The following is a 72,089-nucleotide window of genomic DNA, read 5'->3' as shown; positions in this document are numbered from 1 at the left end:
AATGATGGAGGTCTCTGAGAAGAAGGACCGTTTTGGGGTTGGATATCAACCAAGCCGAGGCTCAGGACGAGGTAGAGGACGTCGTACGACGGTTACCTTCACGAGCGCCGGAATGCTGGATCCAGATCGAATCTGTATGATGGGTGAAGATACTTATAGTGACTGCGACATGGACCAGTGGATAAAGCCGTGCGTACCAGGGATGGAAATCCAGAACTGGAAGGCCGAAGAGATCATTCGGGTCACTCTCCTCGAAGAGTAATATTTTTCTTGTTTTCTTTCTTATCTGCATGAAAGCCATATGTGTTGCCCGACACGTAATGGTCCATTGTAAGGGCCACCTCATGTTTAAATTTGCAAATTTGCATCATCAATAAAGGATGTTTTTCAGTCAAAAGCGGTGTTCCCTGTTTTTCACTTATTTTTGCAGTTTAAAAATAAAAACAAACAAAAATGGCAATGTTTTCATTTTTCTTTCTTGTTTTCTCACACCGGTTCTAAAGCAATGCATGAATCAACATTCATGCAGATGCGATTCCTCTCCGGATCTCATTGATAACAATCCTGTTACACCCTCATATGACTTCGACAATCCAATCTATCTTGCTGAAGAAGAAGACGAAGAAGATTGTGAATTGCCAGGGGAATTAGCCAGGTTGTTAAAACAAGAGGAGAAGGTGATTCAGCCGCATGAGGAACAGATTGAGGTCGTGAATCTGGGCACCGACGAGGCTAAGAAAGAAGTGAAGATCGGGGCTGCTTTGAAGGAAAGTGTCAAGAGCCGAATGGTGGCGTTGTTGAAAGAGTATGTCGACATCTTTGCCTGGTCTTATCAAGATATGCCAGGGTTGGATACCGATATTGTTGTGCACAAGCTACCGTTGAGAACAGATTGTCCTCCAGTGAAGCAGAAGTTGCGCAGAACTCGACCTGATATGGCAATGAAGATTAACGAAGAAGTGCAGAAGCAGTGGGATGCTGGTTTCCTTACTGTCACTAATTATCCGCCATGGGTTGCGAACATCGTGCCAGTCCCGAAGAAAGATGGGAAGGTGAGAATGTGTGTGGACTACCGAGATCTGAATAGAGCTAGTCCGAAAGATGATTTTCCGTTACCTCACATTGATGTGTTGGTAGATAATACAGCTCAATTCTCGGTGTTTTCCTTCATGGATGGCTTTTCTGGCTATAATCAAATCAAGATGTCGCCAGATGATATGGAGAAAACAACGTTCATCACACCATGGGGTACCTTTTGTTACAAGGTGATGCCATTCGGTCTCAAGAATGCCGGTGCTACTTATCAGAGGGCCATGGTGACTTTGTTTCATGATATGATTCATCATGAAATTGAATGCTATGTTGATGACATGATAGCAAAGTCCCAGACAGAAGAGGGGCATTTGGTAGATCTGGCCAAGTTGTTCGACCGGTTGAGACAATTCAGACTGAGGTTGAATCCGAACAAGTGCACATTCGGAGTGCGGTCCGGTAAATTGCTGGGGTTTATTGTGAGTGAGAAAGGAATTGAGGTTGATCCTGCAAAAGTAAAAGCAATAAAAGAAATGCCTGAACCGAGAACATAGAAGGAAGTTCGTGGTTTCTTAGGTAGATTGAACTACATTTCACGGTTCATATCTCACTTAACAGCCACGTGTGAACCGATTTTCAAATTGTTAAGGAAAGATCAAACGGTCAGGTGGAATGAGGATTGCCAAGCGGCGTTTGAAAAAAATAAAAGAATACTTGCAGGAGCCTCCGATTCTGATGCCTCCTGTAGAGGGAAGACCATTAATTCTGTACCTGACAGTCCTCGAGGGGTCTATGGGGTGTGTACTGGGGCAGCATGACGAGTCTGGTCGAAAAGAGCATGCCATATACTACCTTAGCAAAAAGTTTACCGACTGTGAAACAAGATATTCACTGCTCGAGAAAACTTGCTGTGCTTTGGTCTGGGCTGCTCGCCGACTGAGGCAGTACATGTTGGTTCATACCACTTTGTTGATTTCCAAGATGGATCCGATCAAGTACATTTTTGAGAAGCCAGCATTGACCGGGCGGGTTGCGAGGTGGCAAATGATTTTGACAGAATATGATATACAGTACACCTCTCAGAAAGCGATTAAGGGGAGTGTATTGTCTGATTACCTTACCCAGCAACCCATTGATGATTATCAACCGATGAAGTTTGAATTCCCTGATGAGGACATCATGTTTCTCAAATCGAAAGATTGCGAGGAACCGATCCCGGAGGAGGGGCCTGACCCTGAATCCGAATGGATTCTTATGTTTGATGGGGCCGTTAACGTGAATGGAAGCGGTGTTGGTGCTGTTTTGGTTACGCCGAAAGGATCTCACATTCCTTTTGCTGCCCGGCTAACATTTGAGTGCACCAACAACGTGGCTGAATATGAAGCTTGTATATTGGGTATTGAGGAGGCGATTGATTTGAGGATCAAGAACCTTGTCATTTATGGAGATTCAGCTCTGGTGATAAATCAGGTTAACGGAAAATGGTATACGCATCAATCTCATTTGGTTCCGTATCGAGATTATACGAGGAGGTTGTTGACGTTTTTCACCAAGGTGAAGATGCATCATGTGCCCAGGGAGGAGAATCCTTTGGCAGATGCTTTGGCTACTCTGGCTGCCTTGATTAAGGTGCAGTGGTGGAATCAGTTCCCTAGTGTGGAAGTTGGACGTCTGGATAGACCGGCTTATGTGTTTGCTGTTGATACAGCACCTGATGATGAGAAGCCGTGGAATTATGATATCAAGCGCTATCTTGAGACGCAAGAGTATCCTGAGGGAGCATCAAAGAAAGATAGAAAGACTCTGCGGAGGTTAGCCATGGTGTTCTACCTGAATAAGGATGGGGTTTTGTATAAGAGGAATTTTGATTGGGTCTTGCTCAGATGCGTAGATGATGCAGAAGCAAGCCAATTGATGAAAGAGGTTCATGAGGGATCGTTTGGTACCCATGCCAGTGGGAATGCAATGGTAAAGAAGCTGTTGAGAGCAGGTTATTACTGGATGACAATGGAGGCCCAATGTTTCAACTTCGTGCGGAAGTGCCATAAATGCCAGATTTATGCTGACAAGGTGCACGTGCCTCCAAATCTGTTGAGCTTAATGTCGTCTCCATGGCCGTTCGCTATGTGGGGCATTGATATGATTGGAAAGATAGAGCCTACAGCTTCGAATGGTCATCGGTTCATATTAGTGGCTATTGATTACTTCACTAAGTGGGTAGAAGCAGCCTCTTATACGAATGTGACGAAGCAGGTTGTGGCTAGATTTCTCAAGAGAGATATCATTTGCCGATATGGGGTTCCCGAGAGAATCATTACTGATAATGGTTCTAATTTGAACAATAAGATGATGGCAGAATTGTGCCGGGAATTCAAGATCGAGCATCACAATTCTTCTCCCTATCGTCCGAAGATGAATGGGGCGGTTGAGGCAGCCAACAAGAATATAAAGAAGATTGTGCAGAAAATGGTGGTAACCTACAAAGACTGGCATGAGATGTTGCCGTTTGCATTGCATGGGTATCGAACGTCGGTGCGCACATCTACTGGGGCAACTCCTTTCTCATTGGTATATGGAATGGAGGCTGTATTACCTGTTGAGGTTCAGATTCCCTCTTTGAGAGTCCTGATGGACGTGAAATTGCAAGAGGCTGAATGGGTGAGGACCCGGTATGAAGAATTATGCCTGATAGAGGAAAAGAGGCTAGCAGCCATCTGTCATGGGCAGTTGTATCAGCAACGGATGAAGCGTGCTTTTGACAAGAAGGTGCGACCTCGGGTGTATCACGTGGGTGATATGGTGCTGAAAAGGATCCTTCCTCCTCAAAACGATCGAAGGGGCAAATGGACACCGAATTATGAAGGTCCATTCGTGGTCAAGAAGGTTTTCTCTGGCGGAGCCTTGTTGTTAACGACCATGGATGGTGAGGATTTTCCATCCCCTGTGAATGCAGACGCAGTTAAAAAATACTTCGTGTAAAGAGACCCGCTGGATGAAAAGAATAAAATAGTCCAGGCAAAAATGGGCATCCCGGCGAACCAAAAACAGAAGAAAGGTTCGGGCAAAAATTAGGGATAAAAATGAAAAATGTACACCCGGCAAGTCGAAAACCTGGAAAGGCGACTTGGGCAAAAAAGGGTATCCCGGTGGACTGAAAACCCGAAAGGGCAGTCCAGGCAAAAGAGGGATTGAAACGAACAACTGCGTCTAGCATGATCGTTTGCGCTTTGGTTAAAGCATTATGGATAATACCCGGTAGGGATCAATCAGAAACGTCTTGTTCAGAAGGCAGAAAGCACGGAGAGTCTGAGGACATATGGGGTGTAACCGAGTTGGAACTCGATGAGATTACGGGTTTCACATTGCCACTAGGATAGATTTTTCCTTTTGAGCGCAATTACCTCTTTTCAGGAATTGCTTCCTTTTGTATTGCTCATTTGAGCCACACTTTTTCCAATCAATAAAATGCATATTCAGTCAAATAATTTTGTTTTTGTTTTTCATTACCGCTTTGATTACAAAAACATCCAGATATTTTTGATAAAGAATCTTGCATTTTAAAACATACAGGTTCCTTCCAATGCATGTTTATAAGATTGAAAGCTTGAAATCTTATTTGGAAGGTTGAGTGACCCAAGTGTTGAAATCTTGACACGCCTGGGGCACGGTTTTATCTAACGATCTGTTTTGCAGGAACTGTTGGATATTTTCACTCACTTGCAGGTTGTGATGTGGAAGCTTTGACAAAACAGGTCCCCAGAGAGTCCGGTCAGGGACGAGTGTATGAAGAAGGACGAAGACGTTGAGGCGTACGACGATCCTTGATGGTAATCAAGAAGACTCTTCAAAGTCGGAAGACTTGAAAGTATGCAATTCCCCGCAGAGTTCGATCAGGGACGAAGGAGGAACGGTGGAGAGACGACGAGAGACGTCCGACGACCTTTGGAATTAATCAAGAAGACTCTTCAAAGTCGGAAAATTGAAATTTCTTTATAACTCACATGAGTACGTTCTCGTCGAGCGCGGAGCGATTTGGGGATACAAGATGATGGAGCAGAAAAGGTCCAGACGAGTCTGGAGTTCTCAAAAGTGGAAAGTTGATACGAGACTGGAAGGTAGATACTGTGGTTCGACGAGTCGACGGGTGTTCTGTGCCAACTTTTCTCATTTCCCAGCTAAGTCCCCAAGCAGAATTATAGGACTAGCTCCTCAGCAGATCCAAGGTCTGTGACTTCCTCAGCCGAGTCAAGATGGCTATCCCATGCAGGTTCAAAACGATGTTTCCTCAAGCAGTCAGGTCTGAAGATTGCTACTCCCCGAGTGGAGCGGGTTTCAATGAAATATATCTCCAGCGGTTCCCCGAGTGGAGCGGGTTTCAAAGAAAAATATCTCCAGCAGTGTTCATCCTACCAGTGGATTGAACAAGTTCCCGTAGTGGACGAATTTTTGCATCCCCATCTGAGATGATTCTACCTATGGATTGCATGGGTTGTCCCAGCGGAGTGGTATGTATTTCCCTAGCAGGGTCAAGACGGTTATCCTCAGCAGGTGATATATGGATGTTTCCCCAGTTGAGCCTGGAGATTGCTATTCCCTTAGCAGAGTCTCTCCGAGTATTTCCCCAGCGAATTCCAAGGGTATTTGTGAGGGTTTTCCCGAAGCGGAGTCAGGATTGATATCCCCAGCAAGTCGAAGATTGTTGTATCCCCACAGAGTGGTGGTGGTGCTTATCCCCAGCAGTTTCTCGAGTGAATTGGGTGCAAAGGAGGTTCTTCCCAGCAAGGGTTGCCTTATTCCCAGCCGCAGTGTTATTCCCCAGCAGGGTGGAGTTGGAGCAATGGCGAGTTCCTCAGCAGAGTGTCTCGTATTCCCCAGAAGAGTCCCTTGAGGGGGATATTTCTTTCTTATGCATTCATCATGAAAAAATAACATGGCATATTGCATAGAAAAATGAATAATCGCGTAGCATTTCCATGTTTGTGGAGCATTACGCAGAAAAAATCAATCATGCATCATTGCAAGCATAAGCTAGTCCTAAACCGTGGTTACCGTTTGAGGGGTGGTTTTGCCGAAAGATGAAGGTGTTACTCCGAGGAGTTTAGCCTCATGATTTGATCAAAGGTACTGTCCCAGTGGTACGACACTGGAAAAGACTTCTTCCGTCGGACAAAGATGGAAAGGTGATGCGTTCAGCACGACTCAAGCCGTGATTACCGCTTGAAGACAAAAGTTGAAGATGTTACTCTGAGGAGTCTAGCATCAGGACGTCAGAGCAGCAGTGTTCCCCAGTAGTGCGATACTGGAGGAAATGTTTCCGTCGAACAGAGATGGAAGTAAAATCAGAGGACGTTACGCGATCAGCGCGGTTCAGGGGTTCAAATGCAATGATTGGGGATCATTGGCGCAAGCAATTTTCCGGAGTTCAGACCGAGGCGGTATCCAGACCGAAGTGGCGCTCAGGCCCAGTTTCCGATTCTCAGATCGAAGAAGTTTCCGACAATCAGGTTGAAGCACTTGTGGTATTCAGGCCAGTTTTTCCGGAGTTCAGACCGAAGTGGTGTTCAGACCAATTTTCCGGAGTTCAGACCGAAGCGGAGTTCAGACCGAAGTGGTGTTCAGACCAATTTTCCGGAGTTCAGACCGAAGTGGTGTTCAGACCGAGGTGGTGTTCAGACCAATTTTCCGGAGTTCAGACCGAAGCGGAGTTCAGACCGAAGTGGTGTTCAGACCAGTTTTGCCGGAGTTCAGACCGAAGCGGAGTTCAGACCGAAGTGGTGTTCAGGCCAGTTTTTCCGGAGTTCAGACCAAAGTGGTTTTCAGACCAAGAAGAAGAAAAGAAGTTTCGGGGTTCAAGAAAAGCAAAAAATATAACAATAAGAAAAAAGAAGAGAGAATAATGATCCCGAGTGGATGTGTGGTGTTCAGGCCATAGTTATCCCTGCGTTACCATTTATTTTGGTATCCAGGTCGACGTCTTTTCGTTTTTGAGATTGTTTCTTCGCCGATGCTGACAGGCGTTGTTAATTATAATCCCATCAGAGTGCAAATTGTTCGTCTGTTCTTGGTATTCAATCACTCTTCATCCTGATCATCTGAAAGCCGAGGCTATTCGTATCGACAGGTTCACAGTGGATTGAATAGGGGCAGCTGTAACACCTCAAAATTTGCCCTCCTCTCTTGGGACTAGCATTAACATATTGCATTACATTTTTAGGTCATTAGGCATTGCATATTGCATATCATGTGGTTACATTGTGCAAGCTATCCTCTCAAGTCTTGATCAGGAGATGAGGAAGTCTAAGTGCAAGCCTAGGGTTTATTGATTGATCATTGGCCATCTGAGGATGGGGCAGTTCAAATTAGGGTTTCATGATTCTCAATGGATGTTGGTCTTCATCTTGATTGCAATGATACATCATCATCATCATGGTTGGATGTCATTAGGAGATTGAAGAAGATTCCTTGAGATTAGGGTTTTGACCACTGGTCAACCCTAATCAGTTGCATTGGGCCAATCAGGGCTGGATCAGGAGATGGGGTCTATGGTGGATATGGGGTTCATTTTGTGATTATGTTGTGCTTATTGAGGCTAGGGTTTCACCCTTGAGCCATTTCAGTTGGAGATTGGGGCTCAGGTTGATCTATGCATTGCCAAATTCATCTGTCAGTTGAAAAAGTCAACTGTGGTCAACTGTACATGATCTGATGGATTGGGAGGTGGAAATGAGTTGGATACACTTCATTCATGTTGGAACAAGTGTTATTTGACATTGCAAAGCTTAAGAATGAAGAAAATCAGGTCAGAACAAAAACTGCCAAAAATAGAAAGTGACTTGTAATTGAAGTTTCCAAAAATGGAAAGTTTAGGACCTCAAAGCCACGTGTCCAAGGAAGCTTCAAATGAAAATTTGTTCAACATGAAAGTTGTAGATATTGTTCTCACCTTTCCAAAAAGTCCAAGAACTTGAAAATCCCATGTATGGTTGGAAAGTTATGGCTCAGTGAATTTCAAAAATGACCCATAATCAGGAGGCCATAATTTCCACATGCTTTATCCAAATTGCAAGTTCTTTATATGCACAAACTCCATTTGACATGTACTTCAAGGGTGCATCATTGGATTTGTCCAAAAATGGCCAAGGCAAAAAGTCACTTTTCAACTGGACAGTTGAATTGGACCAGGGGCAAAATTGTCCAACTCTCAAAATAATTGGAATTTTGAGATGGGACTTTTTTCTACACCTCATAAATGGAATTTGGAGTGTGTTGGAATCACCATTTCATGCATAGGCCTTGTAAATTGGAATTTGGCTTGGAGAATGCAAGGGTTAAAAATGGACAAATGCATCCACATGGTGATTTTGAGATTTACACATCCAATGGGCATGAGGAAAGTTTCTACAGCTCACATATGACAATTGGAAGGTGTTTGTGCTGTCAAAACAGGTGGCATGAGCTGGCATAGTGGAATTACATTTTTGCCCTTTCTTACAAATTACCATTTACACTAACAATGCATTTGGCTAATTAAGTGGATTAAGGGATAATTAAGCTCATGTATATAAACCTAAACACTTGTTAATCATAACAGAACACACATTTCCCAAAGTTGGATCTAGAAACTCCTCATTCTCTCAAGATTTCATCAAGAACACAAATCTTCAATTCCAAAATTCTTCATCTAATCTCAACCATTTTTCGTAATTCTTTTTGATCTGAATTCTCCTCATCATTAGCATCATCTGTTTTGGGAGTTTGGAAGAGGAAAAGCTTGGAATCTCGACTGCATTTTCAAGCATCATCCATGGTGAATTGGAGCTTTGAGCATTAGGAGCAACATTGATCGAACCTGAGCTTCACATCTTGCTTCCTCATCATTATTCAACAACTGTTTGGAGGAATTAAGCTTCAAGAACCGCGGATTCCACACTGCCATATCCAAGTACTTTAGTTGCTCAGTTCCTTGTGAACTATTGCTTTGCTTTGCTTAAGCAACTTGCATTGAGGTATAGCTTCCTAAACTTCATGTAGTCTGGAGACCCGACTGTTACCGGGCCGGGCAAAATGTCTGAAGTCCTCCTTAAGAGGCAATGATTGTGGTTGTTTATTTTTAAGCCCAAGCAGGTGAAAGTGTAACACCCGAGGTCGGAGAGGCCGAAGAGTGGTTACATGTGACACCCGAGGGCGAGGGAGTGGTTGTTTATGCATGAGGCATGACAATGAGACACTCCTAGCAGCTTCTAGGGGAAAAACCGAATTCACATCGGAATGAGAGGGATCCTGAGGCTATGCAGGTATGGGACTGCATGGTTGAGTGAAGGCTTATAAGGATTAATTGGTACTACCTATACCAACAAGATGCATCTTCTTTTCGGTAGCCTGACCAATAAGAACTCCATAGTTAAGCGTGCTTGACTTGGAGTAGTATTGGGATGGGTGACCTTCTGGAAGTTTCCCGGGAAGCATGTGAGTGAGGATAAAACATGCTGAAAAGACCCGTGTTGGTTTGTGGGGTCAGTCGGTAATCCTGAAAAAGCAGTTTGGGCTGTTACAAAATGGTATCAGAGCCAAACCTCTCCCAGTACGATGTGGTTCGGGGACGAACCAAGCGGAAGTTGGTGGGCATGTAACACCCGAGGTCGGAGAGGCCGAAGAGTGGTTACATGTGACACCCGAGGGCGAGGGAGTGGTTGTTTATGCATGAGGCATGACAATGAGACACTCCTAGCAGCTTCTAGGGGAAAAACCAAATTCACATCGGAATGAGAGGGATCCTGAGGCTATGCAGGTATGGGACTGCATGGTTGAGTGAAGGCTTATAAGGATTAATTGGTACTACCTATACCAACAAGATGCATCTTCTTTTCGGTAGCCTGACCAATAAGAACTCCATAGTTAAGCGTGCTTGACTTGGAGTAGTATTGGGATGGGTGACCTTCTGGGAAGTTTCCCGGGAAGCATATGAGTGAGGATAAAACATGCTGAAAAGACCCGTGTTGGTTTGTGGGGTCAGTCGGTAATCCTGAAAAAGCAGTTTGGGCTGTTACAGAAAGTCCTTTAAATAAGGCAATTGGTGGAAGTTAGGGATAAGCAGTCTGTCCCCCACTATTCTGTGAGTCTTCTCCTTGCTCCCATTACATGGTTGTAGCATTGAGATCAAAAGCCCAAGATCTGTTGTGTCAGAGTCATCGAGTATAAAAGGGTTCCCCTATTCTGGACCCATGCTCATTTGTCAGAAGCTCTCCCTGGTTAGGGATAAGAGCTGTGAGGTCTGATCCTCACTTCACCCTTCATCTGCTTCACCTTAGCCTCGTAATGGCAAGGTTAAGAGCAAACCCAGCCCGTACAGACGACTCGCTTCGGCAGTCAAACCTATTGTGTGAGCCCCCTTGTTTGGCTATAGTGCGTGCTATGTGGATATCTGATTGACATGATTGTTTGAGATGCTTGTTCTCATTTGATATATGATTGTATGCTTGTGTGCTAGCTTCTTTCCTGGTTAGGATAGTTTGCTTATGCAAGTAGGATAGAAAACCGAACTTAGGGTAAACGATGCATGACAACATTAGGCTCGAGTCTCAGCTCCCTAGTTGTGTGTCTTTCCCCGGTTTCTGGTTAGCAATTTAGTCCCTTTCAGGGGAACTACATCGCCCTGATCCTCGTGCCAGACGAGGTATGTAGGCAGGTGGTCGTGCGAGACCACTCCGGGCAACCTTTTTCTTTTTTGCGTGCGTTTACTTGTTATCTGATTGTTTGTTTTGGCTCGGATGCCGACGTAAGCCCAGTGATTGGCTGTCGGGCTCCACGTTTGCCGTTTTGAGTGTGTTTTGGGTTCGGATGCTGACGTAAGCCCAGGATTGGCTGTCGGGCTCCATGTTTGCCCTTTTGAGTGTGTTTTGGTTCGGATGCCGACGTAATTCCATCAAGTGGTTGTCGGGCTCCATGTTTGCCACCCTTGTGTGTTTAACTGTTTTGTGTTGTTTGGCGTGCGTAAGCCGAACTACAGTGGCTCTGATTCTTGTTCCAGACAAGATATGTAGGCATAAGGTGCGATACCTTATCGAGCTCGTTCCTCTTAACCCAACCTGCGTTCCCCGTGTGTGTGTGTGATGTTTAGCAACCTATTCTTTATTCTAGGACGTGGATCCCGTCGAGTACGACGGACGTGAGGGGTGCTAATACCTTCCCCTCGCGTAACCGACTCCCTTACCCTTTCTCTTTGGTCGCAAGACCATTTCCTTTCCAGGTTTCTCTGAGCGTTTCCTTTCCCTATCTTGGGATAAATAACGTTTAGTGGCGGCTCTGTGTGTGCTTTCTTTTTAGGCTCGCCGGTTGATTTTTCGCAGGATGCGACAGAGGGCAAATTTTGAGGTGTTACAGCTGCCCCTATTCAATCCACTATGAACCTGTCGATATGAATAGCCTCGGCTTTCAGATGATCAGGACGAAGAGTGATTGAATACCAAGAACAGACGAACAATTTGCACTCTGATGGGAAAATAATTAACAATGCCTGTCGGAATCGGCAAAGAAACGCAATCTTCTGAAAAAAAATCCGTCTGGTACGGAGAAAGCCGGCCGGAATACCGAAACAGCAACGTCTGGATAACTGGTGACACCAAGATAGCCACGGCCTGAGCGCCGCCCTTCAGTCTGAATACTGAACACCGGAACATGAGAATATTGATGCCGGTCTGAATACCGGAAAATTAGCCTGAATGCCACTTCGGTCTGGATACCGCCTCGGTCTGAAAACACCACTTTGGTCTTAACACCACTTTGGTCTGAATGCCGGGAGATTGGCCTGAACGCCACTTTGGTCTGAACACCACTTTGGTCTGAACACCACTTTGGTCTGAATACCGGGAGATTGGCCTGAATGCCACAAGCTGCATCGATCTAATTGTCGGAAGCTTCTTCGATCTGAAAATCGGAAACTGACCTGAACGCCACTTCGGTCTGGATACCGCCTCGGTCTGAACACCGGAAAACTGGCCTGAATGCCATAAGTACTTCGACCTGATCGTCGGAAACTTCTTCGATCTGAAAATCGGAAACTGGCCTGAACGCCACTTCGGTCTGGATACCGCCTCGGTCTGAACACCGGAAAACTGGTCTGAATACCACTTCGGTCTGGATACCGGAAAATTGGCCTGAATACCACTTCGGTCTGGATACCGGAAAATAGGCCTGACTGCCACAAGCTACATCGATCTAAATGTCGGAAGCTTCTTCGATCTGAAAATCGGAAACTTGGCCTGAACGCCACTTCGGTCTGAATACCGCCTCGGTCTGAACACCGGAAAAAGTACTTCGACCTGATCGTCGGAAACTTCTTCGATCTGAAAATCGGAAAATCGGCCTGAACGCCACTTCGGTCTGAATACCGCCTCGGTCTGAACACCGGAAAAAGTACTTCGACCTGATCGTCGGAAACTTCTTCGATCTGAAAATCGGAAAACTTGGCCTGAACGCCACTTCGGTCTGGATACCGCCTCGGTCTGAACACCGGAAAACTGGCATGAATGCCATAAGTACTTCGACCTGATCGTCAGAAACTTCTTCGATCTGAAAATCGGAAAATCGGCCTGAACGCCACTTCGGTCTGGATACCGCCTCGGTCTGAACACCGGAAAAAAGTACTTCGACCTGATCGTCGGAAACTTCTTCGATCTGAAAATCGGAAATTGGCCTGAACGCCACTTCGGTCTGAATACCGCCTCGGTCTGAACACCGGAAAACTGGCTTGAATGCCATAAGTACTTCGACCTGATCGTCGGAAACTTCTTCGATCTGAAAATCGGAAATTGGCCTGAACGCCACTTCGGTCTGGATACCGCCTCGGTCTGAACACCGGAAAACTGTCTTGCCTATCAGCATCGGCAGAAATAACAAAACGGTGATAAGTGATTCGGCACGCCTGCCAAAGACCCATGCTGGGGATAACACGCCATGAACCAGCTATTCTTTATTCCGCCTTAGCACACGAACACTTCGCGTTTAGCTGGGGATTATTCTTTCTTGTTTTTTTCTTTTCTGGACCCCGAAATTTTTCTTATCTTATCTTTTTCATTTTCTTGAACCCCGAAATTTTCTTCCGCGCAAATGATCCCAGATCACTGCATTTGAACCCCATTCTCCTGTTTGCCAAAAATAATGAACCCCATTCTCCATTTGAACCCCAGTCGCCTGACGATTACTTGCGATCGCCATTGTGAACCCCGTTCTCCAGAAAATGTCGCAACATTTCCCTTTCTCCATTTGAACCCCGCTCTCCAGAAAATGTCTCAACACTTCCCTTTCTCCGTTTGAACCCCGATCTCCAGAAAATGTCTCAACATTTCCCTTTCTCCATTTGAACCCCGTTCTCCCATCTCTCGTGATAATTCCGCTGGCAACGTCGGAAATAACACCCAACCACTCTGAGGGCGACATATCAGAGGGTACACCTTCACAAAAGGAAGGTAACATGTGCATCTCTTCCTCAGAAGACACCTATAACGACCTCCGTTGGCATTCACCAAGGTCTAAGGTGACACATGAACAGAAGATACTCCTGAGGACCTCATCCCGGATATAATCTTCAACTTCAATCTCCATATGAACCCCACTCTCCAGAAAATGTCACAACATTTCCCTTTCTCCGATTGAACCCCAATCTCCAGAAAATGTATCAACATTTCCTCTTCTCCGATTGAACCCCGATAATCGCGCTGATCGCGTAACATCCTTTGTTTTCATTTCCATCTCCGTCCGACGGAAAAATTTCCTCCAGTATCGCACTACTGGGAAACATCGCTGGTCTGACGTCATGATGCTAAACTCCTCAGAGTAACACCTTCACCATCCGGCGAAACAAAAACTTCAAGCGGTAACCACGGCCTGAGTCGCGCTGATCGCGTAACATTCCCATCTCTGTCCGACAGAAAAGATTTCTCCAGTATCGCACTACTGGGGAATATCCTTGATTAAATCATGAGGCTAAACTCCTCGGAGTAACACCTACCAACTGCTGTCTCGCACGACAAAAACCTCCTCCAGTATCGCACTACTGGGGAATATTGCTGATCTAATATCATGATGCTAAACTCCTCGGAATAACATCTTCACCTTCGGGCAAAACCACTTCTCAAACAGTAACCACGGCCTGAGACTAGCTTATGCTTGCAATGATGAATGACTTGTTCTGCGTAATGCTCCATAATTATGGAAATGCTACGCGATTTATTTTTCTATGCAACATGCTATGCTTATTCTACATGATGAATGCATAAAAAGCGTCCCCCTCAAGGGATTCTGCTGGGGAGCACGAGACACTCCGTTGAGGAACTCGTCAATTCTCCGATCTCCACCCCGCTGGGGAATATCGTTGCTGCTGGGAATAGGTAACCCTTGCTAGGGAAGAACCTCCTTTGCACCCAATCCGCTCGGGAAATTGCAGGGGATAAGAACCACCAACACTCTGTGGGGATACAACAGTTTTCGACTTGTTGGGGATATCAATCCCGACTCTGCTTTGGGGAACCCTCACAGATACCTGGCGACTTCACTGGGGAAATGCTCACAGATAGCTCTGCTGGGGAAACAGCAACCTCCAGGCCTGGCGACTGGGGAAGTATCGATCTGACACCTGCTGGGGATAACGATCCCGACCCTGCTAGGGTAACCACAGACCTTGGATCTGCTGGGGATTTGGTCCTCATGACTCTGCTTGGGGATATACATCCCAACTCTTCTGGACCTTTTCTGCTCCATCATCTTGTATTCCCAATCGCTCCGCGCTCGACGAAAAGCGAACTCCTGGGATTTATACAGACTTTTCAATTTTCAGACTTTGAAGAGTCTTCTTGATTAATTCCAAGGATCGTCGTACGCCTCGTCGTCTTTTCACCGTTCTTCTATTCATCCGTCCCTGATCGGACTCCATGGGGATTTGTTTTGTCAAAAGCTTCCACATCACAACCTGCAAGTGAGTGAAAATACCTAACAGTACCTGCAAAAGAGATCGTTAGATAAAACCGTGCCCCAGGCGTGTCAAGATTTCAACACTTGGGTCACCCAACCTTCCGAATAAGGTTTCAAGTTTCAATCTTATAAGCATGCCTTGGAAGGGACCTGTATGTCTTAAAATGCAAAATTCTTTATCACAATAATCTGGATGTTTTTGCAATCAAAGCGGTAGTGAAAGACAAAAACAAAATTATTTGACTGAATATGCATTTTATTGATTGAAAATTGTGTGGCTCAAACTGAGCAATACAAAGGAAGCAATTCCTGAAAAGAGGTAATTGCGCACAAAAGGAAAAATCTATCCTAATGGCAATGTGAAACCCGTGATCTCATCGAGTTCCAACTCGGTTACACCCGATATGTCCTCAGACTCTCCGTGCTTTCTGCCTTCTGAACAAGACGCTTCTGATTGATCCCTACCGGGTATTATCCATGATGCCTTAACCAAAGCACTAACGATCATGCCAGACGCAGTTGTTCGTTTCAATCCCTCTTTTGCCTGGACCGCCCCTTCAGGTTTTCAGTCCACTGGGATACCCATTTTTGCCCAAGTCGCCTTTTCAGGTTTTCGACTTGCCGGGTGTATAGTTTTTCATTTTATCCCTAATTTTTGCCCGAACCTTTCTTTCTGTTTTTGGTTCGCCGGGATGCCCATTTTTGCCTGGACTATTTTATTCTTTTCGTCCAGCGGGTCTCTTTACACGAAGTATTTTTTAACTGCGTCGGCATCTGCAGGGGATGGAAAATCCTCGCCATCCATGGTCATCAGCAACAAGGCTCTGTCAGAGAAAACCTTCTTGACCACGAACGGACCTTCATAATTGGGTGTCCATTTGCCCCTTCGATCGTTTTGAGGAGGAAGGATCCTTTTCAGCACCATATCACCCACGTGATATACCCGAGGTCGTACCTTTCTGTCAAAAGCACGCTTCATCCTCTGCTGATATAACTGCCCATGAGAGATGGCCGCCAGCCTCTTTTCCTCAATCAGGCTCAGCTCTTTGTACCGGGTCCTTACCCATTTCGTCTCTTGCAATTTCACGTCCATCAGGACTCTCAGAGAGGGGATCTGAACCTCCAATGGGTAGCACCGCTTCCATCCCATATACCAAGCTAGCAAGGTCGTTGCCCCAGCAAGCTCACGCACCGAAGATCGATACCCAAGATACAAGCTTCGTACTCAGCCACCCTTGCTGGTGCATTCAAATGCTAACCTGGAAACGAAGGGAACATGGGATCCCTTTGGCGTAACCAAAGCAGCGCTAACTCCTTCACATTAACCTTCCCCATCAGACATCAGAATCCGTTCGGATTCAGGGTCAGGCCCCTCCTCCGGGATCGGTTACTCTCAATCTTTCGATTGGAGCACCTCGAGATGTCCTCATCCGGGAATTCAAACTTCATCGGTTGACAATCCTCAATGGGTTGCGGAGTGACGTAATCAGACAATACACTCCCCTTGATTGCTTTCTGAGAGATATATCGAATATCGTATCCAATCAAAATCATTGGCCCTTTCGCAACCCGTCCGGTCATTGCTGGCTCTTTCAGAAATCTACCTGATCATATCCATCTCGAAATCCACAAAGTGGTATGAACCAGCATATACTGTCTCAGTCGGCGAGCAACCTATGCCAAAGTACATCAAGTTTTCTCGAGCAGTGAATGTATTGTTTCACAGTCGATAAACTTTTTGCTAAGGTAAATTGCATGCTCTTTTCGACAAGACTCGCCATGCTGACCCAATACACCTCGTAGACCCCTCGAGGGCTGTCAAGTACCAGATTAATAGTCTCTCTCCATAGGGAGGCATCCGAATCGGAGGTTCCTGCAACTTTTTCTTTTATTCTTTCAATGCCCCTTGGCAATCATTATTTCACCTGACCGTTTGATCTGTTTTTTTTCTTGAATGGGTTCCCACGTGGCTGTTAGGTGAGATGTGAACCATGACATGTAGTTCAATATACCCAGGAGACCACGAACCTCTCTTTCCATTCTCGGTTCAGGCATTCCCTTTTTTTTTTTTTTTTAGCAGGATCGACCTCGATTCCTCTCTTATAATGAACCCCCGCAGCTTACCGGCCCGCACTCTGATAGTGCGCTTATCTGAATTCAACCTTGTCTCAACCAGTCTACTCAGCTTGGCCAGATCTGCCAGATGCCCCTCTTCTGTTTGGGGACTTTGCTATCATGTCATCAACATAACATTCGATTTCATGATGAATCATATCATGAAACAAAGTCACCCTGGCTCTCTGATAAGTAGCACCGGCGTTCTGCTTCTCTAGAGGACAGTCTCCTCTCCATGATAGCTTGTGCATAATGACATCGGTTTCCGACCATGACATATTCTGACATGTCTGGGCGAAGATATCCACATGCTCTTTTAACAAGGCTACCATTCTTGACTCGCCTCTGAAGCGACCCCAATTTTCACTTCCTTTCTGACCTCAGCGGTACACCGGTTAACAAGCTCAACTCGCTCTTCACGCGGCTGAATCACCTTCTCCTCTTGTTTCAACAACCTGGCTAATTCCAGCAGATCACAATCTTCTTCGCCTTCTTCTTCGGCATGATAGATCGGTTTGTCGAAGTCATATGAGGTGTAACCAAATTGTTATCAACGAGATCCGGAGAATTATTTTTGAATTCGGAACGAGACAAATCAAAAAAAGAGAAAAATGAAAATAAACATTGCCATTTTTATTTGTTTTTAAACTGCAAAAATAAATGAAAAACAGGGAACACCGCTTTTTGACTGAAAAACATCCATTTATTAATGATGCAGAAATGTTGCAAATTATGAACATGAGGTGGCCCTTACAATGAACCATTACGTGTCGGGCAACACGTATGGCTTTCATGCAAATAAAACTGAAAACAGAAATTATTACTCTTCAAGTAGAGTGACAGTGATGATCTTTTTAGGCCTTCCAGTTCTGGATTCCCATCCCTGGTGCACACGGCTTTATCCACGACTCCAGTTCACAGTCGCTGTCAGTCTCTTCCCCCACCGCACAGACGCGATCTGAATCCTCAGCAATTGCACTCACCATCGCCTGACCCTGTGCCGGCATGGGATTGGCATTCACGTTGGGAGATGGAGCAAAGTTGATTGCTTTAGAATCCACCAGGTCTTGGACTACGTGCTTAAAAGCTTTGTAGTCCTCTACACTGTGCCCGGGAGCACCCGAATGGAATTCACATTTGACATTCTCATCGAAATTGGCTGGCCTTTGATCAGGTCTCAAAGGTGCCAAAGTCCTCAACTGTACCAACCCCAGATCCTTCAACTTCTTCAATAGGAAAGAGTATGTCACAGGCGGCCTGTCAAAATGCCGATCATTCATCCTCCCCCTGACTTGATATCCAGCCTTCTGAGGCCTCTGCTGGAATGGCTGACGCTGCTGTTGCGGTTGCTGCTGTTGTTGTGCAGGCTGATTGTCAGCAGGAATAGTTACCGCAGCGGTGTGCTGGAAGTAACAATCCCTACTGGGTCCTCTTTGAGCGTAGACCGCACTGGTATCACCCTCATTTTTATGCTGACCGTTCCCGAAGGGCTTCTTCGATCCTAATGACGAAGCATTACCACCCTGGATTTTCCCGAGCTTCAGCCAGCTCTCAATTCTCTCCCCAGCCACCACAATGTCGGCAAAATTTGTGACGGGACAACCCACCATCCTTTCAGCAAAAACCCCCTGCAGGGTACCCATGAAGAGATCAGACATCTCTCTGTCCACCAGTGGAGGTTGAACTCTGGCAGCCAACTCCCTCCACCTCTGAGCGTATTCTTTAAACCCCTCGTTATTCTTCTGAGACATACCCTGCAGCTGGGTACGACTCGGAGCCATATCAGCGTTAAACTGATACTGTTTAAAGAAGGCATCGCCAAGATCTTGCCAACTCTTGATATCAGAAGATTTCAGCTTGGTATACCATTCCAAGGATCCTCCAGACAGACTGTCTTGGAAGAAGTACATCCAAAGCTTTTGATCTGTAGTGTATGCAAAGATCTTGCGGACAAAGGCTTGAAGGTGAGTCTCCGGGCAGGAACTCCCATTATATTTGTCAAATAAGGGCGCCTTGAACTTCTGTGGGATCACAATCCCCTCAACTAACCCCATATTCGACATGTTCACAACCCCGGGAGTGGCATAACTCTCCAAAGCTCTGATCTTCTCAGCCAACAACTGTATCTCTTTGTTCTGCGGCTGGGCACCGTATTGACCGAACGGTTCGTTGTGCATGGAGAACTGATCAGCCTCTCGGTCTTCCTCTCTATCATCGTCAACCCCAAAGAATGGAGGAAACAGGCTATCCTTCAGATTAGGACCCATCGGACCAGGTTGACCCCCTGTAGCAGTGCCAAAACCACCAGCATTATCATTTACCATACCCACAGTTGCTCTTTTTCCACCGTCTCTGGATCCACCAAGCCCCTGGTTGGAGACACCATCCAGGTTTACACCACTGTTAGCAGCGGAAGCCCGCTCGAGCTTCTCAACTTTATCAGCCAACGCTTTCTGACCAACTGCAAACCCTTGCATGATGTTGATCAGTTCGCTCATCTTATCCTTCAGCTCGAGAATATCGGTATTTGGGAGATCCATCAGTCTGGGAGTATTGCGTCAAGTAAAGTATCTGTGAGGGCGTGTTGAGCGCAAAGGCACAGTTCTGCGAGCACGAGCAATAATTCCTGAAACAATCAAGCACGTTAGAACTGACACCTGCAAAACAACAAACAGGTTAATATGCATGAATGCAACGTCTATCCATATGAGGAAACTTCCGTCTTTCGATCCTGGTTTCATCGAGACAGATAATATTTCAACAATAACATTCTGACATCAGGGTGTCTCTCAACCAGAATCTCAATCGAGAACGTACCCTGAGTATGGATAGACATGAGTTAGATGCCAATGAATGCAAAATGGGAATGATGCTGATGAGTAAATGCAATGCACTGTGCCATCCTCCAAGTTATCTGGTCATCTGTTGCCCTGAATCACAACCCTGACCTCTGAACCGATCACAACCATCTGAAGGAAAATGTAACCACAAATCCAACTCAAGGGTTCCGAAATAAACGGAAGACAGATACATCATCATCATCACCAAACAATCTCTGAGCAGATACCCATAACCATTTCTGAATCGGCCCGGGGAATCCTGAAATAAACGGATCCCCACTGATAAATAATACGGACAGCACTTCGGCGTCTCAGAAAGAAATGACCATAAATCCGACCTATAAATATGACTCTGATCAACGGAACCATTAATCACCATCTGAGTCACCATCTGAACATGCATCTGAAAGAATCACCCTCCCCTCACAGGTAAATTCTAAACAGGTCATCCTAAGGCGGATAATAGTCTCGACAATCGGGCAGAGATACTCAATGGGTTTGCCCTTTCGGGTGTGCCATTGTAGCTCTCTTAAGATCGTCTAAACCAAAGATCCGGGAAATGATCGGTCACCAGAGTCAACAGCTCAAATGAAGTAACTCAACCAAAGTGGAGTACCCCACAGAGGAAAGCACTATCAAATGAACCTCGTCCGGCTTGTGGTACATCACGTTGCCAGGCACATGTTGACCTAACATGAAGGAGGCAACATGAGACCACACTAATCCTAGGTGTATACTCGGGCCTGGGTTTTAGCCCCACTCAGAACACCCACCCCAAAATAGAGGAACCACCTGCACAGAGGACGACAACATGATAGTATGATGCATGCAGACATTAATGTAAATATATACACAGTCAGAATAATAAATGCAATAAATAAAGCGGCACAAGCAACCTAAACTATCCTAGAACGCTAGGAGAGACTCGCTTAGGGAAGATGGTCCAGCACAGGTCGACATCTTGTATAGTCCCCAGCAGAGTCGCCAGCTGTCGCATCCGCGAAAAACAACCGGCGGGCTGAAACAAAAACAACACAGAGCCGCCACCGTGCGTTATTTATCCCAAAGAGGGAAAGGAAACGCTCAGAGTAAACCTAGGAAAAAGCATGGTCTCGCGACCAAAGAGAAAGGATACGGGAGTCGGTTACGCAAGGGGAAGGTATTAGCACCCCTCACGTCCGTCGTACTCGACGGGATCCACGCTCTAAAGAAAGAAAAGGTTGCTAAAACAAACATCACACACACACACCGAAACAACACAGGTGGGGTTAAGAGGAAGAGGGCTCGCTAGGACATCGCGTCCTATGCCTACGTATCTCGTCTGGAACGAGAATCAGAGCTGCCGTAGTTCGGCTCACGCACACCAAACAAACAAACACAAACACGGGCAAACATGGAGCCTGAATGCCAACCACTGGACTTACATCAGCATCCGAACCACAACACACACAACAAGGCAAACGTGGAGCCCGAACGCCAATCACTGGACTTACATCGGCATCCGAACCAAACACACGCACACTGGAACCCAAATGCCACTCGATGGACTTACATCAGCTTCCAAGCACACAACAACCAAACAAGTTAATAGGGAGTCGGGAACTCGAGCCTATAACTGTCAAGCACAGACACAAAAAAAGAAAAAAAAGTGTCCGGAGAGACCTCGCACGGTCTCCTGCCTACGTACCTCATCTGGTATGAGGATCAGGGCGACGTAGTTCCCCTGAAAGGGAAAGAAATTCTAGCCAGAAACCAAGGGGAGACACACTACTAGGGAGCTGTACTCGAGCCTAGTGTTATCATGCATCATTGTCCTATGTTATGGTTTCTATCTACTTGCACAACAGCAAGCTAATCCTAACCAGGAAAAACAAGCATGCAAGCATCAATCAAAATAAAACAAACATTTCACATAGCACACACTATATCCAGTCAAGTGAGGCTCAAACAAGGGTGGACTGCCGAGGCAAGTCATCTGTACAGGGTAGTGTTCGCTCTTAACCCTGACATTGAGAGTCAGGGTGAAGCAGATGAAAGGTGAGTGAAGATTAGACTTCACAGCTCTTATCCCTGACCAGGGAGAGCTTCAGACAAAGGAGCGTGGGTCCAGAATGGGGAAACCCTTCTACGCTCAAGACTCTGACTCGACTGTGCAACAGCACAAGATCTTGGGTTTGTGTCCCAATGCATCAACACAGTGGTGTGAGCAGAGGGACGACTCAACAGAATAGCGGGAGATAGATTGCATATCTCTATGATCCACCAATTGCCTCATAGAGGTCTTTACCTGCTTGGGGACAAAAGTAAACAATCACAAACATCGCCTCTTAAGGAGGACTTCAGACAGTTGCCTGGCCAAGTAACAGGCCAGGTCTTCCAGACTACATGGAGAATAGAAATTCTACCTCAATTGGTTTAAAAACCAAGCAACAGCAAGCAAGTTCTCAAGGAACTGTAAGCAACTTAATGTACCTGAAATCAATCAAGTATCATCAGTACTCAGACAAACCAACAGTAAACAGCAAAAGTCAAACAGTCAATTTGTACAGTCAACACAAGTTAATGCACATAAGTGCAAGCCATGAGCTCAAACTCAAGCATCAAACCCTACAACACAAAACCAATGTTAGTTGACAACATCAAACAAACTCAATTTACAACTTGCATTGTTCTCCTTAAGGCTTTTGCATCTCAACCTGAAAATCCAAACCAAACATGAGAAACTAGACCACTAGGCCAAGCCTAGGGTCCAAAGGAGATGAAAAAATCAAAATAGCAAGTGAAAATTATCCAAAATCACAATCAAACAAATTAGAAGCAAATGCAATTGGTCCCATGCTCATATCATTCACCATTATCATTTTATGCACAAAATAGCATCAAACATGCAATTTGCAACTCCAAATGACCAAACAGAACTATCTCCATCAAAAGCATACCAAAACAATTCAACTAATTCCACAAAAATTCACACCTAAACAGGACACATTCAATGGATAGCATGTCAAATTTCAGTTAATTTGGACAAAAGGAAGTAGGTCAATCAAAATCAAGAAGTTCAGACAATTTCAAGCAAGCCAACACAAGGCATCAAAACAAGCATCAACTTCCATAAATCACAAAACAGTGACAATGTATGATAAATGAATGGGATCAAAACCACAATGACCTATAATGTGTCTACAATCCACATGTCAAATTTTACATCCATCCAATACACTATCAGAATTTCACAAACAAAATACAATCATGTGTCACACAATGTCACAAAATGGTTCAACGGAAGAGAAAATCACAATCAATCAGGAAATGCTATCAAAAATTCCATAAAAAATCACATGTGATCTCAACATACATATGTTCATTCATGCAAAATTTCAATTCAACGTCCCTAAGAACATCAAATAAAATCATGAAGTTGACCTAGCTTGGTGTGACACAAATTGTCACACCTCTAATCAAAAATTCATATCTCTTCAACCAAGTATCCAAAAATTACAAACTCTACATGAAAATCACCATCAAAGTGTCCAGAATATGCACAAAAAATTTCATCCATTTATTTGAAAGCATCATCATTTTATGAAAGATATGGCAAAGTATGTACAAATGTGACACTACCAAGAAATCCCTAGGCATTTTAATTTTTCACACGTGCACAAAAATCATGATTAAATTCTACACATTACAAGTAGCATCATGAAAAAAACCTCACTCAATTTGGATAAAAAATGAGTGAGTTATGATTTTCTAAAGATCAAGCATCAAAAATGAAAAAGAAATAAGAAATAAATCCAATTAATCTGATAATGGCAAACTTGTAATACTTAAGAACTTGGCCAAAACGGCGCCGTTCCACTTAAACGCAGTGGCGCGTTTCTATTGGTTGAGGCATGGCGGGAAACACATTTTAAAACCAAGCCAGGCGGATATAGGATCAAACGCGAGTTTCATCGGTTCTTCACCAAAACATCACCAGAATTTGCAGAAAATGAAGAACAACAAATTCTCACCAAATTCAACAAACTTATAATCATTAGAACCGTCTTCCAACAAGGATTAAGGATATGTAAACGATTTAACCTAACTCTAAGCATAGCGACGGGATCGAGTGAAAAAAGAATCATATCCAAACATTCAAACTCAGATTTCTCATCCAATACTCAGTCAAATTAAAAACTATAAGCATCAAGAAGATCTACATTGCAAGGCCTACAAAACGCATATCATGATTCACACAATTAAGGAAATCGAATTGGCACCTTATGATGATGGCAGCTGCGAATCTTGATGTTTCCACGCGTAATTCACCAAAACAGATGATGCTTATTGATGAGGAAGTGGAATGGAGTGATTAGGCTAGCTCGAAACAGCACCAATTGCAAGAATCTTCAAAACTCCATTGTTGTGCAAGCTTTGAACAGTCCACTTTCTTGAAGCTTTAGCCACGAATTCAGCAAAACAGTCACTCACAATTGCTTATGGAGTGTAGATCCAATGAACACGAGCAAGTTTGATGAAGAAATGTTGAAAAATGTTGGATGAAGTTTTGGAGAATTGTGAAGTTTTGGAGGGAAATTCAGTTATGATTCTTGAGAAATGTGATGTGGTTAACATTTTCTGTTATGATTAACCATATATACCCCTGCTAATCCATTCCCTTAATCACAATTATCAAAAATCCAAATGATTAGTGTTAATTGCATTTTAAGTGAAAGTCCAAAAATGACCTTCTCCAATTGGCAATGTAACAGTAAAATGAATGTTCACACAAGTCACATTTGATGTTTGGAGTGTGTTAGAAGTGGTTTCATGTGCCAATGCCTTGTAAATCTCAAATTCACTATGCCATGCCAAAAATACACATGAATTCACTTGGAAAATGACTTTTTGCCTTGACCATTTTTGATGAATTTTGATTATACATCTTGAAAGTACATGTGAAATGGGGTTTGCTCAAAAAAAGATCACCCAAATTGGACATTCCATGTGAAAGTTATGCCCCTTTGAATTTAGGCATTTTTGGAAAATGAATGGACCATAACTTGTCAACCATTCATGAGGAATTCAAGTTCTTAGACTTTTTAGAAAGGGGATAGAAAGATCTACAACTTTCATGTTGAACAAAATTTCATTTGAAGCTTCTTTGGACATGTAATTTTGTGGTGAAAAACTTTCCATTTTTGGAAACTTCCATTACAAGTCACTTTCTATTTTTGGCAACTTTTCTCCTAACTTTATTTTCTTCATTCTTGATGTTTGAAATGTCAAATGAAAATTGTTTAGACATGAATGAAGTGTATCCAACTCTCTCCCACCTCCAAATCCATAAAATCAAGCACAGTTGACCACAGTTGACTTTTTTAACTGATAGATGAATTTGGCTATGCACTGTTCAACTTGAGCCTCAAACTCCTGATGAAATGGCTCAATGATGAAACCCTAGCTTCCATAAGCTCCATATAATCATAAAATGATCCCCATATCCATTATAGACCCCATCTCCTTGCAAAACCCTGATTGACCCACTGCAGATGATTAGGGTTAACCAGTGGTCTAAACCCTAATCCCAAGGTATCTTGATCAATCTCTTGAATCTTCTGGTGATACCAAAACCATGATGATGATGATGTATCACTGCAACCAAGATGAAGACCAATCTCCTTGAGAAATCATGAAACCCTAATTCATAGCCCAATCCTCAGACAGTTAATGATCCAGTCCAATGAAACCCTAGCTTGCACCATGACCTCTTCATCTCCTGATCAAGTCTTATGAGGATGACTTGCACAATGTAACCACATGATATGCAAGATGCAATGCCTAATGACCTAAAATGATATGCAAATATATTATGCTAGTCCCAAGAGAGGAGGGCAAATTTTGAGGTGTTACACCCATCTCCATCAAGACTAACTTTTAATTAACAAGTGCAAATTTTTGGGGCATTCTAAGTGTTCAATAATCTTCCACCTTCAGACCACGAATGGCGTACATACCATTCTAACTCTCTCGGTTTAAGAATATTGAACAAAGGGCAGCTGTCATACCCCAAAATTTGCCCGTTAATTTTGCAAGACATTTTTTAAGGCACTCCAACTCATTACTCAAGGCATTGACCTTAAAGGAACAAAGACCCAGCTCACAGATGGCCAAATCCAGAAAATGGCCCAAACTGGCATGCTCGCTAGGCGAGCAGCTCCTTCGCCTAGCGAACTCTTTGCTATGCCACTCGCCTAGCGAAGCTTGCGAATACCAGAAAATTCTGGGCTTCATTCTGAGCCCATTAGGTCACAAAAAAGAATTATAAATACCAACACTTCAGTCAGAAAAGTGGAAAACGAAAACGGGAGATAGAGAGAAGGCACAACAAACCCTGGAGGCTAACCTAGAGAATTCAGAGCAACCCTAAAGGAAACCCTGAAGGAAACTCATATGCATAGATTTGGAGATCATCATGAAGATCATCATGAAGAAGGGTTGGGTTAAAACGAATTTGAGCCTTACATCCTTTGTTTCAATAACCATGAACCAAGCCACGTTACCACCCTCAAAAGACCTAATTGAGGTAGGGTTTATTTTGAAAGCATACTACAAAAAGGTTGTGTAAACTGACTCCTAAATATTTGCTAATCGCCTGTATTGGCATCATATTCTCGTTGTATCTTTCACACACTAGCTAAATCAGCAATGCGTTAGAACTAATGGTTCATTTGTCACACACTATCACATCACCTTAATACATGATTTTTCAAACCTGCATGAACGTTGCATTAAAATTACCATTGATTAAATGAACAATTTTTAACTGCAAGTAAGTACTTGACGTCAAGTAAACCTCAAAGAAGCAATCAGAGAAGGACTTGATCATTCGTCAATGCTGACCCAAATCAAGACTACTTCCTAACCCTATGGATTAGGAGCATTGCGTCCATTGACTATGATAACCTATGAATTGGTCAGTCAAAATACAAATCTTCAAGCATAATTTGATCAAGGAGGCAAATAATTCCCAAATATCCAGTCCATTTGGGGCAAGCCTTTCAAAATCCCATTCAGAGGAAAACTACAGAAAGATTCATACACTGGGGCAAAAATAGGTTTAAACCATGGTATAAATGTTCCCAGGGTTTCCTTTCAAAAGGTGAATTCCTTGAAAGACCCTACAGGCTGGGGCAGACAAGTTGCAAAGAGCCTTGGCGCAGGGCAAAAGCACAATCATCATGCATTGATTACGTCGATGCGCTCATTTGCAAGCCGTCAAGGCATACCAGACAAAGAAGTGGAGTTTCCCTCAAGAAGAAACATACAGTCTATGAGTGAAGGATCAAACTTGGGGCATCAAGAGCGTCCATATGTATCCTTCAATCATTACATCGTCGAAAGATCGAGTGTCGGGAAGTCAAAACCCCTCTCTAACCAAAGTCCAATCCCTATTGGCATCTCCAAAACCAAAGCCTAATCCCTATTGGCATCTCCAAAACCAAAGTCCAATCCATATTGGTAACTACCAAAAATAAAAAGACCACTTTGTTGACATCTTCATAAACTCAAATCCAATCAACATTGGTACCCAAAAAGTCTCGCCTTTGAAAGAGGGAGGCCAATCCAAAAATAACCAACATTCCTCTTGCATTACCACATGCACTGCATGCAATAAACACACATGGCTTTCCTTCCAAATAAGGAAGTGGCATATAAAAAATCTTTCACAAAAATGAGAAATTCTCATTAACATACATCATATGCATACATAACATGATAAATCCTTCCCATCAACCCTTTAAAGATGCCACTCCCTAGTGAAGTTTCTTTCCGTCAACCCTTTGATGATGACAAACTCTTTTCCATCAGCCCTCTGATGACAACAATTATATTTCGCCAACCCTTTGACGATGATATTACATATATATTCCCTTTTCCACCAACCCTTTGGTGACGACATCCTTTACCTTTCCATCAACCCTTTGGCGATGTCACTCCATAGTGAAATTTCTTTCCGTCAACCCTTTGACGATGACAGTTTCCTTTCCGTCAACCCTTTGATGATGACAATTACCTTTTTGTCAACCCTTTGATGATGACATTTACATTTCCATCAACCCTTGATAACACTGAAATTTACCATATTTTCGACTCCGATTTCACATTCATTCTAGTTGTTTTATTGTTATTTTGTTGTGTTGTTGCTATGTTTTCCTTTGTTTTCAGGTTTTTACTTTAATCGGAGCCCCGATCGAGAAAAGGAGTGAAAAAGAGCTAAAAACCCTAAAATTCAGCATTTTGTACTTGTGGCCTACCCCATGGCTGGCGCCATAGACCCTGTCATGACGTGTCCAAGCTCAACTTCCCTCAACTGCCACGTTCCCCACTACTTCCACTAAGGCGCCTCAGATTGGCCTTGTGGCAGGCGCCATGGCCTTGTGGCGGGCGCCACAAGAGGAAAAATTTTCCCTCCCATTTTCAAGTTGAAGGGCATCCTTGTCATTTCCATCTTTTTACTTGCTTATAAATAGAAACTCGAAATCACTTTTACAATCATCCAAACTTATAACAGAGGCAAACTCAGAGCAACTTTGTTTCACTTAGGCATATATTCAGTATTTTAAAGTGGTAATCGCTTCGCATTGGAGTGTTACCATAATTGTGTAATCAAGTCTGTGATAGAGTCTGTAATCGAGTTTGGAGCACTTTGGAAGGAAGTTAATCCTGCCGCCATTTTCATTTCTGCTTTGCAATTTACTCAACCCTCCGATTGGAGTTGGTTTTTATTACTTGTCTTTATCTTATTTATTTCCCGCACTCGCTTTACTTTATTTATTTCCCGCACTCGCTTTACTTTATTTATTTCCTCGCACTCGCTTTACTTTATTTATTTCCTCGCACTCGCTTTACTTTATTTATTTCCTCGCACTCGCTTTAAATTGTTTATTTTCCCGCACTCGCACTACTTTTATTTATTTCCCGCACTCGCACTACTTTTATTTACTTTCCGCACTCGCACTACTTTTATTTAAATTAATGCACTTTTACTTTACCATGTCTAACTAAATTTATAAGGTTAGAATGTAAGGATCGTAATGGAATCGATAATCCGTACAATTGTTCGTAGAAACACTTAAGGGCTATTTTAACTTTCAACTTAAGTTTTCCCGCACTTCAATTCCGTTGGGTAAGATCGAAAGCCGTCCAACGTCTATTTAAACTTAATTGTTTTTAACTATTTCAAAAACAGCGAAAGCGCTTTGTTTAGTTCATTAGGAGTTTTTAATTTAAGAAGAAAAGAGATTTTAAAACTATTTTCGGACGCGTTTATAAGTTTAGAGTCTGGTTCGTGAGAACCTCTTTTGGTTAAGAAATCCAGGTTATAATACTTTTCAACTTAGTCAAGATATTATATTTCTTAAAAATAGGTTTACTACTCTAATGCAATGCGCGCCTTTTTATAAGTGACAATAAGAGGGTTTGATTAGGGAGTACAACTCGGTTCTGAATACGCGAAAGCGACAGTTCCTATTAAATTAGTTCTTTTCAAAGTAGGAAACACTGCCCATAAGTAATTCTATTAGCAAGTACTTGGATTATTAATTGATTACGTGGATTACATTCGACCCTGTCTTTATTAATTAAACTTTATTCAACACTTTGCTTTCCATTGCACACTCTATAAACACCTATTTTGATTGCCTTTGATAAACACCATAACGATAGATAACGATAGATTAACACTTGGTCTCTGTGGATTCTACAATCTTTTATATTACTCTGACGCGTTCGTATACTTGCAAAACACCGCATCAACCCTCTGATGATGATCCTTCCCATCAACCCTTTGGTGATGCCATACTTTACTTCTTTCCGTCAACCCTTTGACGATGACATAGTCTTTTTCATCAGCCCTCTAATGATGACGATCTTTTCTGTCAAACCTTTAACGACGACATTTACCTGTCCATCAACCCTTTGATGTCGACATTCACTATCTTCCATCAACCCTTTGATGATGATATTCCCCAATAATCTCATTGGAAACAAAATAAAAATCCTACAAAAAATATCCAATTACCCATTTGCATTCCCATATGCATCATACGAATCATTCATAAATGGTTTTCCTGCCAAACAGAAAATTAAAAAAAAAACACAGTCATATCAATCATCAGCATACTCATGCATAACACTCCTATAAAATGGGAATTTTAACAAAATAAAAATCATTCGCATTCCTACATGTACAACCAAATATCCCCAGCAATTGCATACATGCATGCATCTCATGCATCATCCCATGCATGGTATTCCCGCCCAAAATGGAAACATCATATAAAAATCACACCAAAATATCAGGATCCAGGGTCATTCACATGTGTCCTGGACATTCCATATTTCTCCAAATAAAGTCATTACCCTGCATGTGCTCATGGAATCATTTCCCGGCAAGCCACTTTTCAACTTTATGATTAATAATGATATTCCCCCCAACATCTTTGCTAGCATTGCTCCCCAAGTAGAGGTTACCATAAAAAGTCTCCTATGAGCTTTCCCCCCCTACAGAGCTTTGCCAGTAAATCTCTTCCAAAAGGAGTCTTTTCTAAAATATTTCCCCCAACAGACGAACGTCTGAGATACTGCTTCATTTATATGAAGAATCTCAGTTATCTGTTTGAGATGTTGCTTCATCAATATGAAGAGTCTCATTCATTTTTAGAGATACTGCTCTAGTATCCTTGAAGAGTATTAGATTCAATTAAGGTATAATTTCCTTATTCAAAATATCTTAATTCTATCATATAAGATGCTGCTTTGATCCGATACAGAGAATCTCATTTTTGCTGTTTGAGATGCTGCTTCGTCAATATGAAGAGTCTCATTCCAGATTTTTTAGAGATACTGCTCTAGTATCCTTGAAGATTCTTAGATTTAATTAAGGTATCATTTCCTTATTTGGAATATCTTAATTTTATCATATAAGATGCTGCTTTGATCCGATACAAAGAATCTCATTTTTGCTGTTTGAGATGCTGCTTCGTCAATATGAAGAGTCTCATTCCGGATTTTCTAGAGATACTGCTTGAGTATCCTCGAAGAATCTTAGATTGATTTAAGGTATCATTCCCTTGCTGGAACATCTTAATTCTATCATATAAGATGCTGCTTTGATCCGATACAGAGAATCTCATTTTTGCTGTTTGAGATGCTGCTTCGTCAATATGAAGAGTCTCATTCCAGATTTTCTTGAGATACTGCTCTAAGTATCCTCGAAGAGTCTTAAATTCAATTAAGGTATCATTCCCTTGTTAGGAATATCTTAATTCTATCGTATAAGATGCTGCTTCGATATAGAGAATCTCATTTTTACTGTTTGAGATGTTGATTCATCAATATGAAAAGTCTCATTTCAATTTTTAGAGATACTGCTCTAGGTGTCCTCGGAGAATCTTAAATACGATTGAGGTATTATTCCCTTGTCGGAATATCTCGATTATATCATATAAGGCACTGCTCCATTGATCCCCAGAGAAATCGCGTGTTCAGTTCAAGATACTGTTCTGCTGATTTTTTGGAAAGTCTTAGGTTCAGTTGAGGTATCCTTCCATTAGTGGAATATCTCGATCTTGGCATTCAAGATTATGTTCTGATGATTCCCAAAGAGTCTTGACTGTTTCATTTTACCTTCTAATAACTTTTCTTACTATATTTCTCACTGCATTTTCTTTCTGCATTTTTTCCTTGCAATTCAAAGGACAAAATTCGGGTCTTTTTGTATTTAATTATCTTCCACCATGAATGTACGAAGACTGTTGTCATTCACACCTTCTGGTTCAAGGTAATTAAATAGGGGCAACTGTCATATCCCAATTTTGTCTGGGCATTTTAAATTTTCATAAATTCGATTTAATTTTCAGTTTACAACATATGTACAACATAACACGCATTTCATCATGAATAACACATAAAATATCAGTCAGAATAAATTCTTGAAAATACAGACAAGTTGGTTAAATCGTTTCTCAAGTACGGACAAAATCAGCGGATAAAAAATTTCAAAATCAAACTTGCAGACGTCAGTATTATTAATCTACGGTTCGCGTAGTTTAATCAGATATGCTCGTTATATTTTTCGACGACTTCTTCAGCTGCATTTTAATCCGTCTGAGCCTGTTAACCGGTGAAAATTCATTTCAAAATTAAAAGAAACGTTGTATTTTTTTAATAAGTATATTTCGCACTGATCATTTTAATGTATCCGATTTAATTTTTCGAGCAAACTTTCGCCCGACTTTTATTCATTTTTTCGTTCTTTCGTCAAAATAGTCAGATTAAATAAATAGAATTTTCCATGTTATTATTTTAATTTTATCATGATTATTTAAAAAGTTGTTAATTTTATTTGAATTAATTAATTTAATCCCATTTAAGCCAATTAAATTATTTAGAAAGGGCATTTTAGTTAGTTATAATTTGTGTTTCTTTCATCTGATCTCAACCGTTAAATCAGAATTAATCAATGGATCCTAGTTGCAATCCTTGTCCACTTAGTTTCACCCAATCAAATAATAATAAGTACAAAGGATTAAAAATGATGGAATAAAAAAAAGATCAAAACAAATCTCTCTTCCTTCAATAAGGCCTGCCACGCGCGGACAGTTGGCATGGGGAAATGAAAATAAAAAGACAGCTCACATAACCTTTCTCCACTAATAACTCTCTTTTCTTCCAACGGTAAGAAAAATAAAATAAAAAGGACAACACACTCTCTCTCTCTGTTTTAACGGTTCACTCTCTAAGCTCACACCACTCACTTTCTCTGTAAAAAGAAAAACGAAACGGAAAAGAACAACAATTTTCCTCTTCTTCTCCAGAACCTCACGCGAACCACCCATTCGCCGGAATCACCTTCACCGGCGATTCCACCGCCTTTATCCTCGTCAACACCACAAAATCCACCAAACCTCCTAACAAGCTCCAGCGAAACTCCATAAACCAACAACCAAATCCGATCCAAATTCCTGCGCTCAATTTTTTTTTCGGCGACATCATCACCCACCGCAGCTCATCTCCCTCTGTCCGTCGTCAAACTTCCATCTCCATCACATTTCAAAACCTCTTCTTCTTCACCATTACACCACCTCGCCGTCACGACAACCACCGTTTTTACCCTCCAACAACCTACCTCCCCCGTACATCTTCTTCTTCACACCGCCGCGTCCACTAAGTTCAATCCCACTCGATTCCGATCTGCGACCTCTATTTCAGACGAATTCAACTTTTCCGTTTCTGGTAAGTTCGCCTCAAACAAAATCGTGACCAGGATCGCCGCCACCGTGCATCTTGTTTCCGATCCTGAGACACCTTCCGTCCATCACTTCCAAATCCCTGTTTTTACCGGCTTGGTTCAACAAGGGAGTTTATCAAATTTGTTCCCAAGTCTTACATGGGTGAGTAGTTAACGAATCTTATGCAGAGTTATGTTTCGTTAAAGGCATTGCGGTGTCATGGGTTGAATTCACACCGTCGATCTCGTGCGATATCGAGTGGGAGTTGCGAACAGACGAGGTTAAACACCAATTTCTTGTATATTTCAATGTTGTTAGGTACATGCGTTCTTTTTTTACATCAACATTTGAAATTTGGTGGTGCTTGATTTTCACTGTGTATATATGTTTAAAGTTTGAGTATAGCCACCACACTTTGTAATACTGCAAATGGTTTATGTGCTGTTGTTGCTTACATTTCGGTGTCGGAATCGGATCTATGGTGATGAACATTCGACTCCCGTATTATGTCGCATACGTGAAATTTATGAGCCTTCATATAGATTTTAACATTACTGTAAATGATTTTTGGGATGTTGGTGTTTATTTCATTTTCCCTCTTTGTTAAAATTACTGCCTTTGATAAGTCATGGTGAAGTTGATTTGCTTGTATCAATGTATATGGTTTGATTTTGGATTGTGATATACATTGCAATTTAATCATGCGTGCTATGTTGTGGCTTGAAATGCAGAATATATTATTTTATAAGTTCCAGTTAGTAAGGAGTTTGAAATAAAGAATTGGATTTTGAAGAGTTTTTCTTGGTTACCGTAGAAAATGTTGCCGGTTACATTTGTTTTACAAGTTCCAGTAGTAATGGCTAGAAATGAATGTCAATATTTTATTTTAAAACATATGCTAATCCTATGGCTAAAGTGATCACCAAAAACCATAAATAATTTTGTTGGTTTTCAATTACTAATTGCTTATGTACATTATCTTTTGGTGAGATTTGTAACATGCTGAGAGCAATCTTGTAAATAAATTGGGTGCTACTATCGTATTTCATTGCATTTTGAATTGAATTAAACCTTTGGATCCGACTATTCAATGTCGTTATGCCACCTTGTTTCAATACATTAATCAAACATTTCACCAAGTTATGATCTTACGAATGACATTAATTGTGTTGTCATTTCGTACAAACCGGTTTTGAGTACACCGATTCCGTTAGATAAATCGACAATTGTCACTTATATCTTTTGATTGTAATTAAAATTAATTAATTAAATTTTGATTTGTTAAGTTATTTTGGAATTAATTAATTTTAATTAACTTAGTTATTTGATTCAATTCAATGATTTTGATAATTAATTTTAATTAATTTAATTAATCGATTTAACCAAATTTTAATTAATTAATTTTGTTAATTAAACATTGATCGATTTCTTCTACTATCATTTCACAATCATTTCTAACACTATTTCAATCTCATCGATTCAAAACCACGATAAACCATTAAATCACACAATTCTAGATTCAACATCGAGCCCATTTTCCACATCCTTGTAAGTCGATCGCTTTTAAGCATCACCATCAACCTCACATAGCTTACTCTTGGACTTTCTTACAATGAGACCTATTCGATTTTAATCGAGTAGATGATTGATTCACTAAATAAAATTCGATTTATTAACGAACACAAATTTAAAACCTCGATCCAATGTCGAGTATTTTCTTTCAAACTCAATCGAAATACCCAATCACAATCAAACACCATTTCATTTGGAAATGGAAAGGGGGATGACTTTGAGTTTTCAATTCCTCTCCTTGATTATTTGAATACGAGTTCTCTTACTCGGTTAGTCAAATAGTCGTCATTTCTATCCACCTAAGCACAAACAAATCAAACTGTTTCATAATGACGATACGAAAAGGGAGATGACTTTGAGTCTTCAATTTTTCTCCTCAATCATTTGAATACAAGTTCTCTTACTTGGTTAGTCAAATAATTGTCGTTCCTCTACAAACTCCCAAACCCCGATTAAATCAAACTACCTTTCATAACGACAAAAATGAAAAGGGAGAGGACTTTGAGCCTTCAACTTCTCTCCTCATTTGTTTGAATACAAGTTCTCTTACTCGGTTAGTCGAACAAGTGTCATTTTTCCGTAAATCAATAAATCAATCAAAACTGTACGAAAAGGGAGATGGTCTTGAGTTTTCAATTCCTCTTATCAAATGCTTGGATAGGAGTTGTCTTACTCAGTTATTCAAGTACTTGCCGTTCATTCTAAAATACGCCAACCATATGCAAACTAATCTTCATAATCACTCAGGTGAAAAAGAAAGCGATCTAGAGTCTTCTATTCCCTTTCCCGATTATTAGGATACGAGTTATCTTACTCGATTATCCGAGTATTCGTCATCCATTCAAAACACCTTAGTCATCATCAAAATCCTTTTTGAAATTAAGAATGAAAAAGAAAGTGGTCTAGAGTCTTCTATTCCCTTTCCCGGTTGTTAGGATACGAGTTGTCTTACTCGGCCATCCGAGTAATCGTCATCCAACCAAAAATATCTCAACACATCAAACCTATCTTTTCTCGCCCTCGTGCAATCGAAGCCAACCAACAAAACATCAAACACATCAAATCAGCTCGTCACCCCCCGCGTGACCAAATCCTTCTTTCAAAAAGAACACTATTAATCTTTTCTAATGCGCACAACAAACCAGTGCTAGAGCCTCCACCGAGAGTAGACAAGCCAATGTTTAGCCGTTAGAACACCGACCTACACAGTCGTTCATAAAACAAAACACACCAATTATTCGTAGTCCCTGAACTACGAATGCTCTGATTTCCTTATTGCACCATAAGGATACGTAGGCACGAGATTGCGAGATCTTGGCGAGCACACTGATAAAAAACCTCCGTTTTCTCCCTTCTGAGGTTCCCATCCATCTCTATTCAATTTTATTATCACTCAAAGAAAACAAACAAGATAAGTTAACACTCAAATCGAGAAATTGAACTAAAAGGTTCCCGTTGAGTACAACGGATGTGAGGGGTGCTAATACCTTCCCATTGCGTAATCCACTCCCGAACCCGAATATGGTTGCGACGACCATTATTCTATTATTCAAAAGGTTTTATCGATATTTTCCTATCCCTTTATTGGGATAAATAAAGTTCGGTGGCGACTCTGTTCGAATATAATTTTTTCCGCGACCATCGCGAGGAATCGTATTTTTCGAGATGCGACACATGTGCCAAAGCCAATTATCATCAATAGCTACAGCCTTGCAATACATATCAATATCATACTTGATGTTCATTGGAAATAAACGATTCTTTGACATGTTTGTCTTTGCTATGAGGCCCATCTCAGCATCATTGATAGTGCAACCTTTTTTGTTAAAGTTTAAATCATAGCCTTTCTCAGCAAGTTATCCAACGCTTAAGAGATTCAGACATATACTAGGTACATAGAATACATCAGAAATATAATTCATAGGTCCATCCTTCAATCTGATGGTGATCTTTCCTTTTCCTAAAACTTGAAGTTTTGAATTATCACCGAACTTGACTATGCTGTGGAAACTTTCATCTAAGTTTGAAAATAATTCCTTATTCCCACTTAGATGGTTACTACAACCAGTATCTAGCAACCATTGGTCATCATTTTTATTGGCTACAACATGACATGTTGTAAGCACCATTTTCATATCATCTTCAATTTTTGCAACTCAAGCATGGCTATCTCTAATATTCAATGATTTAGTATGACATTCTCGACTATATTGACCATACTTTTTACAATTATGGCACTGAATATGAGATTGACATTCTGATTGAAAATGTTTGTACTTTTGACATTTGTGACATTGAATATTAGATTTATTTTGAAAAGAGCTATTACCTTGTGTTTTTGGCTTAAGTCAGTTTGAGAATTCCTCTAGTTACCTTTGGAACTTTGTCCTCTTTGAAAGTGGTTTGACCTTCTTTGCACAGGTCCCTCATTTCTCACATTTGTTTGAGCTTTTAAAGCTTGCTCAAATGTGCCACTTGATCTCCCGTTCATCCGCATCTCACGTGATTCCAAAGATGCTTGCAAATCATTTAAAGTCATTGTGGTGACATCTTTTCCTTCTTCAATTGCTGCTACTACGTAATCAAAACGGGTTGAAAGAGTATGCATAATTTTTTCCACAATATCTTTCTCCTTTATGTCATCACCGTTGGATTTCATTTCATTGACTAGTTTGTCCATTCGTGAAAAATATCAATGAATGCTTTCATCTTTTCCTTGCTCCATTAGCTCAAACTAGCGTTTTAATCCTTGCAACCTCGTTCGTTTAACTGGGTCAATACCTTTATATGTTTTAAGTAAAATTTCCCAAGCCTCCTTAGATGTTTTGGCATGAAATTTTTTCTCAAAAACAGACAGCTCCACATATTGACATATAAAAAACAAAGCTTTTTCATTGAGTTGACGGTCTTTTTCAACTTGTTTCTCATAAACTTTTCCTTTATCTTCTTCGGTTGGTTCAACAAAACCTTTCTTCATAATTTCTAAACACAACTCCATCAATCATTTCCAAATAGAAAAATTTGATCTTCCATTGAATTTGAAAACGGTTGTTTGCAACGACAAAATTTGATTAATACTTGAACTTGTAGCCATTTTAATGTTGACAATAATTATATTGAATTGCCTTAAATTTTTTTTAATAATAACACTTTCTGTAACTCACACAGCTGGCGGGTGCTTTCTTAACTTATAAAATATTTTTCTTTTCTTTTTTCTTTTTTCTTTATTTTTTATTATTATTGTATTTTTTTTTTTTAGCTTTTGCTAAACAATTTATGGTTTTCCTTGAAACTAGTTAACCATTCATGGTTTTCTCTTATTGACTTCTCCAAACGCTAAATTTATATTATCTAACATTCCCTTGTAGTTGCAGTCCCATACTTCACGTTTCACGCACTAATTCGAATTTGGATCTTAATTTTCTTTCTATTCTTCGATCTTGTAATCCAGGTATATCTTTTTTTCTCACTCTCTTCTTCGTTTTCTTCAATGCGAGAAAATTTCTGTAACAAACTTCACGTAACTGTTTTAGCGGGAAACTAGTTTTTCTATTCCGATTAGATCAAATTAGCCTGGATTTGAATGATTTGAAGTTAGAATTATTGTTTCGGTTGATTCGGTAAATTGAGATTTGAATATTCAATGATTGATTGTGAATGTAGTTCAAATTGTTAATTGGAATGAATGGTGTTCGTTTTTTGCAGTTAGTTGGAGATTCAATAATGATGGAGAGAGCAGATTCTGTGCAGAAGCTGTACACGCGTATGCGACTATGGGAATTTACCGATCAGTATGTGATTGAGCCTACAGATGGCTCTTCTGGTTCGTCTTTGGCTGTTAGTCGAGTTGATGGCTCCATGAAACTAATCGGTTAGTTGAATCAATTGCTTTGTTTTCGTGCCGTGATTTTTCTTCGATTAATATACATATGATTCATAGATTTTTTTTTGTTTTGATTTTTTTGTTTTTATTTATTTTGTTCCTTTCTTGTTTTGCTTTGACAGATGAGGTTCCGGAATGTACCACTCTCCGAGTTCCTAAGATCTTTACAATTTATGGTGTTGTTGGGATAGTGAGGCTTTTGGCTGGTGAGCAACACATTTCCTTGTTTTGCTTTAATGAAATTTTACATAAAGTGACTACTGTATTTTTGTATTCTTAAGTTTTTAAAATCGCGTGCATTGGCAAGGTTGATGTTCATCTTTATCTATATGGTTTTTTAACAACGTGGGATGATTAGATTAGGATTTTTTATTGTTACTTTTTGGCAGTGTTGTCAAATGCAGATGGCAGATTATTAAAATCCCGGTATGCATTAGTGCTATAGCGGCTATTGGTACTAAATAACGTATCACAGAACAATAGCGGTTTGTCCAAATTCTGCTAAAGAGTGGCCATTTAACAACATTGTTTTTTGGTTGGGTGGGCCGGGTGATTGAAGTGGGAATTGGGATGTTTGACTGATGATAGAAGATATTTATTTTGGCACATGATTGAAAGCAAAAAATGGAATAGCAACAACGTTTCGTGCTCTATGTGGGCTTAGGAAAATGAGACATTGCCTTTTCTTTTCTTTATTTTTCTAAGAGACAGCATATGATTTAATGATCATGCAAGCTTATTACATTTATATAGATTTCTTTTAGCTCAAGTATCTTTATATCTTAATGACTTAAGCAGCCTGTCCTAAATACCCTGTTTTTCAATTACTTGTAATTGTGATTTTGATTTTCGTATCTGATTTTGTTGATCTTGTTTACATAATTGATTTCCTTTCGAAACATCAGATAATGCATTATTTTGAAAACATAGTTCAATTTGAGCAATCATTTGATGTTGCTAAATTTTACCATGCCCTTAGGATCATATTTGATGGTCATAACTGAGCGTGAATGTGCTGGATCTTACTTGGGGCATCCAATTTTCAAAATTTTATCCATGAAGGTTTTTCCATGTGATCATTCACTTAAAAGTACCCCTGCCGAACAGGTATATTTTCTATAAGTTCCACTTGTTTCCTATTTTATTCCATAACCATTTCCAATTTGGAACTCATAATTGCTGTACCAAATTTGGCAGAAGAAGGCGGAGATGGAATTTTCTGGCCTACTAAATGTTGCTGAGAAAACTTCTGGCCTGTTCTTCTCATATGAAACTAATTTAACTCTGAGGTAAACTTTTTCGATGTTTCTAGCGGTCTTTCATTTTTATGTATCACTAGAATATGTTATGGTTCTATTTGGATTCTAAAATTCACTGCCTTATTGAGATATGCACATACAGAGAAGAAACTACCCATGCATTCTCAGTTTGATTGGTAGGTGCAATCATGCAACCTGTAAAGCTACAGAAAATGCAGTCCCAGTCTCCATTTTATGTATTGTAATGTCAGGAACTTTTAGCATGACGCTCAGAATGACAATTACATCACCTTTTTACATTTTATGTCCAAAGTATCAATCATTTATGTTTGAGAGCTTCAGCTTGTAAAAGAAGCTTCCATGCTACATGTTGAAAGATATCATAAATCATCGCATAGGTGAATATGAGATACTTTAAGTACATTTAGCCATTGATTGCAAACCTCTAGACCGTTGATATATGGGATAGAAACTTATTTTAATATATGGCTACAATAATATGTTTTTTTTTAAAAGCTGATGGAATGGAAGAACTATTGCTATCTGAGTTTTTTTGGAGCTGCAGGTCATTGTAAATTGTAATCTTGATTAAAATGCATTGGTTTAGTGGTAATAGTGACATTAATGATATGTTAGAAAAGTTAGGTTTTGTTTTTTATCATGAATAAAAATTGAATGCACACTCTAACAAAATTGAAGCATAACTATGTAAATCTTTCTTCTAGCAAAAATAGCTCACATAAAAGAAATCCTATAAAACATGTCTTATGTTGCCTTACCATTCCATTGTTTTTATTAATGGAATATAAGTTATGTTTTGCAGTGCCCAGCGGTTGAATGACCTGGGTGATGAGTCTAGATTGCTTCCTCTTTGGAGACAGGTATCTATTGCTTTTTTGTTTTACTACTGTCCTTATTGTTTACAAAGTTTTTTATTGTATTTAAACATTTTAAATTGAGAGAAAGGAAAGGGAAGCATATAGGAAAGAGAGAGGAAGGGATCAACCAAAGACAGAAATCCAAGAGTCTCTGTTGTGTGAAATTGATGAAAGATTCACAAACTTTCAGTTACAGTTTTATATATATGGAAGTTGAGAGCCTTGAGAAGTTCAAGGGTGACTAAATCGTAACTAACACAACATAGTATGTTGATTCAGCATATTTTGTTACTAAAATTACCAACCACCTACTGCAATAACATAAACATATTCTTATTTATAGTGATATTTATAAAATGTTGCCGTTATGCTGATATACCAGAGGGTGCTGATTACTTGCTTGAGAAAATTTCATAGTTTCTTCTAGATACTATTCCTGATTACTTGCTTGAGAAAATTTCATAGTTTCTTCTAGATACTATTCCTGAGCCACACTTCTCATGTCTAGGAAATCAATGTCCACTCTTAATTGATTCCTTATGCAGTTTGTGTTTCCCTCCTCTTATTCTGCTTATGCTACCAATTTCTTGATCACAGGCAGAGCCTCGATTTCTTTGGAACAATTATATGTTAGAAGTGCTCATAGATAACAAGGTAGGTTTATTGTAGCGTTTTTTACTGTTCATTTTTCCACTGCTTGCACATTTTTAAAGTACTAACTAATAAGTTTGTGATTCTGTGCTTGCCAGCTTGACCCATACTTACTTCCTATAGTCCAAGGCAGTATCCTTATTTGATCATCTCAATGTTATTATATCATCATCTTTTGGATTTTTTAATAACAGATGCATATATTTGTATTGCTGTTGTGTGAGCACATTACCATTTATTTTTCAATGTTATCCTTAACAAGTTATCAGGTTTTCATTACTTTCAAGCAGCCATTGGGAAAGATATTATTGACGTCACTTTGATTGCGAGGAGATGCACAAGAAGAAATGGTGTTTAAAGCTTTTGGATGAACTTATATTTATTTCTGTCCACTCAAAAAATCTTTTGTTTTCTAGTTTGACTGTGCACTTATAGATATCATGCGTTCCTTACAATTCAAAAAATCAACATAATGTTGGCCATGAAATTAATATGGTGGTGATATTGAAAGTAATCATTGATGGTTGCCATATACTTTTTTACAGTATCTTGTAGCTGTCTGTTCGGAACATAATGCAGATCTAATTTCTAAGTTAAACTTTAAGGAAAAGATATCAAAAGGTGTATAGTTTCCTTGTTTGCATGTTAGGGTTTTAATTTGTCATATTTGAGGTTTAAAATTATTATTAGAATCTTTAATTTTAAGTGTTTTTGTATGAAAGAACACAGTTGTAATTTGTGATGCCTAAAGAAAACAAACATAATCTTTTATTGATTGGCTGGCTGATAGTACAAATGCAATTTTATTTCTTGAAAGGAACTCGAATGTGGAGAAGAGGAGCTGATCCCGATGGATATGTTGCCAATTTTGTGGAAACAGAACAACTTATGCAGTTCAATGGGTATACTGCTTCTTTTGTTCAGGTATTACTTTCTACAACCACAAATCTTTTATCATAAGAATTTAAATAAAAGGACGGCTAGCCATGCAAGATATGAATGTTTTGTCGAATTAATTCAAAGAAGTGGTCCTAATCATTCTAAAGAGTTGTCATTATTTTGAAATAAGATGAACACTATCTAGGGCACATATAAGCAACTGCGTAATTAATGAACAATTGATATCTAACTTGATTATTTTTCTAGGAAGATGGAAAAATGATTTCAGTTTTTTTATGTCCAATATATATTTTAAAAATTCTTAATTGTCTTTCCAAATTTGCATTTGGTATTTTTGACCGTCCAGTTAATGGCGTTAATTTTTTTTTGCAAATGATGCTTCAGTAACCTTTCAATTGTGTAATGTATTTAGGTATGGAAGTAATGTGAAATTAGTTACCATTTACATCTTACTATTAACAAACTATCCAGAAATAAAGTGCATGTTTAATAATGCGGGGCAGCTTTCCATATGATACAAAAAGCAGTTGGTATTGTTTTCAAGTCCGTTTTTCTGTTACTTGAGTTTTCAATGGGGAATAATTGTTTTGATTCTACCTTCTCTAAATCTCTTATGCGTGACTTACTATATAGCTTCCTGAAAACTATCCTATCTCTTTTATTTGCTATTCCATGTTTGCTTTGACACGAATTCTACCTAATATGGCTGTTGTTCATTGCTAGATTTTGACTTAATAATGGCATCATTAACTGTCAAATGTGGCTTTCTAGGAAAATTACCAAAACTGAATTCCTCACTAAATCTTTTGCAATTTGTAAAAAATCTATATTTTTCCACAAAACACCATATTTTGTTCATTCTAATTTTTTAATCATGTGTTGCTTTTTTAAATTGTAAATATGATTTGTCAGTTTCAAGATTGGTTGATGTTGAACTGAAAAGGTTACTCTTAAATTTCTAGGCCAAAGTATTCTGACATGCAGTGTTGGTAGCTTTAAGGCTATACAAAAATAGCATTACCTTCCAACTATTTTGGGTATTTTTTTTATTTTGAAAATAGACCTTCTGGTAATATTTGTACCTATTAGGATTTAGGACATCTTTATTTGAAAATGCTGAGCTGGAAACTTATGTAGCAATACTAATAGTGATAGTTGAATGAAAACTTGAATTTTCAGTTTTTTTTCATGGAGTGAAAATGGGCTATTCTTGCTATTATAATTTATATGGGTTAAAAAATAAAGCCAAACAAGGGGGGCTATGGCTTCTGTTTCTTTGGGAAGAATGTTAACTTTGTTTTATTTCATTTCATATCACTTAAGAGTCATCATGGTTGAACTTTTGCAGATTCGTGGTTCGATTCCTCTGCTCTGGCAGCAAATTGTTGACTTAACATATAAACCGAAGTTTGAACTATTGAAACTCGAGGACGCTGTAAGTGTTTGCTTATTGCTATAGTTCTGTGGTTTTTACATTTTTATATGTATTTCACTTTCATTTCATTACTTGAGATGCAGCCACGAGTCCTCGAGAGGCATATATTAGATTTAAGAAAAAAATATGGAGCTGTGTTGGCTGTTGATCTTGTTAACAAGGTGAATATGCTTTCATATTGTAACAAGCTGAGAATGCTCGTATATTGGTTAACAACTTTACCAAATGATACAGTCTGTGTAATTGCATTGTAAATTTCATAGACAACTGTTAAGAATGCATGCAACCTAAAATGTGCATGGAATTGTTATGTATCAGCATGGAGGAGAAGGGCGGCTATGTGAAAAATTTGGCAGTACAATGCAGCATGTGGCTAGTGATGATGTAAGGTAGATGTCTATTTCAATTAACTTCTAGATTGATTAGATTGATACGCATAGACTCTTCAGTTATTTTGGGGGTTTACTCATGTGTTTTTAATTATTCTATGTAGATATGTTCACTTCGATTTCCATCATGTCTGTGGACACGTTCATTTTGAACGTCTATCACTGCTTTATGATCAAATATCAGATTTTCTTGAGAGAAACGGGTATGGGATTTTTTATTGGTTAAGCAATTTGATACCTACTTTTTTGAGAATTGATTAATAATTTGATTCTTATTGATATTGATTGGTGTCATCGAAGCAGGGAGCTATTTATGAACTACTGATATGCTAACCAGTTCTAATAAATTATATTAACATGATGTTTGTCTAACAGTATAAGATATTTACTGGAAACATTCACCTTATTATCCTGTTTGATAATAAAATTTTGTACTCAAATCTTACTGAAGTTCTTCTTTAAAGAGATAAATGTATATGACCTGAGTTGCTATTCGCCTTCTGCAAGTGCAGATATCTTTTGTTGAACGAAAAGGGAGAGAAAATGAAGGAGCAACTTGGAGTTGTTAGGACCAACTGTATTGATTGTCTCGACCGAACAAATGTAACTCAGGTTGGTTGGTTTCTAATCTAGAAAGTGTTCGGTGCCTTCTTGAATTAATGGAAAAATTTATGTCCCTTTATACGAAATACTTCATTCTTCGGTTCTTATCTGTTATGGGTTATTGCGTGGGAAAGAGCAAAAAAGCCACATAGATTCACACACACACACTATCAGAAAGGATTTTTTTGGGGTGGCCATGGCCATCCTCCGTCCCTTATAACATTCACTCCACTATTTGTTTATGGCATAATTTGTTTTCCAGCTTACTAATGTTAAAGTATATGTGTAGAGCATGATAGGCCGAAATATGTTAGAATACCAGCTTAGAAGGCTTGGAGTCTTTGGGGCTGAAGAAACCATTAGTTCACATCCAAATCTTGATGAAAGGTTTAAGATCTGTAAGTGTATTATTACTTTTTGGATTATGTGATTTGAAATGTAGATATATGTGTTGTACTATGTAGTAATTTTCAACTTTTCACTGTTTTTGCCGCATTTGAGATCTTTGATTCAATTTGTGACTGACTCTGATCAGTGTGGGCTAATCATGGGGATGATGTGAGTATCCAATATTCAGGAACTCCTGCTCTGAAAGGAGACTTTGTCAGGTATTTTTCCAATAGTCTTTACAATTTTTTTTAATATTCCGTGCATATTAAGAAGATTGTTAATTTATGGGTTCATAAAGGTTTTTCTATGTTGAATTTACATTAGCATGGAATAATTTTAAAATGTCTTTGCATCTCTGGTATCATATGTTGACTTTGATTGTATATGTTTTCCAATATGGGAATTATGGTTTTTTTGTAATTTTTTTCCATTTTAGTCCGTTGCTTTTCTCTATTGCATGCTTTAATTGCGTTAACTATGAGAAATGGATTTTGCACTTGTCAACCAATGAAAAATGTGTATCCTGCCAAATCATGTTTTTATTTTTAAAATACTGATATGACATGACAAATATAAAGATATATTTTGATTAGTTGTATGTGTAATATTGTTTCACACTGTCTGTGTACTACCTTTAAACTCTAACTATGATATATTCAATTAAAACGACAAAACCTTGCAATAAGGAAAAACTTTATAATACGACTGTGCAATTCTTTTATATGTTAAGGTTGAATGAATTCTGTGTGACAATTTGATACGACCTCGTGTCTAAAATTTCAAATGTGTTGCTATTATGAATTGTATGATTTGAAATTTGACCTTTGTGACTACCCTATTTAATATTTTTGGTGGGATTCAGGTTTGGGCATCGCACCGTTCAAGGGATAGTAAACGATGGTTGGAATGCTCTCCAAAGATATTATTTGAATAACTTTTGTGATGGAACAAAGCAGGTTTGTATAACTTATTTAACATAACGTATGGGGGTACTCTAGTTATGGTCTAGAGTTCCTTAGGAGTCTATTAGTTGGTCATAACTCAACTTATTATTATTGGGAAGATTGAAGTCCTCAACTTATTATTATTGGGAAGATCGAAGTCCTACATTGGTCATACTAGTTATTATCAACATAACTGAGTCATGTATCCCTATAAATAAATATTAGTATTGAGTATTTTGTATCAAGCCAATAGTTATTATCATATTTTTCTCTCGTATTTTACACATAATCACAAATTCAACATGGTATCAAAGTCTGATTAAGGACTGCAATGTGGTAATTGGACCTAGGCCCACGCTAGGCGTGAGGGTGAGTATTGAAGTTGTATTTAAGTTGTGGAGTTTGTTTGGAGTCTCACATTGCTTAGGTTTCCGGGTTGTTGAATGTATAGATGTGTGAGGGTGCAACCTCACCCTTTGAAGTACCTTTTGAAAATGAGATCCAAGCACACTTAATATGGTATCAAAGTCTGCTTCCGATCCAGGGACCTGTGGGTTATGGGGCCATCATGCCGGTTTTGTAAGGTTTAGTTAGGCCCAACCACAATTCTAAGATGACACCAGAGCCTATCGATTGGACTATGTCCGCCCATTGTTTATATTCACGCATCAAGTCCAATGGGAGTGAGGGGGTGTCTTGGGAAGATCTCAAGTCCCACATTAGTTATAGATAGAGCTTGAAAATAGTTTATATAGAGTGATGCTCATTACCTTACCAATTGATTTTGTAGGGAAGAGTTAAACCAAACTCTAATTCTAATAATTATCATTTAGGTTTTGTCCTATGTATATTTGACCTCTCCCTTCTGCATCCCAATTCAAAGTTTTAGTCTGTGCTGCCCTACATAGTAATTATGCTGTAGAAGATGCTGAATTTTAATGTACATATTTTAATTCTGGTTACTCTTTTTTTCTTAAGATACCATTTCTGAATAGATCTCGAGTTAAATTACTTTTGAGCTTCTCTGGGTCTATTACCTTTTATAAATTTGTTAATTTAAAAAAATTATTAGTTTATATGTAATTGATTTGTGTTGTTCATATTTTTCATTTATTATGTGAAGGATGCAATTGATCTCCTGCAAGGACATTATATAGTATCTGTTGGCCGAGATACAGCTGCCTCTTCTCAGAAAGGAGGAATTGAAGCTATAGCTGTGAGTACAATATAGACGGATTTTTTTTGTTGATGTTTGTGGCATCACTTTTGTGTTTAAGATCAGTTCTTAGAAAGCTCACAATTGATGAACACATTTTAAATTATATGACGTGTGACTAAATTCATAGTTGCATACATGCATACAAAATGAATGAATTAAACTCTGTTTTTCGGGGACACTGCCTATATTTTTCGTGTTGAGGTTTACAGAAAGTTGGTCCTAACCCTACCGAAAAGTGATGGAATGCAATGATCCACAAAGATGAATTACAACATGAAGCTGAGTGGTTTATGCTTTATTAAATAAGAAATAAAAACTGCCTTTAATATTTAAAGGAGCAACTAGATTATTCAGTCAGGGAAATATTGAAGTCACTATAATGCTGGATAATGCATTGCAGCATTCCCCTTTTGTTTGAAGACCTAATATGTTTTTTATTTTGCATTCTGCATTTTGTTGACATGCAGTTCATCATTAGAATGCTTCAAGGTCATATGCATTTAATGGAAATAAATATTTATATTTTTGTTTTTGTTTGCAGTCGTTTCCTCTGGCTTTCGCTCTGGTTTTAACTGGATTTCTTTTTGCAACCATGTCATTGAGACAAGGTGAGTTTACTTTATTTAGTTAAGGCTTAAACTAAGAATTAATTTGTCACTCATATGTGCACACATTCGTGCATGTGTGTCTCTCGGTGTTGGTTCAATAAAAAAAAAAAAAGGGAACCAACCTATACTACTTTAAAGGCGTATAATTTCAAATCCAGTTCGACCTTTTCAGAATCTGTTCAGGCAATAACAGTAGACTGAGATAATAGAGTAGTGGGAGAGGACATTCCGGGGAAATGAAGAATATGGGGGACTGGGTGAACCAGGGAAGTTTATGGCATGTGAGAAATTGTTCTCTGATTATATTTCTTGTTTTTACAAGCAGAATTGCTTTCACCGATTCCCATCCATACTTTTGAAATAATAAAACAAACTGCAAAAAAAAAATTGCTATTAAAACTGAAAAAGTTTTTTTCAAACCAAACAGATCATAAGAGGGATAGAGAATAAGGGGGAGAGGAGAGAGGTATATTAGAGGCAACCACTTGATAAGTGCCGAGAACTGAGCTACACAAGAAACCTAAAATATGATAATTAATTTAGTCTTGTTTAGTTAGTTTTGCAAGAATGGAAAGCCCTCCTTCGCTCCTGTTGCCCTATTTTAATTACCAGCTGACTTATTTAGAAGTAGTTTAAAGTGGTCGGATATCTTGTAGTCTACAGCTGCCAACATGCGCAAGGTTTCCAGATATTTAAGTTTTTAAAGCAAGTGTGTGTGACGTAAAAGTTTGTGAGATTTTCTGCGCTTACTCTTTGCAAGCCCTTAAGCTCACAGTAAAAAATATTGTATATGAGTGAACTGGATAATTCTGTAAACTTTGCTAGCTTAAGGTTAGAACAATAACTCTACAATTGATAGATTAATGAACTGTCCATTACATATGTTGAAATATATGGCCTGAAAATTGTTATTTTGTTTATTGTTGCTGCAGTTCGTTATGATTTTAGGCACTTCTTCTTTTCACTAATGTGGGCTGGCATTAGTGTCGGTATAGCAGCTTTTGTGAGGGCCAACGGACGGGTTTTCTGCAACAGACCCCGCCTAAACAACCCCTCTCGTTAAGTTCTACGCAAATCAATTTGGGGAATTAGAATTTTGTGAAGTATTCAGCTTCTGCAATAGGAGTCACCATCAGGGGATTTAGTTCTACATTTAAATCTATTATACGAATTCAATCTTTAAGCCCCTCTTTTGCTGCTTATCATATTTTTGTTATTTATTACTAATTTGCAGTATGTCATAGTCCAATGACATCCTACTCAAGTGATTGCTGCTTGATTGATGTTTCCCCCCCTCCATGTATATTTGATTTTTTTTTTATCTGTACTTTTTGTTTAAGATGGAAACATTTTAAGGTTCCTCTGATTATATTGTATGCTTATAAGCAAATCCATATCATGCAATAATTTTACATATTTATTTTATAAGTCAAGGTTACTACATAATATTTGCCTTGGTCAATGTTGGCAGTGGATTTTATGTGACATTCTACATTGCTTCCTTTTTTAAATTTAGTTATAAATAGTTTATCTCTATGAATAGGAGGGAGGGAGATTGAAAAAATCTTGTCTGTAGTTGCATACTTCCTGGGTAGGGATCCGATGTGACCATGGTTTTCCTTGTTTGGATTGATTAGAGATGAATGATAGATAGTTAGATAAAAAGAAGAAAATGCAGCGATCTTACAAATATATTATTGGAATGTTAAGAACTTGGGTTCTTCCATGATTTTTTGTTTAGAATTTCTTTCAGGTATATAACAAAAGTGAATCCATGGCTGTAACTAGTCAGTATGATTCTAAAAATTGCTATGCTTGCATGGTAAATTTTTTTCAGTACCCACTCTCACCATTCAATACTTGTAGATAAATTTCAAGGACATAACTAGGACAGGAAGCGTACCTATGTTTATGGGTTCCATGTGAAACAATAATATTCATACCAATCATGCATCCTTTAGAAGGGATGCATGTGAAATGGCCCCTTAACAAGACACAAACAGGAGAGAAAAAATTGTGATATCAGGAAAATGCCTGAAAAATGGATGGATAAAACGTTCACCCTCAATAGCTTTTGTAAATTAATCATAGCTAAGTAGCTGCAGACTTAGTGCAGCGATTCTTGGATATCTTCCTTCTATCCTTAATAGCTCTTATGCCTTCCAATGTCTCCAAAACATCATTCATAGAAGGACGTTTTCTAGGGTCAGATTCAAGGCATTTAAGAATAAGCTTAGCTGTTTCTAACGCTGCCTTTGGTGAATATTGGCCCTCTAACCTACAATCCATTATGGTACTTATCAACTTTCTTTTATCCGGGAGAGAAGGCTTAATCCATTCAACCAGATTCTGCTGCTCTGAAGGCCTTTTTGAATCATGTGCTTGCAATCCTGTCAACATTTCAAGTAGCACAACACCAAATCCATAAACATCACTCTTCACATACAAATGACCTGCGGAATAATAATATCACACAACCCATATTAGACTATTTCCCATGGTCAATTCAAAAATCATCCATTTACTCTGTAAAGATATAAAAGTAGATGTAGTTATAATCACCTGTTGCAATGTATTCTGGGGCAGCATAACCATGTGTGCCCATGATCCTAGTAGTCACGTGTGAATCTCCCCCTGATGGTCCAAATATAGCCAATCCAAAATCTGAAATCTTTGCATTGTAATTCTGTAGAACACAAATGATTGATTGTCAAAATAATTACGGAATATACGAGATAATAAGATCAACATAAAAGAGAGAAACTAGCCAAAAAAAAACTAACCCCATCAAGAAGTATATTAGAAGCCTTAAAATCTCTGTATATGACTTGTTTTTCTGAAGAATGCAAGAAAGCCAAACCTCTGGCTGCGTCAATAGCTATTCTGAGACGGGTTTTCCAAGAAAATGGCTCTCTGTTAGTATTTCCTAACCAAAAAACAAAACAAAATTGAGTTTAAACTCAAATACATGACTATTAATTTTTTTTGCTTATTAACATTAATTGTCTCAAAGTTCATACTTCTAAATAGATGGTTCTCCAAGCTTCCCCTTGGCATAAACTCATACACAAGAAGAAATTCATCATCGTCCCTACAATAACCAAGTAGCTTAACCAAGTTGGGATGATAAATCCTTTCTAAAAAGTTGATTTCTGTCTGCATTATCATGCAAAAACACAAGAAACAATAAAGTCAGATAGCTGAATAGAGCAAAGAGTCCTCAATGAATTGAAACGAAAATGAAATTACCTGCCATTCTTGAACACCTTGCAAACTATCAGGTTTCATTTTCTTGATAGCCACCATCATTCCTGAACCAGCTTTGACAGGAGCGAGTGTTTCAGCGTTTAACCAACCTTTATACACTTTTCCAAAACCACCTTCCCCAAGCAAAGCATCTGATTTGAAACTCTTTGTTGCTATTTTCAAATCTCCATAGCTAAACACCTTCAAGTTTGATAGTTCTAGAAGTTTTCCACTTTCACTATTTCCCATCTCCCAAACTTTACTCTTATTACATGATGATGATGAATCTTTCTTAGCTCTCTCATTGCTCCATGAAGTGTGGAGGATGTTGAGGGATGCGAAACAAAGACCCATGTTACTATTTGTTAACCAATGTTGGATGAAGAACAATGAAACGTGGGAAACTAGTGTGAGTGTCGTTTGTTGTTTCAAGTTGACTGGTATTTATGTTTAAGGTTGCCGTGTTGGTTTCGCGTTTGTCAAACCGCAAAACACAATGACAATAATCATCAAACACGCTCTTGTCAACACGTCCTATTTAACACTATAAAAATATAAGTTGCTTGAGATATTTGAAGTTTTACAAATAAGTCCTTAAGATAAAACAAATTATATTTGTAGCACACGAGCCTCAATGTGGATGGTTCTGTTCAATCTAGTTAAAGATTTAGGTGTCTACCATACGATAAATCAAAGTTATATGTTCAACATTATTCAAATGCGATTGAAGGAATTTGTGTCGGAAAAAAAATAGAAATGTTTCTTAACTCTTAAAATAGGATGATACTATTACTACATAATGTACTAGGTTCTTTTATATAGCTTTTGAACAGTTAGAACTAAAGTTTACTTTTTTAGAAGAAAAAACAAACAAGTAGCATCCACGCGCATCGCTGTGTATATAAAAAAGTATGAGACATACAGTTTCTTGTCACAACTAAAATAACGAAGAAGTTTCGGCATTCATATGGGATGAGTCATTTTTCAACACTTCCTTCATGACTTTAATTGCCTGCATTCCGGCCAATTGGGAAAAAGATTTGAACTATCTTTGGTCAATTCAACTGTTGAATTTTTTTTATAAAAATAAGTATAGTAATGTGTCGCACATGTAAACAATACTTATAAATAAGGAAGTTAGTCCTTAATAAAAGTTACTTCAATTTTTTTTCCGGAAAGACGGTAATGATCTAAGAAATTATATTAAAACACAATTCCATATTGAAATATTATTTAAGTAATTGTAACATGTTAACACTGGGTGATAACTAATTACATCAAGGTCAAAAACATATCTAAGTAATAGAAGTGTGGTGTTTTTCGTTGCTGTAGCCGATTAACCTATTGCATTAACCAGTTATCACTGAAGGAGATTTAATTTTTATGTCAGATGTAACCTGTTAATCAAATGGTGTAACCGGTTACAATCCCGATTTTTGTACTTTTCTGTTATTTCACTTGATCATTTTGTTTCCCAATCATATTGTAGCTCATGTATAAATGTATAAGATGCATTCTCATCCTAGGTGTCTGCAATCATAACTTCTCACCCTCAATTCTCTCTCTCTCTCTCTCTCTCTCTCTCTCTCTCTCTCTCTCTCTCTCTCTCTCTCTCTCTCTCTCTCTCTCTCTCTCTCTCTCTCTCTCTCTCCACATCCAAAAGTTACTCTACAATTATTCACCAAACTTGTGGTATCTTGTTCCAATATTTGCCATCAAGAGCCTAGTTTTGATCCACAAGCACCTAGTGTGCAACATGACTTTTGTCTCCAATGAAAGAATCCCTGCAAACCTGTTAGAACAAGATTTGGTTCTGCATCCATACCTTGAGTTTTGATGATAACAATGTTTTATTTGTGTTAGAACAATTTTGGTACCATAATGGTTTGTTATTGTGTAGTTTTAACAACCAGTTCTGATTCTGAGTATATGATGTGCAACGCCATCAGTTTCTGAACAATGTGTTCCAATTCGCTTCTGCGCCATTTATAATAAGTTCTGAAAGAGGTTCAATGTTGCTGGTGTAATGATCTTTCTACTTCTGTGCTGATTCACTCCTGAGAAGCTTCTAAAGAGACAATATGTTGTTGTTGCTGCAACGTTCTCTCAGTTCGTGCTTCTGAACGTGACTCTGATCACCAAGCTACTAAAGAATGGCAAGCTTATGAAGTTGTGTTATATAGCTGAAGATTCTGAAGATCTCAAGGCAGACGATTGAGGTTATCAAGGTTCTGATTGTAGGTTCTAAAGACTCTGAAGATTATGAAGATACTGAAGATCTCAAGCCAGACTATCAGGGTTCTAACCAAAGATTCTGAAGTTTCTGAATCCAGCTCTATGTTTCTTCATTTCATGCTTCATCAACTTTCATCAGAAGCCAATGAACTTGAAGATAAGATCAAAGGGTACGTGATCAAATTATACATAGTACAAATCAAATATCATTTCCACTATCTGATTTCGTAGGCAAGGACATTACTATACATCACATCTGTCACTGATTTTATGGGCGAAAGACAGTACACAGTATCACTCCTTTCACCATCCAACAGTGGACAACCGCTCTATGAGCTTTTCCCATTTCTCCTCTAACATTCTTCTTCTTATTCTATATAAGTGAGACTTGGAGACTTGAAGAAAATGTCGGTGCTATAACAACTTGACAAGTCTGTTTCTTTGTAAAAAGCTATCATTCTTTATACACAGTTTTTCTTTAAGTAATTGTTTATCATTTGTGTAAAATCTGCTTGTATAGAAGCAACTTGTAACACACAAAATATCATTCAAACTATTTATTTAATTCCTTAAGGAGACTAGAGTATAGTCGGATCCTTGAGAAGACAAAGAAGGTTATTCTTTGTGAGTCCTTAAGGAGACTAGGGTATAGTCGGATCCTTGAGAAGAAAAAGAAGGTTATTCTTTGTAATTATTATAATCTGTTGATTATAGTGGATTAAGTCCTTGTGTATAAGGCAAAATCACATTGGCGGGTGGACTAGAGTAGCTTTGAGTTTCAAGCGAACCAGGATAAAAATACTTGTGTTTTTAACTCTTTGTTGTTAACTTTTAAGTGGTGTTCTTGAGTTGGTAAAAAGCTTTTGTTTTGTAAAACCCAATTCAAACCCCCATTTCTTGTATTTTTTACACATTCCATTGGCATCAGAGCTCCGATTCTGATTGTGATAAAATATTTATCAACATTTCACCGTGTTTAGTATCGATCCAGTTTGTGTGAGAAACAATGGCCGCTGCTAACGCTGTTAACATTGTTAACAATAATGAAAGAGATTACTACAATGCAAAACCATCAAAATTTGATGGTGAGAAATTTGATTATTGGAAAGATAGAATCAAAAGTTTCTTTCTTGGTTACGATGTTGATCTCTGGGATTTTGTAGTCGATGACTATGTTCACCCAGTTAATGCTGAAGGAAATAATATAGCAAGAAGTGCTATGACTGATCAACAAAAGAAAGATTTCAAAAATCACCATAAGGCCAGAACTATATTGCTAAATGCTATCTCTTATACTGAGTATGAGAAGATAACAAACATAGATTCTTCCGAATCCATATTTGACTCTCTGAGGATGACACATGAGGGGAATGCTCAAGTAAATGAGACAAATTCCTTGTCCTTAATCTATAAGTACGAGGCATTCAAAACAGAAGACGATGAAACAATTGAGACTATGTTCTCAAGGTTTCAGATGCTTGTTGCAGGAATGAAAGTTCTGGACAAATGATACTCTACAGTTGACCACGTCAAAAAGATTATCAGAAGTCTTCCTAAAAAATGGAAACATATGATAACTGCTTTGAAGCTGGCAAATGATCTCAACAGTATCAGTCTTGAAGAACTTGTTAGTTCTTTAAGAAGCCACAGGATTGAGCTCGAGGAAGATGAACCTCAGAAGCAAGGTAAATATGTTGCCTTAAAGTCTAAGCATGAGAAGACAAAAGCTTATCAATCTGAGGAAGAATCAGAAGGATCTGATGAAGACTCAGAAGATGATGATGAGTTGTCTCTAATTTCAAAGAGAGGCAACAAACTCTGGAAGCACAGGAACACTGGTCAATGGAAGTTCAGAGGAACCATAAGGACTGCTGGTCGTTTTGGTTCTTCATCTTGACTAAAGAAGCGAGGTTCTCAAAAAGAAGTTATCTGGTTTGAGTGCAAGGAGCCAGGCCACTACAAAAATGATTGTCCTAAGTTGAAAAAGGATAGAAGGCCTAAGAAGAATTTTTCTAAAGGCGAGAAGGGGCTGATGGCTACACCGGATGACTCAGAATCCGAAGAAGAAGATTCTGACGAAGAAAAACCCAACGTTGCATTGATGACAACTATAGATAATCCATAAGGTTCTGACAAACTAGAAGACAAGGTATTATCAGAATCAGAATCCGACTCCGATATTGAGGAGGTATTTTCTAACCTATCTCGTTCTGATCTTGAATCATGTCTCTCTAAAATGATGGAAAAGTACCAGAGTCTTCAGAGTAAATACAAGGAACTTAAATAAGTCAAAGTAGTTGCTTCTAAAACTCGCAGTGAGCTTGAGAAATATATTTCCTCTCTAAATGAAAAATTATTTTCTTTAGAAAGTAACAACCCTGCTTTGAAAAACAAAATTTCAAAATTAGAGGAGGAAATAGTCTCAGAAGCTCCTGGTACTGATTACGTTATTAGATATGAAAGAGCATTCCAGTATTTTCTAGCTAAAAGCATAGATATAAGCAAAAGGGATTCCTTGATCTATAGAGTTGGTAGAAATGGAAAGAAAGGTTTAAGTTGTACATAAATTATAAAACCTGACGAAAGTCAGAAGGTAAAACCAAAACCTCTCTATGTGCATTTCGTGCATGCTGGCACTGAGCTTGATATTTCTGCATGGACACAAAAACATACAAAGGGTAAGAACTCAGTTCTTAAACCTAAGTATCTGAAGGTAGAGAAAAACAAGAAAGGGGGGTTTGAATTGTTTTGGAAAATAAAAACTTTTTAAGATCTTAGACACACACAGAATAAAAAGGATTCAACACAGAATTTTATACTGGTTCGCTTGAAATTCAAAGCTACTCCAGTCCACCCGGCCAAGGTGATTTCGCCTTCAAAAAGGACTTAATCCACTAATATTGAAAGATTACACAAACAACCGTCTAAGATAAATAACCCCTTAGCCCTCTCAAGTATTCAGACTTCACAGAGTCACTTGAGGAAATATCTTGGTAATTATATGATTAGTAATGAATAGTGCTTCTAACAATAAGAAAATATTACAAAGTATAAGAGCAAGAAAAGTTCTCACGTAAGAGCAAAAGCTCGTGAGAGAGTGAAAGAAAGTAATGGAAGAATTGTATTCTCGTGTATCTCAGGTGTGTTTCTTGTGAAGCGTTCCATCCTTTTTATAGGAGAATGGGAGGACCGCTGGGTGATGTTAATGACAAAATCTTGGTCATTGAAGAATGATTAATTTCATTACTCTCCTTGTTCTTTCCAAAGCAGTAATGGGAGCGTCATAACTTCCTTCTAAAAATAGTTTCTTTCTATAAGAAATTTTCTTCAAGGTTAAGTTTTCTTGAATCAGCGAATCCTGTAGTTAGAGTCTTTATTTAGCAATATTCGTCTTCAGAGGATGCTTGTATCTGACTTCATCAGAGTTTCTCTTTATTTGACTTCTTCAGAGCGTATGTCTTTAGAGTCTGGATTCACTCTTCTCTTTTTGAGTTTTTGACTTCTAGCACCTGCGTTGGATCAGAGTCAGAGCCTTCTGGTCACGTTATCTTCTGAGTAGTATCTTAGTGCTTGATTCTGTATCTGATGATTGTCTATCTGATTGTTTTGATCAGAGTCCTGTACACTTCGAAAAATTTCGTTAGGGTACCATTTTTGTTTCATCCTTTGTTATCATCAAAATCTTAGAGATACATTGTAGAACTAAATTTGTTCTTACAATCTCCCCCTTTTTGATGATGACAAAACAAGTCAGAGTAATGATGAAACAGTACGTAATATCTCAGAACAGATAAAAGGAATGGACTCCCCCTGAGTTAGATCATTAGATTTAACAAAAGTTCTTACCAGACCTTCCTTGTGTGGAGTTGGTTTTGTGCCTTAACTATTATCCTGCATAACTTTAGTCGTCATAAGTTATTAATATTTATTAATGTTTGCAGTGCCTTGAGAGGTTTTAGATATGTTCTCATCAGAGCTGTTTTAGTTCTCCCCCTTTTTTGTCAGAATCAAAAAGACTTAGAAAAAAATAGGAAAGACATGGATATTCATATAACAGAGAAAAACAGGTACAGATAGGCAGCAATGAAAGCATAGATCAGAAGGCATAAAAACATCAGAAGAAAAAGAAACAAACAAAGAGCCTAAGTGCCTAAGGGTTTGGGGGAGGAGGCATCCTTTGGAGCAGCTGAGTCAACAGGTTCTGAATGTTGGTGTTGACGGAATCCTGGTGATCCAACCTAGCTCGTATCACTTGTTGTTCCTTTTGTAATTCCTCTAGAGTCTTTAAGACCAGAGGGGAAAAACCAGAGTTAGATTTCTCCCCCTGAGTCAAAGCATCAGCACTGGCCTTGGCAGCTTCCTCTACAACAACGCGTGCCACTTCTTCAGCTTCGGCTTTAGCTTGTGCCTCAGCCTCAGCAGCAGCCGCAACAGCAACAACTTCACCAACAACCTTTTCTTCATCTTCTCTGGTCCTCTGCTCTTCTTCCAGGCGAGCTTTCTCTTCTGCTTCCTTCCTGACCTTTTCTTCATCCTCTCTGGCCAAGCGAGCTTGGAGCCTTATATCAGCATCTCTGATGAAGTCGTTGTGGACTTGTTCAAAGAGGCCTTTCAGTTTGAAGGATTCAGAGGTTATCCATCTGATCACTCTGTTCCAGTGGATCCTTACTGTAAAGGGATCATCATTGATTCCAGAGTTGATAGACAGACACTTGATCTTCTCCACTGAAGACTCTGCAAAAACAATTATTGCTTCTTCTAAGATGGGGAAGGCAGTTTCTGGTTCAGAGTCAAAGGCGGGGGAGGATGGAGGGGTTTGATTGGTGTCATCTGGATTTTGAATGGGAATGATGGTGGCAACAGAGGTTGGTGGTGAGGGAATAACAGAGGGAGATGATGTTGTTTGTTCAGGTTGTGGATTTGGTTGAGGTTCAGATGAGGAGGGTATTGGTTGTTGAGGAGGTGGATTAGGTTGAGGTTCAGATGGTGAGGGTATTGGTTGTTCAGGAGGTGGATTAGATTGTCGTGCAGGTGGTGGTGTTTGTGGTTGGTCAGATGGAGGTGGATTTTGTTGTTCAGGGGGTGGAGAAGTGACTTCAGGTTCAGGTTCAATTTATGATGGTTGTTGAGAGGCCAGAGCACAAGCTTGAAGCTGAGCTAGAGTGGGGGATTGGGAGTCAGATGGTTCGTTGTCAGATGAAAGGATATAGTATAGTGGGGATGAAGGTGAGGATGCAGATGGTGAGGTAGTTTCGTTCAACATTTCTGCTTCAAAAACGGGTAGTGTGGTGGTTGTAAGGATGAATTTGAGAGATGGTGGGTTAGAGGTTCTGGTGGTTGAGAGGGGGTGTTTTAGATGATGTGTAGATGTGAGTGGTTTAGGGAAGAGAAGAAGCAATAGGATTAAGTTTTATAGAGCGGGAAAGAGGTATAGATTTACTTGGGGAGTCAGCCAGAGGGACTAGAGCTCTTGACCCAGAAGTTTCTCTCAGCTTTGCCTTCTTCGCCTTCTTGGACTTGCCAGACGGCTCCCGTTGTCTCTTCATTAAATTTGGTGGATGCTCTGGTAGCCAGTCCACCGAGAACTCAGAAATGTCCACCCCTTGATTTGCCAGATCCTGCAAGTAGTGAGCCACCACTTCTGGAGGGTCAATCTTGGAGAAGAGATAGAGTCCGTTGGGATTCTTCCTCTGATCCTTGAGTGCTTCCCAAGAAGTGTCTTGAGTAGGTTTGATTCTGACCTGCTCAATTACCCCCATACTCTTCAGATTCCGAGCATTCAGAGGTCTCCCAATGTCAACCGTGACATCCTCCATTAGATTTTGCCGGATCAGGTGATCCACCAACCCACTCTCGATCAGAACATCCGAGACGAGTCTTCCCAGAGGGATATAGGTTCTGGGCTTCATATTGTTTCTTGTATCTTTGACAGAGTCTTTGAGACACTTGAAAAGCAGCGCTGGCAGATTCAGTTTCAGCCCCTTGTGGATGCAGTAGATGATGCACTTCTGATATGTGTTGATGTAGTCAGAAGAGTTTGATGCATGACGGTGGTGAATGGTGCCCAGGATAATCTTCATCCAGACGTGGAGATTCTGATGAAGTTCTTTGTTCTTGGAGTGTTTGCCCTCAGCGTTCTGTTGAAAGATATTGGGGGCTATCTCATGGGACAAGTATTTTGCCCTAGGAGTGATGTTATAGATTCTTCTTCCTCCTGTCTTTTCCATATTCTGAAGGGAGGAAATTGATTTTTCAGTGATGACTATTCTAACTCCTAGAATGTGAGAGACGATATAGTGATCATCTGAGTCTGTGAAACGCCAGAATTCCTTCACCAGATATGTGTACACAGGGTCGTAGAGTCTCTGAAAATAGGTCTCCCACCCTTGCATTCTTAACTCTTCAGTTAGGTCTACGCCATTTCTCTTCATATTTTCAAAATCCACCAGCGATTCGCACAATACCTCAAGCTTCTCAAATGGTGTTGCTAGGTGGATGTGAGGTTCACGGTCAAGAATATGGGGTTCGCTGTAGATGGATGTTGAGACAACGCCAGTAGTTGCAGTTGATTGTTGAGTAAAAATGGATGTTTAATCCGTTGAATCCATTTGTTGTGAGTAGTTGTAGACAGATTGTTGTTGAGCATCCATGTAGAACAATGTTGAAGATGAAGGTTTGAAAGAAGAACTTGTTGAAGATGAAGAACCCTTGATGAAGATGATGATTAAGAACAGAGAGAGAGAGAGGGTTTGTGTAGGGCGTGAGTGTAAAGTGTGAGCTTGTGACGTGTGAAATGTATTTATACCTATATAGATGCATGCAAAACGACATCATTGGAAGTAGTTTAGATGTTAAAAATTAAATGAAGCACGTTATCCAAGTTTACATGCTTAGGGGAGAAATGATTACAACCCATGATGAAGGTCTAATCCCCAAATCAGCATACTACTCGAGGAGATTTCAAGAGTCTGTCTCTTGATTTCTGCTAGACAACTGTCTAGAAGATTCAAGGTTAGACGCATGATGCCCCACGTGTTAATTTATCTGATCTTCAGGAATCCAAAGGGTTAGGTCCTGAGGATTTCTGATTCAGATGACTTCTAACTGGTAGAAGCATCAGAGTCAGGTCCAGATACCAGATGATTAATTCAGAGTCTTATTTTTCTATTTCAGAGAAGCACATTTATTATGGACAAATTTGAATGTTTAAAATTTTCAAGATAAAAGAGAATCTTTCTTCGGCGAGGGGTTTAGTAAAGATGTCAGTCCATTGATGGTCTGTATCAATAAATTTTAAAGATATTACCCCTTTCTGAACATAGTCTCTAATGAAATGATGGTTTATTTCTATGTGCTTGGCTCTGGAATGCAGGATATGATTCTTACTTAAACAAGTGGCAGCAATATTATCACAGAAGATAGGAACGTTACTCTCAAAGATCAGAAGGTCTTCAAGTTGATTTTTCATCCAGAGCATCTGAGTAGTGCAAAGTGACGCTGATATATATTCTACTTCTACAGTGGACAGAGCTATGGTTGATTGTCTTTTGCTGGCCCATGATATAAGATTATTTCCCAAGAACTGACAGTTCCCATATGTACTTTTATGTTCCATTCTGTCTCCTGCATAATCTGCATCACAATAACCAGAGAGCATATACTCTGATGTTTTCTCATACATCAGGCCAAGGTTAGGGGTTCCTTTCAGATACCTGAGAATTCTTTTAACAGCTGTTAAATGAGATTCCCTAGGATCTGATTGAAATCTGGCACAGAGACATACACTAAACAAAATATCAGGGCGAGTAGCCGTTAGATAGAGAAGAGAGCCTATCATACCATGATAGAGCTTCTGACAAACCTTTTTGCTAGTTTCTTCCTTCTCCAGAATGCGGGTTGGATGCATTGGTGTCTTAGCAGGTTTGTATTCAGCCATTTCGAATTTCTTCAGAATGTCTTTTATGTACTTACTTTGGTATACGTAGGTAGCTTCTGAAGCTTGATTGATTTGAATTCCCGGAAAGAATTTTAGTTCTTGCATTAAGCTCATTTCAAATTCTGTGTGCATTAGCTCAGAGAATTCTTGACATACAGAGGGGTTAGCTGAACCAAAAATAATGTCATCAACATATATTTGGCATATCATGAGATCATTTCTAATGTTTTTACAGAAGAGTGTAGAGTCAACCTTTCCTCTAATGAAGTCATGTTCCAGAAGAAAATTACTTAATCCTTCATATCAAGCTCTAGGAGCTTGTTTTAGCCCATATAATGATTTCTTTAGTTTAAAAACGTGTTCTGGACATTTAGTGTTTTCAAATCCTAGAGGTTGATTGGCGCATATACTTCTTCTGATATATAACCATTAAGGAATGCGCTCTTAACATCCATCTGATATAGTTTGATGGAATGATTTACAGCAAATGAAACAAGTAAGCGAATAGATTCTAACCTGGCGACTGAGGCAAAGGTTTCATTGTAGTCAATGCCTTCTTGTTGACTGTAACTATGTGCCACTAGTCGTGCTTTGTTTCTGACTACTTCTCCCTTTTCGTTCAGTTTGTTTCTAAACACCCACCTGGTTCCAATAATGTGAGTTCCTTTAGGCTTTGGGACGAGATCACAGACGTCATTCTTTGAGAATTGATCTAGCTCTTCTTTCATAGCCAGAACCCAATCATTGTCTTGAAGTGCCTCATCACAGGAAGTAGGTTCGATTAGAGATACTAATCCTAGAGGAGTTTCTTCAGATACTTTGAATGTTGACCTAGTTCTGACAAGTTCATCCTTGTTTCCCATAATCAAATCTTCAGAGATGTTGGGGCGAGTTCTTGATCTTTTCTGGATAGTCGAGGCTTCAATTGCATCTGGACTTTGTTTATCAGATACTTCTGGTGCTTTAGTCTTTTTGTCAGAGTCGGCAAGAGTGATCTTCAAATCTTCATATTTCTCAACTAGCTTTGACTTTTCAGGGTCAAGCTTATCATCAAATCTAACACGTATTGATTCTTCCACAATTTTGGTTTCTGTGTTGTATACTCTATAGCCTTTAGAGCGTTCTGAGTATCCTAACATAATACCTTTTTGTACTTTTGAATCAAACTTGTTCAGATGTTCTTTAGTATTGAGAATAAAATAAGAGTACCTAAAAGGATGGAAATAAGAAATGTTGGGTTTTCTTCCCTTACACAGTTCATAGGGAGTATTTTCCAGAATAGGTCTTATAGAGATTCTATTCTGAATATAACACGTTGTATTTACTGCTTCATCCCAAAAGTGCTTAGCCACATTTGTTTCATTGATCATGGTTATGGCCATCTCTTGGATTGTCCTATTCTTCCTCTCTACAGATCCATTTTGTTGTGGAGTTCTAGGGCAGGAGAAATCATGGGATATTCCATTAGAATCAAATAGTTCCTCAAAAAAATTATTCTCGAATTCGCCACCATGATCACTTCTGACTCTGATGATTTTAGAGTCAAATTTGTTTTGCACTTTGGAACAGAAGCTAGTGAATACAAAGTGAGACTCACTCTTGTGTTTTAGGAATTTTACCCATGTCCAGCGACTAAAATCATCAACAATAACTAGTCCATACTTCTTTTCATTGACTGGCGTTGTCTTAACAGACCCAAATAGGTCAATGTGAAAAAGTTCTAGAGGGTTAGAGGTGGAAACAATTTTTTTCTTTTTAAAAGATGTTTTCATAAATTTTCCTTTCTGACATGCCTCACACAGAGCTTCTGAAGAATACTTCAGTTTAGGTAGACCTCTGATTAACTCGAGTTTATTTAGCTGAGAGAGTTTTCTCATGCTAATTTGTCCCAAGCGTCTATGCCATACCCATTGCTCTTCATGAACAAACATCAGACATTTTACATTTTGATCTTTTAGATCTAAAAGATTTATTTTGTAAATATTGTTTTTCCTCTTGCCAGTGAATATAACTGTTCCATTGTTCTGATTAATTGCTTTACATGTTTTTTGATTGAAGATTACACCATAACCGTTATCACTTAATTGACTTATTGATAACAGGTTATGCATTAATCCTTCTACATAGAGAACATCAGATATAGAGGGAAGAGTTCTATTACCAATAGTTTCGGAGCCTTTGATTCTTCCTTTCTGATTTCCTCCGAAACCTACAAAGCCAGCGTCTTTAAGTTCCAGGTTTTGGAACATATACTTTCTTCTCGTCATGTGTGTCGCATCCGCGAAAAACAACCGGCGGGCTGAAACAAAACAAACACAGAGCCGCCACCGTGCGTTATTTATCCCAAAAGAGGGAAAGGAAACGCTCGAAGTAAACCTGGGAAAAGCATGGTCTCGCGACCAAAGAGAATGGGATCGGGAGTCGGTTACGCAAGGGGAAGGTATTAGCACCCCTCACGTCCGTCGTACTCGACGGGATCCACGCTCAAAAGATAGGTTAAGGTTGCTAAAACAAACATCACACACAAACACTGAAGACAACACAGGTGGGAGAAGAGGGGAGAGGGCTCGCTAGGATATCGCATCCTATGCCTACGTATCTCGTCTGGAACGAGAATCAGAGCTACCGTAGTTCGGCTCACGCACGCCGAAACAACTCAAAACACAAAACAGGCAAACATGGAACCCGAACGCCAATCGCTGGACTTACATCAGCTTCCGAACCAAACAAACCCACACTGGAAACCAGATGCCACTTGATGGACTTATACCGGACTCCAAGCACACAACAAGAGGATACAGAATGCCAATTGCTGGGCTTACATCCATCTCCTACACACACAAGAAAGACAAACAAACAACAAGTTACTAAGGAGTCGGGAACTCGAGCCTAGCAACTGTCAAGCAAACACACACAAAAAGCAAAAGGGTGCCCGGAGAGATCTCGCACGATCTCCTGCCTACGTACCTCATCTGGTATGAGGATCAGGGCAACGTAGTTCCCCTTAACAGGGGAGAAAGGGATAAGCAAACAAACTACTAGGGAGTCGGGAACTCGAGCCTAACAGTTACACAAACCAAAAGAGACGCTGAGACGTCAACACACAACAAAAAGAGAAAAGGGTGCCCGGAGAGATCTCGCACGATCTCCTGCCTACGTACCTCATCTGGTATGAGGATCAGGGCAACGTAGTTCCCCTTAACAGGGGAGAAACTTTCTCCTAACCAGAGACTGGGAAATGACCAACTAGAAGGGAGACTGACTCGAGCCTAATAGTTATCATGTATTCCACAATGGTCCTAGGTTGAGTTTTCTATCTACTTGCACAGCAGCAAGCTAATCCTAACCAGGCAAAGCAAAGCATGCAAGCACAATCAAAACAAAGCAAACATTCACAATTAGCACACACTATATACAGACAAAGGTGGCTCAAACAAGGGTTAGGCTGCAAAAGCAAGCCAACTGTATCAGGGTGATGTTAGCTCTTAACCCTAACATTGAGAGTTAGGGTGAAACTGATGAAATAGGAAGTGAGGGGTGTGCCTCACATCTCTTATCCCTGGCCAGGGAGAGCTCAAGACAAAGAAGTGTGGGTTCAGAAAGTGGGAACCCTTCTACACTCATGACACTGACTCAACTGTACAACTGTACAAGGATCTTGGGTTAGTATCCTTAATGCATCAACACCAGTTGTGTGAGCAGAGGGATGACTCAACAAGAATAGCAGGAGATGGATTGCACATCTCTTGTGTCTGCCAATTGCCTTATTCAAGGTCTTTTCCTGCTTGGGGACAAAGATAAACAATCACAACCATTGCCTCTTAAGGAGGACTTCAGACAGGTGCCTGGCCAAGTAACAGGCCAGGTCTTCCAGACTACATGGAGTTAGTGATGCTACCTCAATTGGTTAAGCAACCAAGCCATAGCAAAAAGCAAGTTCAAAATGAACTATAGCAACTAAGGTACCTGAAATCAATCTAATTCAGTCAGTACATAGCTCAAACAGTCAAACAGACAAACTAAAAGTCAACAATTAACTGTACACAAGCAATGCATCAAGCAAAGCATAAGCCAATGCTCAACACAAATGACTTAGAAGCCACCTACAAAACAAACTTAATGTTAATCAACATCAATCAAATGAGCAACTCAAGCCAAGTGAATTAATTCCTCTATGCCATATGCTTTTTGTCCTGAAAACACAACTCAAACATGAGAAGCAAGCCCCTAGGACAAAGCCTAGGGTCAAAGGAGGAGAAATATTTCAAAACAGAACATGAAAATTGGCAAAAATCAAGTTAAATCAAATAAGAAACAAATCCAATTGGTCTCATGTTCATATCATTCATCAATTTCATTTCATACATCAATCATGGTCAAACATGCAAGTTAGAACCTCATAGAACCAAACAGAATGATTCAATCCAAACTCAATCAAAAATAATTCAATAAATCCCAGGAAAAATCATGGCTAGACAGCACTCACTAAAGGATCATCACACCAAATTTCAAGTCATTTGGACAATTGGAAGAAAGTCAATTAAATTCCCTAAGTCAAGGCATGTTCAAACAAGCTCATACAAGGCACACAATCATGCATCAACTTCAAGCAAGCATAAAACAGAGTAGGAACATGATAAATGCACCAAAACAAAGCCATGATGAACTTCAATGTGTCTATAATCACTCCACAAAATTTCAAGTCCATCCAATACATATTAAGAATTTCACAAAACATCTAAAATCATGACTCACAAAAAGTCCACAATTGGTCAAACAGAAAGGAAATTCTCAATCAAATTGGAAATGCATTCAAAAAAACCACAAAAATTCACAAGTGAACCTAATATCCAGAAGTATCAACATGAAAAAATTCAGCTCATTTCAAGTTCATATGGCATGGCAAATAAAATCAAGAAGTAGGACAAGAAATGGTGTGACATACATTGTCACACCTCCAATGATCACATCATAACTCACAATCCAGGAATGCAAAAATCACAAACTATATACCAAAATGACCAGGAATGAGTCTAGATTATGCATGTAAAATTTCAAGAATTTTGGATCAACCATCATGATTTCACAAATGAAATGGCAAGCTATGTGTAAGGAATGGCATGTGACAACAAACCCTAGGCAATTATTTTTTCCAGCCGTGCACAAATTTATTAAAAATCATCAAAAAAATGAAGACATCACAAGGATCATAGCACAAAAAATCTCATGTTGATTGGATTATTATTTTGTGAGTTATTGATTTTTTAATGTGAAAGAAAAATAAAAAAAATGAAATGGAAGCACATGAATATGATTAACACATATGAGAAAAAATAACAAGCCAAACATGGGGAATGCCTGAGGCCGGATTCGAACCATGTCGAATTTCAAAATGGAGCGCGCGCCTAATGAAACTCTGCGTTTCATTTAAATATGTGGCGCGCTGCTATTGGTCACATGGCTTATAAACAAGGAAAAACATGCAAAGGCGCGGGCAACTGGATCAAAGGAGCATCTGGAAACGAAAACCTAGCATTCATAGCATGTTCATACTGTTCTTCATCACCAAGATCCAACTCTCACAGAAATGCATAAAAATTATATGGATCGAATCATCTCAACATGCACAACACTAATCCAGCATTGATTTGTTCTAATTTTACTCATATCAAAAGGATCGATCAAATTAAGTTCTAACAACCAAACTTTAAATCAAGATATCTTTCTCAAAACCTAATGAAAATGCACGATTCAAAGTTCATCATGCTCAGCAACAAAAGATCTATCAGATACACATGGCAATTGGAAGAATTAGAGCAATCGAATTTCACCTTGATGAAGATGCAGAAACTTGATTTGCTGGTTTCAAGGCTCCAATCATGCAAACAGATGATCTATGATGATGCAGAAGATGAATGAAGGCAAGGCTTCAGCTCAACAGTGCTTAAACTCGAAGAAATCTCAAAATGCCATGAACATGCTCAAGCTTCAACAGTTGCAATCTTCAAGAATTTTCCACAATTCTTCTTCAACAAATCTCCAATAACACCTCCAAATCCATCAGTTGACCTCTGGTTGACTTTTTCTGACTGATAGATAAATTGGCTATGCATTGATGATCTTGAGCCTCAAACTCCTGATGAAATGGCTCAACCATGAAACCCTAGCTTCCACAAGCTCAATATAACCATATGATGATCCCCATATCCATTGAAAACCCCATCTCCTTGCAAAACCCTGATTGGCACAATGCAGATGATTAGGGTTGACCAGAGGTCAAAACCCTAATCCCAAGGCATCTGATCAAGCTCAATGAATCCCTTGGTGATGATAATACCATGATGATGATGATGTACCATTTCAACCAAGATGAAGCTCAATCTCCTTGAGGCACCAGGAAACCCTAATTTGTAGCACCATCCTCAGATGGCTAGTGATCCATTCAATGAACCCTTGCAGCTCTGGCTTGAATATATCAACCTCTTTATCTTCTGATCAAGAGTTAGGAGGATGACTTGATTATGTTGCCACATGATATGCAAAAATGCAATGCCTAATGACCTAAAAATGCAATGCAATAAGTTAAGCTAGTCCCAAGAGAGGAGGGCAAAATTTGAGGTGTTACAGCTGCCCCTATTCAATCCACTGTGAACCTGTCGATATGAATAGCCTCGGCTTTCAGATGATCAGGGTGAAGAGTGATTGAATACCAAGAACAGACGAACAATTTGCACTCTGACGGGAAATAATCAACAATGCCTGTCAGAATCGGCAAAGCAACAATCTTGAAGAAAAATCCGTCTGGTACAGAGAAAGTCGGCCTGAATACCGAAACAGAAATGTCGACCTGGATACCAAAATAAATGGTAACGCAGGGATAACCATGGCCTGAACACCACACATCCTCTGGGGATTATTATTACCTCTTTTTTTTTGCTTTTTCTTGAACCCCGAAAATTTTCTCTTTTTCCGTTTTTTTGAACCCCAAAATTTCCCTTCGCGCAAATGATCCCGGATCACTGCATTTGAACCCCGACATCTTGTTTGCCAAAATAATGAACCCCATTCTCCATTTGAACCCCAGTCGCCTGACGATAGCTCGCGATCGCCATTGTGAACCCCATTCTCCAGAAAACACCTCGTGTCTCCCTTTCTCCATTTGAACCCCGCTCTCCAGAAAATGTCTCAACATTTCCCTTTCTCCGTTTGAACCCCGTTCTCCGCTTTCTTGTGATAATTCCGCTGGCAATGTCGGAAATAACACCCAACACCACTCTGAGGGCGACATATCAGAGGGTACACCTTCACAAAAGGAAGGTAACATGTGCATCTCTTCCTCAGAAGACACCCATAACGACCTCCATTGGCCTCAGCCAAAGTCTAAGGTGACACATGAACAGAAGATAATCCTGAGGACTTCATCCCGGACATAATCTTCAACTCCAATCTCCATTTGAACCCCGCTCTCCAGAAAATATCTCAACATTTCCCTTTCTCCAATTGAACCCCGATTGTCGCGCTGATCGCGTAACGTCCTTTGATTTTATTTCCATCTCCGTCCGACGGAAAAATTTCCTCCAGTATCGCACTACTGGGGAACATTGCTGATCTGACATCATGATGCTAAACTCCTCAGAGTAACATCTTTCAACTTCTGTCTCGCACGACAGGAATATCCTCCAATATCGCACTACTGGGGAACATTGTTAACCTGACACCACGATGTTAAACTCCTCAGAGTAACACCTTCCAACTTCTGTCTCGCACGACAGGAATCTCCTCCAGTATCGCACTACTGGGGAATATTGCTGATCTGACATCATGATGCTAAACTCCTCAGAGCAACACCTTCCAACTTCTGTCTCGCACGACAGGAATCTCCTCCAGTATCGCGCTACTGGGGAATATTGCTGATCTGACATCATGATGCTAAACTCCTCAGAGCAACATCTTCCAATTTTGGGCAAAACCACCTCTCAAACGATGACCACGGCTCGAGACCAGCTTATGCTTGCAATATGATGCATGATTGACTTTTCTGCGTAATGCTCCATAATTATGGAAATGCTACGCGATTCATTATGCAACATGCTATGCTTATCTACATGATGAATGTATAAAAGGTATTCCCCTTAAGGGACTCCTCTGGAGAGCTCGAGATACTCTGCTGAGGAACTCGCCAATACTCCGATCTCCACCCCGCTGGGGAATAGCACTGCTGCTGGGAAAAAGCAACCCTTACTAGGGATAAACCTCCTCTGCACCCGATCCGCTCGAGGAATTGCTGGGGATAAAAACCACCAATGCACTCTGTGGGGATACAACAGTCTTTGACTTGCTGGGGATGCAATACTCCAGACTCCGCTCGGGGAAACCACCACCCACAGATACCTCCGCTGGGAAACAGCAACCTTCAGGCCTAGCTGCTGGGGAAGCATCGACCTGGAACCTGCTGGGGATAACCATCCTGACCCTGCTAGGGAATCCACAGACCTTGAATCTGCTGGGGAATTAGTCATTCCGACTCTGCTTTGGGGAGACCAGGAAAGTCTGGTACCGAACACCCGTCGACTCGTCGAACCACGACATTCACCGTCCAACTCCAATGTCAGCTTTCCAATTTTGAGAACTCCCAGACTCGTCTGGACCTTTTCTGCTCCATCATCTTGTATTCCCGCCCGCTCCGCACTCGACGGAGAGCGAACTCTTGGGATTTACACAGACTTTTCAATCTTCCGACTTTGAAGAGTCTTCTTGATTAATTTCAAGGATCGTCGTACGTCTTTTCGTCGTTTTTTTCACCGCTCTTCCATTCACTCGTCCCTGCTTGGACTTCGTGGGGATCTATACAAACTTTTCAATATCAGACTTTGAAGAGTCTTCTTGATTAATATCCAGGATCGTCGTACGTCCTCACTGTCTTTTCGCCTTCCCTCCCCCTTATTCATCCCTGATCAGACTCCTCGGGGATCTTTCATCGAAAGCTTCCACATCACCACCTGCAAGTGAGTGAGGATATCTAACAGTACCTGCAAAAGAGATCGTTAGATAAAACCGTGCCCCAGGCGTGTCAAGATTTCAACACTTGGGTCACTCAACCTTCCGAATAAGATTTCAAGCTTTCAATCTTATAAACATGCATTGGAAGGGACCTGTATGTCTTAAAATGCAAAATTCTTTATCACAATAATTGGATGTTTTTGCAACCAAAGCGGTAATGAAAACAAAAAACAAAATTATTTGACTGAATATGCATTTTATTGATTGAAAAAGTGTGGCTCAAATTGAGCAATACAAAGGAAGCAATTCCTGAAAAGAGGTAATTGCGCACAAAAGGAAAAATCTATCCTAATGGCAATGTGAAACCGTGATCTCATCGAGTTCCAACTCAGTTACACCCCATATGTCCTCAGACTCTCCGTGCTTTCTGCCTTCTGAACAAGACGCTTCTGATTGATCCCTACCGGGTATTATCCATGATGCTTTAACCAATGTACAAATGATCATGCCAGACGCAGTTGTTCGTTTCAATCCCTCTTTTACCTGGACCGCCCCTTCGGGTTTTCAGTCCACCGGGGTACCCTTTTTTGCCCAAGCTGCCTTTTCAGGTTTTCGACTTGCCGGGTGTACAATTTTCTTTTTATCCCTAATTTTTGCCCGAACCCTTTCTTTCTGTTTTTTGGTTCGCCGGGATGCCCATTTTTGCCTGGACTGTTTTATTCTTTTCGTCCAGCGGGTCTCTTTACACGAAGTATTTTTTAACTGCGTCCACATCTGTAGGGGATGGAAAATCCTCGCCACTCATGGTCGTCAGCAACAAGGCTCTGTCGGAGAAAACCTTCTTGACCATGCTGGGGATTCATGATTGGGTGTCCACTTGCCCCTACGATCGTTGAGGAGGAAGGATCCTTTTCAATACCAGCTTTCCCACGTGGTACGCACGAGGTCACACTTCTCGGTTAACAACACGCTTCATTCACTGGGTATAACTGCCCCATGACAAATAACCGTCAGCCTCTTTTCCTCAATCAGGCTCAACTCTTCGTACCGAGTCCTTACCCATTCAGCCTCTTGCAATTTCACGTCCATCAGGACTCTCAACGAGGGAATTTGAACCTCAACCGGTAGCACGGCTTCCATTCCATATACCAAAGAGAAAGGTTGTTGCCCCAACAGATGTACGCACCGGGGATCGATACCCAGTATACAAGCTTCGTACTCAGCCACCCTTGCTGGTGCATTCAAATGTTATCCGGGCAACAAAAGGAATGTGGGATCTCTTCAGCGCAACCAGAACGGCACCAACTCCGCTTCCATTCATGTTAATGGCCCCCTCAGACATCAGAATCCGTTCGGATTCAGGGTCAGGCCCCTCCTCCGGAATCGGTTCCTCACAATCTTTCGATTTGAGCACCTCGAGATGTCCTCATCAGGGAACTCAAACTTCCTTGGTTGATAATCCTCAATGGGTTGCTGGGCGATGTAATCAGACAATACACCCCTTGATTGCTTTCTGAGAGTATCACAAATCAGTCAACATTCTTTTGCACTCTCACAACCCGCCCGGTCAATGCTAGATTCTCAAACCCATACTTGATCGGATCCATCTTGGAAATCCACGAAGTGGTATGAACCAGCATATACTGTCTCAGTCGGCGAGCAGCCTATGCCAAAGTACAGCAAGTTTTCTCGAGCAGTGAATGTATTGTTTC

The 72,089-nt window shown here is 39.8% G+C and overlaps 2 protein-coding genes and 1 pseudogene across 2 annotated transcripts; 1 reads left to right on the top strand and 2 right to left on the bottom strand.

Annotated features, from left to right (window-relative positions):
* The first annotated feature begins 38,070 nt into the window (after nucleotides 1–38,070).
* LOC127120014 (phosphoinositide phosphatase SAC7) lies at nucleotides 38,071–49,422 on the top strand. Its single transcript, XM_051050399.1, has 21 exons — nucleotides 38,071–38,252; nucleotides 38,507–38,672; nucleotides 38,807–38,890; nucleotides 39,664–39,791; nucleotides 39,882–39,973; nucleotides 40,767–40,824; nucleotides 41,419–41,475; nucleotides 41,571–41,604; nucleotides 41,742–41,822; nucleotides 42,290–42,396; nucleotides 43,721–43,807; nucleotides 43,891–43,968; nucleotides 44,126–44,196; nucleotides 44,301–44,399; nucleotides 44,709–44,808; nucleotides 45,089–45,197; nucleotides 45,335–45,407; nucleotides 46,052–46,145; nucleotides 47,257–47,349; nucleotides 47,894–47,960; nucleotides 48,893–49,422. The coding sequence occupies exons 2-21, from the start codon at nucleotides 38,525–38,527 to the stop codon at nucleotides 49,021–49,023; spliced, it is 1,791 nt and encodes a 596-aa protein (XP_050906356.1). The 5' UTR covers nucleotides 38,071–38,252; nucleotides 38,507–38,524; the 3' UTR covers nucleotides 49,024–49,422.
* A 339-nt stretch (nucleotides 49,423–49,761) lies between these two features.
* Nucleotides 49,762–51,630, bottom strand: LOC127120015 (probable serine/threonine-protein kinase CST; annotated as a pseudogene).
* Nucleotides 51,631–55,397: 3,767 nt separating this feature from the next.
* LOC127123570 (eukaryotic translation initiation factor 4 gamma-like) lies at nucleotides 55,398–59,257 on the bottom strand. The gene is made up of 3 exons (XM_051053779.1): nucleotides 58,882–59,257; nucleotides 57,747–58,535; nucleotides 55,398–55,672 (listed from the first exon to the last, which is right to left on the bottom strand). Exons 1-3 carry the CDS (start codon nucleotides 59,255–59,257, stop codon nucleotides 55,398–55,400), a joined length of 1,440 nt encoding a protein of 479 aa, XP_050909736.1.
* Nucleotides 59,258–72,089: the final 12,832 nt, after the last annotated feature.

The sequence above is a fragment of the Lathyrus oleraceus genome, chromosome 2 (assembly GCF_024323335.1).
Source record: "Lathyrus oleraceus cultivar Zhongwan6 chromosome 2, CAAS_Psat_ZW6_1.0, whole genome shotgun sequence".
In the NCBI taxonomy this organism is placed as follows: Eukaryota; Viridiplantae; Streptophyta; class Magnoliopsida; order Fabales; family Fabaceae; genus Lathyrus; species Lathyrus oleraceus.
This window is presented reverse-complemented; position numbering and strand designations above follow the sequence as displayed.

Excerpts from the sequence above, each read along its gene's own strand:
- LOC127120014 (XM_051050399.1), top strand. The coding sequence starts at position 38,525 with ATGATGGAGAGAGCAGATTCTGTGCAGAAGCTGTACACGCGTATGCGA. Across the intron at positions 45,408-46,051 it reads CTGAAAGGAGACTTTGTCAG|GTTTGGGCATCGCACCGTTC; the intron begins GTATTTTTCCAA and ends GGTGGGATTCAG. Across the intron at positions 46,146-47,256 it reads TTTGTGATGGAACAAAGCAG|GATGCAATTGATCTCCTGCA; the intron begins GTTTGTATAACT and ends TATTATGTGAAG.
- LOC127123570 (XM_051053779.1), bottom strand. The coding sequence starts at position 59,257 with ATGGAGGATGTCACGGTTGACATTGGGAGACCTCTGAATGCTCGGAAT. Across the intron at positions 58,536-58,881 it reads CCCTCTGGCTGACTCCCCAA|TCACTTCTCCACCCCCTGAA; the intron begins GTAAATCTATAC and ends CTGAACCTGAAG. Across the intron at positions 55,673-57,746 it reads GGGGGAGAAATCTAACTCTG|AGAGACATGATTCAAGATCA; the intron begins GTTTTTCCCCTC and ends CCATCATTTTAG.